This window comes from Canis lupus, chromosome 1 (genome assembly GCF_003254725.2).
Source record: "Canis lupus dingo isolate Sandy chromosome 1, ASM325472v2, whole genome shotgun sequence".
Classification (NCBI taxonomy): domain Eukaryota; kingdom Metazoa; phylum Chordata; class Mammalia; order Carnivora; family Canidae; genus Canis; species Canis lupus.
The window spans coordinates 98,765,425-98,833,686 of NC_064243.1; the positions used below are offsets into that span (position 1 = coordinate 98,765,425).

Consider the following 68,262-nt stretch of genomic DNA (forward strand, 5'->3'; position numbering starts at 1 on the left):
CTGTGGTCCCAAAAAACATCAGGTCCCAGCCCATGACATCCTACTGGAGGGACTCCAGTGAGCAACCCGGGGGAGCAACCACATTCCCTGATCGCGCTGTCCAAGGTCCCTCGCCAACCCATCACCATTACGGGTGTCTCCCCCACTGAAGTTCCCCTGCTCAGCTGGGACCAGGAGGGGGGTGGGCTCTCCAATCCAAACAGGCCTGGGCGGGGTGGGGGGGCGGGGATGGCTGGGCTGGGCACCCGTCCCAGGGAAGGAAGCTGCAGTGGGGGGGCACTCTGCAGTGGGATCAGGCTGTGTGTGTTGGGGGGGGGAATGGCTGGGCCCCGGGAAGGAAGCTGCAAGGGGGGCAGGCTCTCCAGTGGGATCAGGCTCCGGGAGGATGGCTGGGCTGGGCCCCAGTCCCCGGGGAAGGAAGCTGCAGGGGTGAGGGTCCCCGGCGCAGCACAAAGCCTCGGGGGGTTGAGCCTGTATCCTCGGTTCCCCGGGGACGTCCCGGGACACAGCACCGTCCCAGCGGTACGCGCCCCTCTGGGAGCCCTGGGCTGAGGCTGGAGGGGCTGCAGGGGGACCCCGGAGAACCGCCGCCCCCGCCCTCAGGCCGCCGCGCCCGTCCCGGGAGGGCATCCCGGACCCCCGCCCGCCCGCGCTCACCTGTCATGGCGGCGGCACGGCCCGTCCCGCTGTCGCGGTCCGCGGGTCGGGTTGTCAGCCGGCCGGCCGCCCGGCTCCTCTCGGTTCCCCCGCCCCTTCCCGGCAGGCCCCGCCCCCGCCGGCAGGCCCAGTCCCGCGTCGCCGCCGCCGCAGCCCCAACCCGCCCGCACTGAGCCCGCCCTTTCCCGTTACGCTCCGCCCCCAGCGGCGGCGGCGTCAACTCGAGGACCCTAAGCCCCGCCCCCCAGTGGAGCCCCGCCTCCTCCGGCGACAGGTACGCCGCCGTCCGGAGGCCTTGGCCCCGCCCCTCACGGAGCCCCACCCTCGCTAACGTCACAGCTCCGCCCCCGCCCGCTTCGAGGCCTTCCGAAGTCTCGATCCTTGCTCGCCCGGCGTAGGGTACGGAGTACCCCGAAGCCCTTAGCTCCGCCCCTCGCTGAGTCCCGCCCGCCGTTCTTTTCCAAGACCCTAAACCCCGCCCCAACTGTAGCCCCGCCCCTTCCGGCGACGGCGAGGTCGCAGCCACAGCCCTGAGCCCCGCCCCTCATTGGAGTCCGCCCCAACCCCGGCGCACCCTCCGCCTATTGGCCCCGCCCCGCGGTGGCTCCACCCACTCCGCCCTCGCCCCTGCGTCGGCCTCTCGGGAGTAGGCGTTCAGCGCCGGGGGCCCAGTCGGCTGCCCCGCCCCGCCGTGGCTCCGCCCGCTCCGCCCCCACCCAGGCCACGCCCCACGCCGGCCCCGCCCGGGAGTAGGCGTTCAGCGCCGGGGGCACAGTCCGCTGCCGCGCCCCGCCTCGCCTGGCGCCTCGCTGCGCCCCTCGCCCGGAATGAGGAACCTGAGAGAGAGGGACTTACCTCAGGTCACACGGGTCAGGCTGTAGGAGACAGAGAGGAGAAGCCAGACCTAGCTGTGTGGCCTGAGTGGAGCCGGCCTCTCCTGAGCGCCCTGCCGGTAGCGGAGGACGCCAGCCCGGCAGCGACCCCGACGAGGAGCCTTTGCCTTGCCTGAGCCTCAGTTTCCCTCTCTGTGAGCTCGGGCAGCTCTCCCCCGGCTCAGGAAGCCGCAGCCACACAGGTGCGGCTCCCAACTACAAGGTGGAGATGGAGATGGAGTTGGAGAGCCCGCAGCAAGGAGCGAGGGGCCACTCTGGCCACTGCGGACAGGGCTTGGCCTTCCCACGTTTGCGGCCCTAAGGTGCGGCCCCGACCCGGAGTTCACCCCAAGGCCGCACTCCCCCGTGTGTGCGTCAGCTGTCCGGGTAGAGCAGGTCCGGGACTGCCCGGCACTGCTGGGTGCGCGGGGGTCTCCGGGAACAGGTGCACTTGTCTGGAAATCCCAACTCTTGAGGCTGGGCTTGGCGGTCACTGCATGGGAGCTGCCCTCTCCCCAAAAGCGGGGAGTGGATGTGCTCGGCTTCCCTGGGAGACCCAGGCCAAGGGACCGCAGGGGCAGGAGGTCAGGGCGCTGCCTGGGGTTCCTGCTGGCCAGGGCGCCTGCCACCAGCTGCCGCCGGGTGCTCCCTCCACAGGAGCATCCCCATTGCTCCGCGTTCCGCGCACGGTCACCCCCGCCTCTCGGGTGTTTCTCAGTCTAGGAGCGAGGTCAAGCGCTGTGAGGGCGGGGTCTGCATGGGACTGGGGGTTTCCCAAGTGCTCCCCTCCTGCAGCGAGCGCCACCAACATTCCACCTCCACGGCCACTCCCGTGCGTGGTGGGTGGGACACAAGCACAAAGCGTTGGAGTCCCTCACGAGGACAGGCCTCCCAGGGACAGGAGTCTCTCCAAGGGTCCCCACCCAGTGCACACGAACTGCTCCTCTGCGCCCTCCCACTGTGTCCTCTGGGGAGCTGGGGGAACTGTGCGGTGGGGCAGGGGTCTAGTAGCCCGGCCCCCACCCTGGGAGCGGCAGGTGGTCCTCCTCTCCAGCCCTAGAATGGTGTTCTCCCCACCACGGTGGCCCCGCAGGGCAGGGGTCCTGGGATCCCTCACCCCCCTGCTGAGCACTGAGGGTATCACATGGGGAGGGATCGCCCTGTAGGGCTTTGTGGGGACCCCTGAAGTTGCTACCCCTGCCCTGGACCTCCTGACTCACTGGCCCTGACCCTTACACCTCAGACTTCCCGTTCTTTTGAGTTGTCACTATAGCATGATTTATGGGAAAATAAACTATTTTAAAAGGTCATGGAAGCACACCCCAGGTGGTGTCTGCACCTGCACCTGCCCCCCCCCCTCGCCGCCCTGACCCTCCCAGGGTGCCCCTTTCTTATTCAGGCCTCTTCTTGGTCCCTGCCTCAGCCAGGTCCAAAGGTAAGACCCAGGAATGCTGGCAGCTCACCACACAAGGGGCTCATCTCCCTAATAAAGACATCCTGTAGGTCAGAAAGGGGTCAACACCCCTGTATTCAGTGAAGGGGGGGCAGGCTCATGGGCCCTCCATTCTGACCATGATGAGAATCTCATGTTTCATGGATCTGAGATCCTGGTCAAGCCCTGCATGTGCCAGCGGCGGGGAGTGCGCACCACAGGGCACCTCCCAGGCTCTGGGTCCTGCCCCTCAGCACGGCCTGCCATCTCCCCACGAGGACGTTGGCTCCCGAGGACGGGGCCACATCTGCCTTGGTCGCGGTGCAGGCATCCAGCAGGTGCTCCACAAGTGAGCCGAGGAAGGAGGGGCTGCAGGCAGTGGGGCTGTGGGGTGCCACGGGCTGGGGCTGGCCTGTGTGGCCGAGCTGACCGTGCAGAGGGCCAGTGCTGGGTGATGAGGGGCCCGCGTGGGGAGGAGGAGCCAGCATGTCCTCCTCCCACATTCTCACGCTGCCCAGGGCCCACCGTTTGATCCTTTGCTTTTTCATTCCACACATGCTTCCTCGACACCTGTCACGTGCCCAGCTCAGGGTTAATTGTCACAGGGAAAGTAGAGGGGACCCCCATCCCAACAGAGGTTCCCGTGATCCTACCAAGTGACGGGGTGTGGGCGCTGGCGACAGCAAGAGGCTAGAGGCCTGCTGAGGGGCTACCGGCCCCCAAGATGGCCCCACCACCCTCACACCCCTGGTCTCACCCTTTGGCAGTGCCCTCCAATGGCCAATCGGCCTGGCCTGTGCATCTGGTGACCTGGGGCAGAGCAAGCCAGTGCCCTCTGAGGCCAGGTCATCCAGTGCACTGGGGCTCTGCCCTTTCCCTCCCGGGCTGCCTGCTCCGGGGGCACCACGTGCTAGGGTCACTCAGGCCACTCCTGTGACCCCTGGCTGTGGCACCCCCAGCTCTCCTGGGCAATGGCTCTGCCATCCAGGCTGCACCTGCCCCAGTGGGCACCACATCCTCTCCCTCCCTCCTGCTCCCCTGCCCCTGCAGCCCCTCATGGAGCCTGGACTCCTCTCTGTAACCCTAGCTGTTGGGAACCAAGCAGAATGGGGCCACCCTCCATGCCCCTCTCCATCCCGGTCTTCCTGCCCTCACACCAGCAGCCCAGGGTCACATACCTGCCTCCCCTCACGGGTACCCCCAGACCCTGACAGCAGGCTTGCCACCGCCTCATCCTGACAAGGGCTAGGGCATGAAGAGGGCCAGGTGACCCAGGACTTGAGACAGAAGAGCTCAGAGCCTCGGCAGGATGTGCAGAAACCCCATAAGGAGCAGAGCCGCTTCTGACAGCATCCTCATCACCCTGGAGGGGATCAAGGGCACAGGGCAGCCTGTTGGCCCAGCTTGGGCCCCTGCAGCTGAGTCTGCAGCACCATCAGAGGTGTGTATGTGGCCAGGAACCCCCATTGTGTGGACACTGCACTGCTCTGGTTGAGGGCTGGGTAGGACCCTGCCCACCCAATGTCCCCCATGTCCCCCACAGGAGCCTGATGTGGAAACTGCCACGTGTCCAAGCGAGTGCTGCATATACTGTCTGCCCTCAGGACCCCACTCTGAGACCCACCCTATGGAACAGCACCCCAGAACAGGAAGGATGTTGGTACCAAACGTAACAGCTGAAAACCACCCAAGGGTCCCTCAGCAGGTGGCTTCCCACAAGAACCAAGGGACAGACGGCCCCCTCCACATAGCCCACATCAGGATGTATTTGTAAGTGATGGGAAACGACAAACATGGCTTCAGAGGCAGCACGGACTCCTTAGGACCATCTGCGGAACTCCTCATGGCCCTAGCGTGGCTGTAGGAGCTCTAGGTAGGATGCAGGGAAGGTTATAGGACAAACTAGGGACTTTTCCCAATGGCCACACTGGTCCTACCCAAAGTGCAGGAGACTAGAGTTGGATCTTAACTGGCCCAGGACAGACGTAAGCTCCACAGCACTACTGGTGAGGGAGACACAGAGGGCGGGACCAAGGGGTCGCCAGGAGCCCGGCAGAGGCATGGCCAAGCCGTCATGGAGGTCATCTTGGATGGAGCAGACAAGATGCACGCCACAGGTGCACCATCTAGGGCTATGCGTGGTGGGTGTGGACACACTGGGACTGTACGTCCATTACCTCGGGGACAGGGCTGGGGCAAGACATGGAAAGCTGCTCACTACACTGCCAACAAGTTGGGGGCTGCGGGCTGGGGGTCCTGCCCGGTCCTCTGACCCCCAGCGTGGAGTCCAGCTGCCCTCTGCCTCAGGTAGAATGCAGCAGCCACAGCCTGGAATGATGTCCCAGGCCTCCGAAAGGGGAGGCTTGCCCTCAGGACTCTTGTCATGGACTCGGGCCACCAGGGTGCAGGGAGACCCAGGCCACCTGACGTGGCCACTGCCGGCGAGGTCTGTTCCCACAGCTGCAGCGGCCGGATGCCTGAGCCGCTGGCCTCCTCATGGCCCAGCCAGCCACCAGCTGACCCACTGCCCAGTGGAGGTGCCACAAGCCCGGTGCCTGGAGCGGGAACGACAGCAGCTCTTCTGCACCTCGAGTCAACCTGCTCGATGTTTTGTTACAGAGATTGAAAGTTCAGACAGTGAGTCTTACCTTCCCTTTTCCAGGATCAGAACTGTTTATTACACACCCCCGTCCCCTCGTGACTACTTGGCCGAGAGCAGAGGCGGCACCCAGCTGGGTCCCTGTTCACAGGCCAGGCGCCGAGACAAGGTAGCCCACAGAGCTGTGCCAGCACTCCCTGCTCCTGGCGCAAAACACCCCCACTGTCTTCAAAGGAGTCAGGTCTTAGGGCTCACCTGGGGGTACCTCTATGGAAGCTGCCCAGCTGGGCTCCCCTGCACAGGACACCCTGCCGGAGCCCCTAGCTCGGCTCCCTGAGGGCTCCCAAAACCTGGAGGCTGACCAATCTCAAGCTGGACACGCAGGTCGAGGTGGGTGGCTGGGCAGTGGGGTTGGCGGGTCCCCCCGCATGGCAGGCAGGCTCTGGACTCTGCCCCAGTCACCCCGGGACGTAGGCCATGTGCTGTCGGGACGTTCCTGCGGGGGCCCAGGAGGCCGGCGGTGTGCGCCCCAGGTCTGCTGTGTGTACCATCGCCTGGGCCCAGGGGCAGCCGGCAGGACAACCAGAGGTCCAGGGGTCCTTGTCCACGCCATGGGCCGTACCAGCCAGCTCTTGGGTACCCTCACCCAGGTCTCTGCAGGAAGAAGATGGCAAGACTTGGGGGCGGAGCAGGGACCCCATGTAACTGCGGTGCATTCCATGCTGACCTTCAGTGGGCTCAGGGCAGCTCGGACCTGGCACCCCTGCCTGGCCTCCGACCCCTCCCCTGTCCAGGCAGGGGGCCCAAGAAGCAGTGTGGAAGGGGCTCATTCAGGGTGTGCATAAACCCCAGGGGCCAGACTTTCTCATGGCCAGAGGGCCCCAGGCAGAGAAGGGACCAAGGGGTTGCAGGCACATCCAGGGGGACCCTGCTCCTGTCACGCTGTCCTGAGGTCATCTGCATCTTCCGTTCCCTTATGCACTTCACCCTCAACCCACAACACAGGCTCTCCCCCTCTGTGCACCTCAGGTGGCCCCTCCAGAAAGCTCCCCCTAGATCTCTGCTCCCACCCACATCTAATTCTCAGAAGAGCTTTAGGAAATAGTAGGAATTGAGAAGCTATCTGTTAGTTCGGTAAATGAATGAATCAATTACTTAGCGGAGAGAAAAGGCTGCTTAGCAGGCGAGTCTATGGACCTCGGAGCCAGATAGGCTTCACTCAAACCGGCCTCATGCTCAGTAGTTGCGTGTGATGCTGGACATGCCTCTCAAAGGGGGATGAAAAGTGCCCCCACCTCCAGTTAGAACAGTGTCTGGCACAGGGGGCGGGAGCGGGAGCCAGGAAGCACCCGGGAGGCAGAGTCAAGGGCAAGGGCGCACCTCGCCTCCCAGAGACGGGCTGGCTGCTGTGGTGCGGCTGCTGGGTGACTGGGCCCTGCTGAGGAGGGCACGTCCCAGCTAGACACGAGACAGTCTGTCACAGGTCAGTAACGGGGTAGACGCTGCTGGGTGGGGTGACCCCAAACCTCTGCACCTGTCTAGGATCTGCTGTCTGAGGTGGGGCTACATTGGCAAGACCCTGCCCACGGCTGGAGCCGGAGGAAGGTATCTGAGCGGGCCCGTAGGGTCGTGCTCCGTAGGCACGCTGCACCCAGAACTGACCCGTCACTGCCGTGGCTCAGCACACAAACCCACTAAAGCCAGCGATGTGGGCAGCACCGAAGGCGTGGGAGACGCGTGTCCTCAGTGTGCATGGGGGAGGCACCCATGCGTGGGACACTGACACCTGCTGCGTTAGCAAGCAGACAACAACTCACAACCCAAGGTGATTGGGCAGCGGCCGGGGGATGGCCGGACTTGTGCTCCCAGGGACAGAATGGGGAACGAAAACATCCAGACCACTTGGCCCAACGGTCCAGCGCTTGGGGCACACCACCAGGGTGGCGGGAGGCAGGAGGCGGTGGTGGAAAGGGCACAGGGCAGCATCTCTGCCACTGCACCACCACAGATGCTGGTGCCTGTGGGGTCCAGGGAGGGAGATGGGACATGGGTTCCTTTCTGCTGGCCCAGCCTGGGGCACCAGACAGCCACCCCATGTCCACGCGGACGCTACCCCCTGAGCCTCAGGGACAAGAGCAGGATGAGCGGTGATGGTCACACTCACTGATCTGGCCCCGGCCTGACCGAGACCCTGGCTGCTCCAGGGAGGACACAGGGGCGAGCGGCCACCACGTGGCATGGCCATCGGGTTGGGGACAGGTGGAGGGAGGGGGCAGCTGGCCCAATTCTGAGTGCTGCCCTCTCCCCACCTCCTCAAAGGGCAGGGGGCTCCAGGCCATGGCAGGAGGGGCACAGGGTGGCCCAGAGCACCTCGTGGGAGTGGAAGTGGGTGCGGTTCCCACCAGGGAAGGACTGGGGTCGGCAGACAGAGACCGTGAGCCTGGACCCATCACACTGGTCCCTCTGCTTCTGGGTATTCATGACATTTCTCCAAAACAAAGTTTTAGGAAGGAGTTCCGAGTGACGTGCAAACAACACAAACAGAAAAGGAGTAAAATCCGCAGAGCCCACCCTTGCTCCTCATGGGGGGCAGTGACTGACCTGCACGCAGCACAACCTGACATCAGGTTCTGTGACCCACAGGGCATGGCGGGGTGACCCCCAGACCCTGAGGCCTGGGTGGTGGGGCAGCAGAGTGTTCCCTCCCTCACAGGATCCCTTTTTCGTCACCTGACCTGGACCTGCCTCACGGAGACCCTACCCCCACCCCAGTCTGTGACCTACACCCACGTCCCCACAGGCACCTCATGGGGACAGTCTCTGTGGGTCCACAGGCCCAGACCAACAGGCCCTGCTGCCAGATTACAGCACTTGGAGACCCAGCGGCTGCTGCCATTCGTCATCAGGGTCAGAGGGCACATGCTCAAAGCTGGTGACACCAAGCCACGCGCCGCCCGGACCAGACTCCTTGAGTCAGAGGAACATACGAGGACGTCCTTGTAACAGTTTGGGAAGCTTGTGCGTGCGGGAATCATGCGAGGACAGGAGGCAGCGACAGGGAGCGTGCTGTGTCCTGGAGAAGGGAGCTCGCTTCCCCTCGGGTCTGACTTCCCCAGATAAACGCATGCGGTGGCAGTGGCCCGGCGCTCAGCTGCAGGGTCTGGACCCTGGACCCAAGGACCGCCCGCCACCAGCCCAGAGAGTGGGAGTTGAGGCCCAGGTGAGCCTGGGGTGGTGGTGTTCTGACCGATCTGGGCCCCCTGCCCCTGCCCGACACCCCCCATGCCGCGCCCATGCCCACGTGGTAAAACTGTAGTTGTCGTGCGCCTGGCCAGGCCAGCCCCTGGGCTCCCCGCCACTGCCGCTGCCGCCGCCGCTGTTCAGACCCCTGAGGTCGAGGTAGGCAGCGGGCACTGTCTCCAGGTCCCCGGCCCTCAGCTGGAGCCACAGCTGGGTTGCCCTGGGGAGAGACGGGGAAGGACGCTCAGGATGCCAACATGTCTGCGAGGCGGGAAGCTGTAGGATGGGTCGGGTTAGCAGGGCAGCTCGGACACTGTGAATGTTCTGCAGTGAAAACACGCAGGAAAAGCTACGTTTATGGTGAAGACGGTGAAAGCGCAGCACCGCTGGGCAGTCCGGCTCACCCGGCATGGCAGGGCGCAGGCCGAGTCCTGGGCTCCTGAGGGGCCAGGGCAGCCCCCGACCCCATACGCCCGGAGGAGGCCCCAGCTCGGACAGTGGGACCAGCGTACCTGTCAGGCGGTGACTCATTCCTCTTCATGCATCGCAGGAGGCAGCAGGTGAGGAAGGCCATGGACATGAGCAGGATGATGGCGCAGCTGACAATGGAGGCGATCACGGCCACCTTGAAGCCGAAGGTCTCGTAGGGCGGCACGGCTGCAAGGGACACCAGGCCATCTCCTGCGTGGGGTTTGTCTGGGCCCTGGGCGAGCCCGTTCCCTCAGGGAGGGTGGGGAGGGCAACATTCTGTGCTAACTGCTGTGTGGGGGTGCTATCAGGGATCCCTGCCTGTAAGATCAGGGTGCCAGGCAGGGTTCTGGAGGGTATGTAGGAGCTTGCAGCGGCACACTGGGAACGGCTCTAATGGAGAGGGGAGTGCGGTGCTCTGGTCCCCACACTGCAGCCTGGGCTCTGGTGCTGGCACACAGCCCCCGCCAACGCTTCAGGGCCCCGGGCGCTTTCTCAGGTCATTCAACAAGAAAAACACCTGTGTTTGGGGTCAAAGGACCTTTGCCACTTCCTGGGTCCTAAGGGCGTTCTGGGAAGACTAGGCCTAGGTACGCTCGCAACACTGCACACCGTGCCCATGGGGGACACCACTCGCACCCAGCCTGGTCCTGCCTGAACACGGCCACCCAGGCCGGGGGCCTCCCTGGGCTCCCTGCAGCTGCACGTCCATGTTCTGGCCAGAGGAGGGCGTGGACACCTCTGAGGGCTGTCCTTGCCAGGCCTGGCCCAACCAGGTGCCGTCATCCAGGGCCGTGCCCCAGAGCCATCATGGGGGTACCCTACGAGATGCCCTTGCTGAGGGCCATGGGCACGAGAACATGCCATCTCAGTGAACCCCAATATCCTGTCTCCTAGAGCCTGGTCCTAACCGGTACCCTTCTTCTGAGGTTCCCCCGGCCCACGATCACGTTAAAGGCTCTGAGAAGTACCACAGCCTGTCAGCCCAGCATGATCGCGGCTGTGTTGGCTATGGAGCCTCTTCTGGGCACACGTGTCAACACAACACTGACTGCCTGTGGAGGATCTGTACTGCATGTTATCCTCTAATGCCCCATGTGACACACAACTGGAAGCCAGAAAGCCATCTCTTCCCCCCGATGGGGAGCATCCTGGCCCTCAGCAGCCCCAGGTCTAGGATGGGTGGCACATGCTGGGCCCTATCTGGGGCTGCCACGTGCATGCATGAGAGAATGACCAAATGAACAAATGCAGCTGCCTGCTTCGAGGGTGACACAGTGCTAGTCCAGAGGACCCAGGTAACCAAGCTGCAGGTGCTGGGCCTGGGGGGCACATGCACACACGGCAGGAGGCTGTCCAACTGCCAGCACCAGGGTGGGGACCCTGCATGAGGCCCAACGGTCACCACACCCACTGTACCCTCTCCATGGATCAGTCCCCCCCAACCCCACAGGTGCTGAGCCAGGGGTGGTTCGGGGGACCGGACCTCACATTTGCACACGGGGGTCACTGAAGACCACTCGGCGATGCTTCCCTTCCAGGCACAGGTGAGGAGGCCAGACCCGACCATCTGGTGGCCTGAGGGGCAGTGGAACACGATCACAGTCCCCACAGAGGTGCCGTTGCCACGGACGACCTGGAGGGTGCCCCGCGGGGGTGGCTGCATGTGCGTGCATGTTCCTGTGGAAGAAGAGGGCAGAGGTGGCGTGGCATGAGGACCCCACCCCGGAGGCCGGATGGTTGGCAGGGCCCTGCCTAGAATAGGCACCGCTGCCCCAGCAGCCACAGGACTCTGGACAAGTTGCTAGCCCATCAGGCGTGACAGTCATCCAGCCAGGCCCAGGGTGAACATGGAGTGGATGGCCAGTTGAGCCTGGGGGTGAACACAGAGTGGATGCCCCCGTGGGCGTGGGCCCGGGGGTGAACACAGAGGGGATGGTCAGGTAAGCCCGGGGTGAACATGAAGCGGACGGTCCTGTGAGCAAACTCCGCAGTTTCGGAGAACAACAGGAGATTCAGGTGACCCTGAGCAAAATGGGTTTGAACGGCTCAGGTGCGCATACCCTGGACCTTTCACAGGACGACTGCCGGCGTGTTTTCTCTTACTCGCGACGTTCTCAATGACACTTGCTTTCCTCTGGGTCCGCCTGCCCACTGACCGTCCATGTGGTAAAGCCTCAGGGGAGTCTAGGTGACACCTGAATGCCAGCTGCAGAGGTCCACACCCAGTGCCTTTGAGGCTCGAGGGCCCGCTGTACATAACGAGCATCCAAGTATAGCTCCAAAGAAAAAATCGAGGGTAAAAGAAGGGACACGTGAAGCGTGAACTGGAGAACTTCCCTTGTTCTCAGTAACGGAGATGCAATTAGGAAAAGGTGCTTGGAGAACACGGGACGAAGGTTCAGTCCCATCACCTCTCGAGACCCAACACATCATCCTATGGGAAGGAGCCGATGGGGATCCAGCGCTTCGCAGATGAAATGCAACGAGCCGAGAGGCAGGAAAGGACACCTGTCCTGACAGCGTTGGGGGAGCTGGTCCTTAGGCCTCACGCACCAAAAGTAAGAGGAAAGGACCCCGAGTGAAGGTCACGAGGCTGTGAACGCCGCCCGGCAAATCTGCTGGAGGCACGCGTATCCCAACCTCTCCCAGATCACCCGGAAATTTAGGCAAAGGAAATGATTGGGCATCTGAAGTTGGGATTCGTACAGCAGGATGTGCTCCCGAGTGCATGGAAGGGCACAGGCTGGAACTGGCGAGCATGCCCAGCTGTGGAGGTAGGGGCATCAGGCACATCCCGACAACCAAGCTCAGCTGTGCCATCTTGACATGAGGGTGCAAAGAGACAGCCTGAGCAAAGTGGCAATGCATAATGACACGGCTGGCACTCGCATGGAACTTGCTGCGCGCCGGATGCAGAATGCATGTCGTACACGCATTAACCTGCACAGTGCCTGCCTGGGGGCCGCCGTTCTCGCCCCCACAGGTCAGCACCCTGAGGTGCAGGGAGGCCGACCCACATCCCGAAATCATGGAGCAGGGATATGGCCCCAGGCAGGGCGGCCCTGGCCTGCTTCTCAACACATGCGTGTGCACACAGACACACACACGGCCATGTGCCCCCGAGGGCAGCTTCTCTGTTCAGGATAAGGCCCGGGAGCCGCTAGGCATGCGGTTCTGCTGCCCCCATGGCCGACGGGACCCGGCCACGTGCCCCCACGCCCCGCTTGCAGTTCTGGCCTTCCTCGTGGGCGTATGGACATCCATACTAGGCCTCCCTCCGCCACCTGCTCCAGCCCCAAAACTGGAGCTCCCCCAACTTTCTCAACCCACGGCCAATTCACCAGCAAACCCCATGGGCTCTGCTTCTAAAATCTACCCCCAGGCCATATGCACGCACGTGGCACTGGGCTTCCCACATCCGCGCATGGCCAGCCCGGGCTTCCCACATCCCTAGCCTTGCCATGCCCGTGTAGCCGTCAGAGTGAGCTTGTGGAGGGGCCAGGGCCCTGAAGTTGGCCCTGAGGGGCACAGCCAGGCCCGCACCAGGAAGCAGCGGGAGCCGTGGACCTGACACCCACCATGCACAGTGACTGCCTACACCTACCCCATCCCTGGCTCTGCCCCACGAGAGCCCGGATAGGGCCTCACAGGCTGAAATGTGGGGAGAGCGTGAGCCGGGCGCCCTCAGGCTCTGTGCACTTAACTGGGGGCTGACCCTGGGTCACCTCGGGTGATGCTGGGCACCTTCCGGTGCTTTGCTGGGGGACCACCCCCTGAGCAGGTGTCTGCCACTTTCTCACAGGTGGAGACACGAAGGCACAGCAGGGCCAATGCCACACCGCAGGTACCAGTGAGGGTGGACAGTGCTAGGCTTCCCTGTGAGCAGGCATCCATCACCAGTGTCACCACCACCAACAGCACGGCAGCTCCGATAGAAGGTTCTGGTCAAGAAGGACCCTCAGTCCTAGCCTCAGGCCATGCTCACAAGCACCCCAGGGATGGCCCAGAGGAAAGTAAGGTAGTAGACGAGCAGAGGCATCTCCCCTGTAGACGGCACTCACATATTAACAAGATGGTGTCAGAATCACAACAGAAAAGTTACAAGTAAATCAGAAAAAAAAAAAACACAAATATCTCAGAATCCAGGGGCAGGGCAACCAGTTAAGAAAATGAAAAGGTGGGATGCCTGGGTGGCTTAGCGGTTGGGCATCTGTCTTTGGCTCAGGGCGTGATCCCGGGGTTCCAGGATCGAGTCCCACATCGGGCTCCCTGTGAAGAGCCTGCTTCTCCCTCTGCCTGTGTCTCTGCTTCTCTCTCTCTGTCTCCCATGAGTGAATAAATAAAATCTTTATTAAAAAAAAAAAGAAAGAAAGAAAATGAAAAGGTGTTGAAGTCATCAAGGAAGAAGACTTCTCCATCCAATGACCTGAGCTCGGATCTAGAAAATACCCAGGAATTCAGAAAAAACCTGCGGAAACTAATAAGAAGTCCAGCCAGGCCGCCAGAGGCAGGATAGACACACAGAAATCCGTCCTGTTTCAGCAGGGCAGCCGCCAGTACTCCGGAGGCGAAGTGATCACAAACCCCGGCCGGGGGCATCCAGGGGACACTTACAGAGGAGAAATGGAATGAAAGGCCGGGCAAAAGTTAAACCCTGAGAACACTAAGACACTGGCAGCAGAGGTCAAAGTCCTGAATTGAGGCACAGCCGTGGCGCCCCCAGCACCACAGCGCATGTGAAGAAGCCACAGGCCTGGAGCAAAATCCACCAAAGTCCTGGAAGAAAGCAGAGTGGAGGCCTCTTTCACCCTCGGATTAGACAACGGTGTCTCAGATGTGACCCCAGAAGACGCACAAGGAAAGGAAAACATAGGTAAACGGGACTTGGTTAAAACTAAAAACACTTGTGTTTCAAAGGACATGATCAAGAAAGTGAAGAGGCGAGCTACAGGTGTGAGAGAACACCTGCCAGTCACACTGCCGGTCAGGGACTCGGGTTTAAAATGCATGAATTATAGACTGAATTATAGAATTTAAGAATGGGCCAAGGATCCGGAGGGATGTTTCTCTAGAGATAAACCAATGGCTGCCAATAAGCGCATGAAAAGATGCGCAATAAAAAAAAAAAAAAAAAGATGCGCAATATCTGTTGCCTTCAGGAAAACGCTACTCAGATCGTCAGGTTGGTGCAGCTTCCCATCCAGCAGCGCCGGACGTGAGACAGTCAGAAGGTGACAGGTGTCCCGGGCTGGGGTGGGGGTGGGGACCCACAGCCCCATGCTGCCCACGGGAACGCAGCTATGGGACCCGCATCCACAGCCGCGTTATTCACAGCTGCTGAAAAGTAGGAGCCACCATGCTGCCTGCTGATGGAGGGATGGGGACGTGGCCGTGTTCGGAGCCATGCACAGATCTCAGGGGACAGAAGCAGTGGAATGGCCAGCGGTGTGGCTGAGCCTGGTGAGGACCAATGCTCAAGGTCCGGAGCCCATACACAACCTCACGGTGTCTGACTGCATTTGTCTGAAATGCCCAAAGAGGCAAGTCCTCACCCACGGGGGCAAAGGGGCTGCTAAGTGCACGGCTTCTTCTGGGGGTGATGAAAATGTGCGAAGCGGCTGTGGTGGCAGCTGCACGATCCGCATGCGTTAACTGTACTCTTAAAGGCGGTGAATCGTACGGTCTATGAATCACATCTCAATAAAGCTCCTAACACATTTCAGGACAACACTCTGTCAATCAAAGAAATGCAAATTTTAAACATGAGGTGTAGTCTCTGGCTTGTTCCCTTGGTCACGTTAAAAAGACTACCCGCGGCGGGGAGAGGGGGAGGCATGAGGGGAATGGGCGCAGGGTGTTGGCGCGTGCCCCGACCTGGACGCCTCTGCTTGGGCAGCAGGCCTGGCCTTCCCCGTGGACGTGGACACTGACCCCAGGCTCTGGGCGGTAACTAAGCAGGCTCTGCTTCTGCAGGCGCCCAAGGAGTTTAATGTACATGATGGATGGAAGGGTGCCCTGGACAGACCAGAGCTGGGATCAGCGCCCCCACCAGGACCCGTCGGCCCAGACTCGTGCTGTCCTGTCAGCCAGGAGGTAGGCAGGAGACTGGAGCCAGGTAGATGGCCATGGCGGCCACAGGCTGGCCACGCGGCCCTTTCCCAGGGTCACTGGGCAGCCAACACTTCCTGGTCCTGATTTAGAGCTGCTACTTCTGCATTCTGCTGAGGCTAAGCAGCTTCTCTCAGCCCTGCCTGGGACAGGGGGTGGGGAAGGAGAGGGAGGACATGAGGGGAGGGGAGATCGCCCATGGAGAGGCTGAATCCAGGATGAGGTGTGCTCACCACACTCTCCTCAGCCCCACACCAGCCCTGGGCTGGGTCTGCACAAATAGAACCTTCTAGAACCTCCTAGGAGGCTCCAGTGCCCCAGGGATGGAGCAGGTGCTCAGAGGACAGGGAATGGGGCCAAGCTGGGAGGCCAGCGCTCAGTCCCTCTGCTCTGCGGGTTTATCCCAAGGAACTAAAGAGTCAGGGAGCGAGCCCCCTGTAGGCGCCTCGGCTGCATGGAGTGGGGGGTGTACTCTGCCCCCCCCCCCGAGCCCAGCCCAACTCCTGGTGCTCTGCCCACCGGCTCTGCAGCCCCCCCAGCTGGGGGACCATCACCCCATGGCTCTGGGCCTGAGGCCTGCCTGTGGGTGTGGCGGGGGCTGGGTGAGGGTCTACCCCAGATTGTAGCCTCGGGGGAGTTGGGGGGCACACCCCTGCCACGTCAGACAGCACTCCAGCCTGTGCCTTGGGTGGGGAGAGGCCCCGCTGTCAACAGTCACATTCTGTACGGCCACCACTTCTGGTGGCCAGGGCACCCCTCCTGGGTTTCACCACCCTGGGGGGGGAGGGCGTGCTCCTCCCCAAGTGCTCAGAGCCCTACAGTTGTGCAAGTAGGGGGCGGAGACGGGGCTGCGCTGCCCCCAGGCCCTCCTCCACAGTGCATGCACCCCCTTCACAGGACAAGGAAGAGATGTGGAGCTCACCCAGTGGACACATGGGGCGGGGGCTGCAGGGTTCCCAAGAGACTCAGCTGGGGGCAATGCAGCCCTGTAGAGGCACCTGAAGACACAGGCCTGAGGAACAAACCCCTGAAGAGGCTGGGGGCTCAGGCCCCTCCTCCCAGGGCCCATGAACTGACACGGAAGGTCATACTTGCTCTTCGGGGATAGCCCCCCAGGCCCTGCCCACTGGGTCCCCAGACACTGGTACCCCCTTTGCGCAGACTCCACGTCCCCATCTGTGAGGTGTGACTGGCCCCCAGGGTCACAAGAAGGGAGGACCACCCCATGGAGACCTGAGAGCCGTGCTTGCAGCTCAGCAGCAGCCCCTTCTGGCAGCACTTCCCAGCCTCCAGTCCAGGGCCCCCAACCCCTCCACCCGCACCTCCCACTCCGGGGCTGATAGGGTCTCCTGCACCCCTTGCCTGGGCCTGCAGGCCGGCGAACACCTCTCTGGGCTGAGCCCGTTTTCCAGATACATGTCCACCCAAGACCTTTCCACAGGATTTGAGGCACAGCCAGGACCGGGCAGGGAGGCAGTACGGTGCCAAAGGGCTGCTGGGGCAGATTCCTGAGGGGTCACCCCGAGCCCTTCCTCGGGCTGGCCCAACGCACCCCTCAGCCTTGGCTGCATCTTCCTCAGGCCCTTCATGACACCTGTCCTTGTCTCTTTCTTGCCCAAATATACCTTAGAGGAGGAAAAACAACAGGAAAAACGCAGCAAGTGGATTTGACACAAAGACGACACCAACCCCAACCCAACCCTGTGGGCTCCCTGGACGGTGATGGGCAGAGGCACTCTCCAAAGCCCATACCCTGACCCCCCATCCATGCAGGGACCCACCAGGTGCTTGCCCAGCCCAGCCCGCATGGTTCGTGGTGTGAAGATCAGGCCTCACTTGTTAATCTTTTATCTGGAACCTTGGACCACAGGCTGGCCCCTCCCACCCTCCTCCCTGAAGCCCACGCTGACCTCAATCCCTGACCTCAGCCCCAGGACCCAGGTAAATAAGTTATCTTCCCCTTCTGGCAAAGGAATTCGGGAGATGGGGGAGGCAGCCCACCTGAGCCACAGGGGACCCGCTTCTTGCTCAGGGCTTGTTTCCCCTAATGGCAAGGGAAACCAAAGAGAGAATTTAAAAGGGTAACCTGTACATGTGCAGGTGTTCCATGGAGGGTGAGACTCCAAGACCCAGCACGGGGGAGCAGCCACGTGTGGGAGGCCCACAGCCTGGCTGTGTGTCTCTAGGCAAGACACCAGCCCCCTGGCAGTGTCTCCCGTCCCTGTGGAGGGCAGGCCTGGACCTGGGTCACTGGGACGCTGCCCTGGCAGCTGGCAGGTCGGCTCCCCGCCCCCCGCTCCGTGGACCACACGGTGCCATCCAGAGCACAGCCCAGGAGAGCACGCCCCCTCCCAGGGGAGAACACTGAGGCTCTGTCCGCACCTGGCAGTAGGCCCCGCTGGCCTCGGGGGAACACAGCCACGTGGATTCCCACGGCTCGCCTGAGCCTGGTCTCCCTCCACGAAGGGCTGTAGGAGTGATGCCCGGGCCTGCCCTTGCCGGCAGCCCTCCACCCCCTGTGGCAGCCCTCTCCCCAGGCCCCTCCGTCAGGCCATCCAGAACCGCGTGGGGGGGTCACCTCCGGCTGCTGGAACCCTGTGTCCCTCCTGCAGGGCCACGTTCCCACACAATCTGCCCCATCAGGGAGTTGCTGCAGCTGCCCTGGGACGGGGGCCAGAGCCAACGGGGCCCTGTAGGCGGTGGAAGGGGGCCTCCCTGGCTGGCCGGACACCCAGCAGCCACTCAACAAACATTCAAACCCCTGCTCTGAGCCAGCCCCCCGCCCCTGCCCCTCCACCAGCCACACACAGGCAATAAGGGAGCACCGTGGGTCACAGGATGCCGTGTCCTCACAGCTGGACTGTCACACCCACTCTCAGAAGAGCAGAGCAACGTGTCCATTTTACGGCTGCAGGACATTCCCCCTCCTCCCTGCCCCTCCCCCATGTGTGAAGGAGTGCCAGGTGCCTGCACAGGACCCCACACTTCACAGCCCCACAGGGACGAGCAGGCACCCACTTCACGGCTCAAGAGATGGTGCCAGGGGAAGGGTGGAGGCTGGATGACTGTGTGACCCTGGGGCTGAACGCCATGGCAGGGTCACCGCACACGCCCCCCGGGCTCCAGCGCCTGTCCCCAAACCTGGGGGCAGGTATACATAGCCCAGCGCCCAGCATGTGGCGATACTGGGGCCAGAGACAGACACATCCCAGGTCAGGGGGCTTCCAACCCCAAGCGCTGGGGCAGAGCTTGCGGGCTGGGAAAAGGCTGAGCTGTGGCGGATCAGAAGCAGGGGTGTAACCCACGGGACTGGCCTCTGCGGCCCCTCCCCACCCCGAGGTCTCAGCAAAGTCTTGCATACAGGTACTTGAGGGCCTTTCCCCTTCCCATCCCCGGCCCTATGGTGCAAGTCCAGTCGGTCCTCTTGGTCAACACCCAGCTCCCCAGGCAGTGCTGCAACCAAGCCACAGGGTCTTCAAGAACAAAGGCCAAGCACCAAATTCGGGAGGGGTGGGTAAGGGAGGGCTGGGCTGGGGTGGGGTAGGAGGGGGTCAAAGGAAACAAGCCCACCTCACCTGGCCTGCTTCCCGGGGCTGAGTCCTCTGCTGTGCTGACAACTTACTCCTTGCCTCAGTTACTCACGGGAGAAGGAGCTGCCACCAGTAACCCCTGGGGTGGCAGCCTCAGTGAGCCTGAGCCGGGTGTGACCAGGACCAGCTGCTCCTGCAGGCCCAGCCCCCACGGTGCGGGGAGCCAGTCTTGCACCTGTCCTGGGGCACAGGTATGCAGAGACCCTGTGGCTCAGGAGGAGGGGCGGCGCCCCCAAAGGTGAGGCCCTGGAGCACCCGGTTCTACCGCTCCAGGGTTGGACCTCGCCGGCACTCAGGCAGCAAGGCCGGCCTTCAAACCCGGGTGCGGGAGGGGTTTCCTTCACCCTCCCCGCTCCCCCCCCCCCCCCCCCCCGCCCCCAGAACACCACCGCCAGCCCTCAGAACACTCTTGAAATCAATCACCACGTCTGCTAACGCCAGCCCTCCCTCCCTGCGGGGACCTCGGACTTCACCCCGCCCCGCGACCCCGGGACCTGGGCGGTCACTCCGCTACAGGCTCAGTTTCCCCACCTGGGAAGTGGGGGTGGGAGGCCGGCTTCCCGCGGCCGCCGCACCGACCTCCCTGCACCGAGCGGGGCGGCCGGCAGAGCCGGGTGAGGGCGCGCACCTGGGCGGCTGCACGCCGCCGCCTGGTTTCGAGCCGCCTGCAGCCCGGCTTCGGCCTCGCTGGGGCGGTGGAAGGGTCGGGGAGCCTCGTCCTCAGGGGGTGTCGGGCGGTCCCGGACTTGGTCGTGCGCCCCTGCCCCCACGCCGTGCCCTCCCGGGCCACCTCCAGCCGAGCGCCCCCGCTCCCCGCCCGCGCAGGGCCGCCCGCCTCTGAGCCTCCCCGTCCGTGAAATGGGTGCAGAGCCCTGCTGGCGGCCCGCAGCCCCGGCGCTCACCTGTGCGGTTCCCTGGGGCGGGCTCGGCGTCCCCCGAGCGGTCCCCGGGCCTCGCCCTGCGGCGAGGGGTCGCGGCCGCCCCGGGCATCCCGGCGCTGGGCGGCCTCGGCGGGGACTGTGGGGCAGGAGCCCGAGGGGCGGGGCAGGAGCCCGGGGGCGGGGGCGGGGCAGCCCTGGACACGCCCTCCTGCGGCCCCGCCCCGTGGGTCTGGAGGCGGGGCCGGCCCCTCGGGAGCCCCAAGGCCGGGGGCCCAGCTGGCGGCGCGGGAAGTCTCGGTCCAGCGCCCCACACGGGCTGTGCCTCTGGCTCCCGCACCCCGACACCCTGGTTCCCGGGGCAGGTGTCCCCCGTGAGCGGCACAGGGGCGCATCTGTGTCACCTGGGCCCCCCCCAGCTGGGGGCCATGTTGTGCGTCTTCACCGAGGACCCCCGGGAGCTGGGGGCGCACGCAGACCTCTGGGCTCTGGCGGGCCCCCGCCTACGCATCCGGGGGACCTGCCCTCCCCGGCTCGCCCGTGCAGCCCAACTCCCATGGGTCGTGGCACCTGGCTGCGGTGCGCCCCTTCCTCTCGCTCCGACCCCGCTCACCCCGGCGCAGCGCCCTGCCCTGGTAACCGCCCAGGGGCTCTCCTACCATTGACACCAGAGCTGAGCCGGCTCTGGGTGGCTCAGGGCCGCTCCTGAGCAGGGAGAAGCATCCTTAGCAAGAACAGCAGATGCAAAGGTCCTGAGGTTGGACTATTTTTGGAAGGTTGAGGGACTGCCAGAAGTCGGGTGGCTCAGGAAGTCTGGGAAAGGGGCCCAGGTGGACACAACCGGCTCTGCTGCCTGGCAGGGGGCGCAAAGAGGTGAGTGTTCTGGGACCCCCGAGTGCTGTTCCAGCAGAGCAGCCCTCCCCAGTAGAACACGTGGGAGAGAGTTGCTTTCACCCCATGAGCTCTGATCCTCCTCAGCTCCACGGACCACACATGGTGGGTTTCTTGGAGCCACTGGGCCATACAGGTGTCCCCTATCAGCCGCACTGAGAGGGCCGGGTGAACCCACACCCTCCACACCATGCTGGGGGCCTGCGGCCCACTCCCCTGCAGGACTTGCACCCTGAGCTAGGAGGGGAGGGGGACTGAGGCTCAGGCCATGGGGAGCCTGCAGTGCTGGTGGGAGCCTGGCCACCTAGAGGGCCGCTGGAGGCAGGCATGACATCCGAGCATAGGTGTCTGCAGAGCCACCTTCCATTCTGCAGGGAAGGTGCCCGGGCTGTCCAATCGCCCCATTGCAGACTTCTTACCCTGCCTGTTCCCGCACACTGTCTCTGTGCCCACATTTACCCGCTTTACAAGGACACAGGTCTCACTGGGTCAGCATCAGCCTGCTGGACCTCACCATGACTAGGTTACCTCTGAAGGATGCTGTCTCCCAAAATGGTGTGTTCTAGGGGCTCCTGGGGCTCCATCGTGAAGCGTCTGCCTCAGGCTCAGATCATGATCTCAGGGTCCTGGGATCAAGTCCCACATGGAGCTCCCGCTCCTCCCTCTCCCTTTGCTTGTGCTCTCTCTCTCGCTCTCTCTGTCAAATAAATAAATAAAATCTTTACACAACCAACAACCCCCTGTGTGCCGTGAGGTATGGGGTCAGGGTGTCATGGCTTGGATTTGGGGTGGGGGCAGGGTGGGCACGGCCGGCTGGTGATGCCGTGTCAAGGTTGGCAGCATGTGCTCGCGTCTGGCCCGCGAGCTGTGGGTGTTGAGGCGCGGGGCGCTGGCCTGTCGCGACCGGGAGGCAGCAGGGCCGGCCCCAGGTCCCAGCCACATCCCGGGGGAAGCCCTGTCCCTTGTTGTGGCTCCGAAGGCCCACCTGCTGCAAAGCCCAGCCTAGGGCCGCCAGATGGGCTGGGGTCGGTTCTCAGGTGCTTCCACCTCCGCTGGGCTGCCCCGCCTGGAGTCTCTGGGCCAGCCCAGCAGCACTGCCTGGGGCAGGGGCGACACTGAGGCCCCAAGGGGGAGCCACTTGGCCCACCAGAGACCACCAACTGCCTGGACTACCCCTGCCTGACAGCTGGACCCCATCCACGGCAGGAACCATGGCCCTGACAGCCCCTGCCCCCCAGCCCAGGGCCTCAATGTTCTAATCTCTCATAGAGAAGGTTCTGGCAATCCTCCTGACATCACAGAGACTGGGACACCATCAGTGTGGATCTGACCACCGAGGAGGGCCCCACAGTCCCCATAGGCCCCAGCAGCCTGCCCTGGCTCTCCATGTCCTGGCCCAGATTGGAAGTAGTGCCCAGACTATGCCCAGCTGCTGTCTCTCTGCCCTCAGGCCTTAGCCACCTCCTCCAGGAAGCCCTCCTTGTTTACCTGCCCCTACAAAGCTGTGCTCAGCATGTGTGTGTGACCTCACAGCCCATGTGTGTCTGCCACTGAGAGGACTATGCCTCCACTTTGCAAGGGGAAGAGGCCAGGAAGGAGGCCCGGAAGGAAGTCGTGGGAGAGGCAAGGGGAGCCCAGCACGGATGTGTGAGGAACCGACTGAAGCCTTGGCCTCCCTGCATCAGAGGTCTGGCCCCTCACCTGCTCCTCGGCTCAGCCTGAGGCTGGATGCAGGTGGCATGCTGCAACGCCTGGGGGAGGAAGGAACCGGGGAGGGCGGGGGTCCAGGGCCCGAGTCTCAGTGTTCTTCTCTGGAAGATGGGCCAACGTGTCCTGCAGAGATATGGACGGGGGTGAAGGGCCACCTCAGGCGTCCCCTCCTCCCAAAGGGCTGCCCCAGGAAGCCTCCTCAGGCTGGGCAGTGACCAGTGTGTTGTTCTCGGGGGCAGGAGGTCGTGGGGGCTGGAGGGGGCTGTGCCTGGGCTGCAGCAGGAGGGCCTCATGCTGTGTTTCTCTCAGATCCAATAGTAACTGCCCAAGTATAAACTGCTTTTTGTTTTTCTTTAAATATTCCTGACTTTTTTTTTTTTTTTTTTTTTTTGCTTCTACTCAATAGAAACATGAATTTTCATCCTAAAATCCTCTCACAATGAACCAAGCCTGGGAAGTTCCATTGAACATGGTGAGAGTCAGGGAAGCCGTGTGGCCTTATGGGCTTGGCTTCTTCTTCTTTTAATTAAAAGCAATTTTCAGTAAAGTAACCTGAGCTTGTAGCTCCGTGAGCTGAGTGCGTGGGGAGAAAGGAACTGACCCCCCACGATGCTTTCTGCCAGGCCATTCAGTGCCGCCCACGCACTGGCCCCCAGCAACCCCAAGGGACGGTCACACCTGTACCCTTCTGCAGGTGAGCCCGTGCCAGGGCCCAGCTCTGACCCCGTGTTGTCCTCCCGGGCCAGCAGCCTGCACACGCGGGCTTGCCTGGGCTCTCAGGAGGGAGATGGCTGTGTCACCCCAGGTGACATCCGGCTGCCGCCCAAGGTCGCAGAGACAGTGCGAGGACATGGCCCCAGCGTCCCTGTGTCACTGCAGGGCCAGGGCAGGTGGTGGATTCCTGATGGGATCCCGCACAGGAGGGCGGGGGCCTGACCGGCTGCTCCATCCCTGCTTCTGGGTTGCAGGTCCTGGGTTCCTGCCTCCCAACCTCTCTGGGTGCTGTGTGGGGTCACTACGCTAAGCAGGGATCCATTCTCTAATCAGGAAACAGGAAACTAGGACAAGTTTCCAGGGTCGGGCACCTGTAAACCACTACACACGCTCCCAGGCCCGCCGGGATTCCACTGTGAAAAGATGTGTGAAAACCCTGGTTTATAGTGGGGAGACTGAGGCCTGGGAAGGGGCCTGTCCTGGTGCAGGCCACCAACCACATGGGTGCTCCAGGCAGGCACACAGTAACCAGGGCACTGGAGGGTCAAGGGCGATCCCGGGGCTTAGGGCTCCTGAGCCACTTAAGCTTCTTTCAGGCCTGCACCTGCCCGGGGTGTCTGCAGTCATCAGAGAAGTGTGAAAGCCTGTCCCCACCACTCCCCGCCCTGTCACCCAGTGGGTGCCCCCCCAAACCTCACAGCCTGGGGAGGCATTTCTGGGGCCCCTGTAGGGCGGCCCCTCAGGAGGCCTGGGAGCAGGTGGAGGCCATCCCCATGGACACAGCTCCACAGCCCAGGGGCGGGGGCTGACCGGCCTGCTCTCTCTGCCTTCGTTTCCCCACCCATAAGCTGGGTGTCCTTGCTCTCATCCCTCCCTGGCTGGAGGGTAGGCAGGTGCCTAGGGGGTCAGGCCCACAGTCAGGGTGGGACGAGGGGGAGGAGGGGCTCCAGTGGCCTCAGGGAGGCAGGGAAGAGGCTGCTAGAGTGCCTGGGCCGCACACCTGCCTCGTCCCCTCCTGTCCAAGCTGACAGCCGTTTTCCAGGAACCAGCTTGAGCAACGGCACCTCTAGGTTACGGCCGAGAAACTGAGGCTCAGGCCTGGGAGCCGCACAGTTTGCCAAGTGGCTGCCATAGTGGCTACAAGAGGCAGAAACACCACGTCAGCACCCAGGCGACGCTGAGTGCATTCGGGAAGGGCCCAGGGTTCTGGGTCCCAGGACGGGGTCCTGCCATTCCAGCATCGGACGCCACTGCTCACGGACGCTCTGGACCGTGGGCAACCTTGTCCTGGCACCCGAGGTGCTCGGGGGACCTGGGCTCCTGGATCCCGCTGCTCCAACATGGGTGCTGCTCCAGACCACAAAGGCGACAAGGGCCAGGCCTCCCGGGAGCCCTCCTGCCCTGCGCCCCAACCCCTCATCCTGCGCCCCGACCCCTCTCCCCAGTCTGCAGGCTCTCATCCCTCCCAGGTCCGGCAGAGGACAGCCAGCACCCCTGTGAACCTGACCTAAGGGCGTTCAGCCCTTCCTTGTCACCCACGTCCCGCTGCCAGGGCCTCAGTGATCTCTGGATCTGCAGGGTCTGGACGGAAGCTCTCCATGAAACTCCTTTCCTCCCATTCTGCCCAGCGCCGGGGCTCGGCTGGTGCTGCCATGCTCGGCGCGGGGGCTGCCACCTGCAGGCAGGCCTCCCTGCTGACCTGGGTTGGGCTGGGGAGACCAGGAGCTGACCCTGGGGCACACGTCTATCCTGCGCCCTGATCCCTGCACCGGCCGGCATAGGGCGGCCGTCACCCACCCTGTGCAGAGTCCACAGACGGTGGCTGGTCCAGGTCATGTTGGCGACACCTCAGCACCCCCCATTCTGTCCACTCACCCCGGGAGCTCAGGCCTAGGTCATCAGTGACCTTGACCTCAATGCGTGGCACCCCGGGGGTCCTCAGGGGTGTCATCTTCCCCCCATGCCCCCTCAGCCAAGCCCCTCGGCCCAAGACTTCCCCTGAGGCCCCTGAGGTTTGTGCTCCGAGGCAAAATGGTTTCGAGGGGCCACGTGGACCCGGAGGGACCACCCCTCCCCCCCCTCCGCTGCTGGGCGTGCCACTGCCTGAGACGGACACCCCGGGGCTGCCTTCACCTGCAGACCAGCCCATGCCCTCGGGCGCCCAACCTGCCCTAGGCACCCCAGGCCCCAGAACCTAGGGCCTGCTCACTGTGCTCGGCCCCTGCCGGGGGAAGCCACAGGGATGGCTCTCGCAGTCCCTGCTCCCTCTGCCTCCACCAACCCCTCCCACACCCCCAGGGGCCCCTCGGGCTGGATGGCTCCCAGGCAGCGGCCCCTCTGTGGTGGGAGCTGGCCTGCCACAGGGTCGGCCGCATGGTGCAAGCATCATATGGGGTCACCCAAGAAAGGATGGGGGTTCCCCAACCCTGCGTGCGGGGTCCCTGGGCCAGTGGAGAGGATGTTCTCCGTCCTGGGAATGAGTGACCGTGCTTAGTCCCCACCACTGCGCCTTGTCCCCGCCTCGCCGCCCCTGCCCAGAGTCCCCTCCAGCCAGCCCGGCCCCCAGACCCGCAAGCTCCCCCGCCCCCCCGCCCCTGCACATCCCCCGGGACCAGAGGAAGGTCACTCCAGGTGCCTCCAGCCACAAAGTGCGTCAGGTCTCGAGGCCCCGCCGCAAAGAGCCATAGCAGTGAAGAGCCATAGCACAGGGGCCTTGGAGCTGTGGGAGGGTCCTCGTGGCTCCTCCCTGTGAGCCCTGGCGGCAGCTGCCTCTTCTTGCAGGGACACCCGCCTCCCGTTTGGGGACCACCCAGGCGCACTGTGACCTCACCCAAACTAACGACTTTGGCAAAGATCTCGTTTACAAATTATGTCGCATTCTGAGGTTTCAGGTGGACATGGGTTTGGGGGGACACTGTTCGGCCCCACCCCTTCCAACCCACTTGAGTCTCACGTTCAGGGTACGCCCTCCGGTCCCCACAGCTCCCAGAATCCTCACCCAACCCTGAGTGACATGCAGAGAGGACAGAGCGAGGGACTTGCAGGGCCAAAGGTGGCTGCCGCCCACAGGGCCACGGGGACTTGAGGGTGGGTGAGTCACTGTTTGTGGCCGATGCTCTGACCTCCAGGGTTGGCCACCCTGCTCTCGTGGCCCCGGCACCTTGCAGGTTGTCGCCATCAGACCACAGGCCCCACAGCCCTGGCCCAGGACCCATGGGCACCTGGGTGGCTCAGTGTCACCCCGCCCTGGCGCTCTTCCAGCAGGAGCCCTCGTTGTCCCTCGTGCAGCTCTTCCGGGACATGGAGGCCAACTTCCCCTCACGCCCCGAGCTCTCCCAACCTGACTCCACTGCCACCCGCCCAGTGTGGGGTGAACTGCTGTGCAAATTGCCACAACGTCCACAATAGCACACATTACGGTCATTAAACCAGCAGAAACATCTTCTGTCTTGGTTCTGGAGGCTGGGGCCCTGAGGTCCAGTGTGGGGAGGGTGCCTGGCCTCTGCAGACATGGGGACGGTGGTCCCAGGGCCTCCCCGGCACATCCTCTCCTCTCCTGATGGAATGCGTCACTGGAGTTAGGGCCCCTCTGTCCTTGTCTGAACCAGTGACATGTGCAAAGGCCTTGTTGCAAATAATGTCATGTTTTCAGGTTCCAGGTGGACATGAGTTTGAGGGGAAACCATCCAACCCAAGATGTCTGCGTGGGCTTGTTTCCAACTATCTTGTTCTCCACCCACTGTGGCCTCCAAAGGAACTGCTTGCATCCAGCCTACATAACAGGAGCTGCTCCTGAGAGGACCTTACCTGACATGGCCCCCGCCCTGATCCCCGGGGACCCACCCAGCTCCTGGACACCTGCTCTGGGGCCCCTGGGAGACAAGCCCTCCATGCTAGCTGTCGTGTACCCCTCCATGGGTGGGCGAGGATGACAGCCCTTCCCTCCTCGGCTTTGGGAAGACACAGGCTCCAGCTGCCCTGGAGGGGGGCCCTTGGCAAGGACCCCAGTATCCTTCCTGAGGTGGATGGGACACCCAAGTGTTAGTTTCCTGGTGCTCCTTTGAGGACAGATGTAGTGTTTCCAGGTGTAACCTGCTTCTCTGGGTGTGGATAAGGCACAGGGAGGAGAGCCCTCTGCAGGGTGGAGCCACGTGTCATGGCAGTAAAGGGAACCACTTGTTCTTTTTGGGGACACTGCCAGCCGCACCCAGGAGGAAGACAGGGCCAAGGTGGGACCACAGACAGCGGCCATGGGTACAAAGGCAGCGGGGAGAGCAGGAACAGGAGCCCCGCGGCGGGGGGAGGGCTGGTGTGGGGTGCTCCCAGCAGGCCCCCCCAGCAGGCCCTGCACCCACAAGCAGCACCGAGCCCAGGAAGCCCCAGAGCCAGTGGGGTGGAGGCTAGTTTTCCAGGACAGAGTGTGCAGAATGTGGGGAGGGCACCTGGCTCCGCACCCTGGGCCCTCATCTTCCCTCATAAATCGGGAGCAGAGGTGGACCTGAGGCTGTCAGACCAGGGTGGCGGCCCAGGCTCTGATCATGCTGGCTGCTTCGGGGACATGCACAGCCCTGGGGTGACCTGGAGCCCCTGGGACAATCTGGAGCCCTTTGGGGATGCCCTGGAGCCCCTGGGATGACCCACAGCCCCTTGGGGACACCCTGGAGCCCCTTAGGTTCTCTGGGGGACCATGTGGGGTCCCTTGGGATCATGGCTGCATCATCTGGGGAAAGATGGACATGCTGATGGGAGAGGAGGACAGGCCAGGACTGAATGTCCCCCCAGCACCAGGCGCTGCCCACATGCACCTGCACCTGGACACAGACCTTCGCTACACACCCAGTGGGATCCTGGAGGCAAGGCTGGGATCCCATGGGGGGAGGCCTGGGGGTCTGGGTGCAGGTCTGGAAGGCTTCATGGTGCTTTCCTCCATGTCTGATACCTGAGGGGAGCACTGGCTGCCCTGCCCACCAGAAGCCCTGTGAGGGTGGGGGCATCCAGAGGGTTGGGGCTTGGGGGTCCCCAATATGGCCACCCCCAGTTGCCAGCTGGGCCCTGGGATGGATCTGCCATAGGGAGCTCACCTGCAGACACCCGGAGATGCTGTGCAGCTGCAGCTGGAGCTCCCCCAGTCCTGAGCCCTGGGGCCTGACCCTGCCACCCCCGTGTGCCCACTGCCATGTTCTGGGCATGGCAGTCCCTAGGTCTCCGTCCCAGGAGGAACAGGCTCCGTTCCCAAGACCCAGAGACCAGAGGGGCTGGGCCCTAACTGCTAGGCAGCCCCCCATCTCTCTGATCCTCCATTTCCCCTTCTGTAAAACGAAGACTCCCAACCCACAGTGCTCAGGGGTTGCATGCCAACAGCGTCCTCGACGTCGCCAAGGCTGCTGGCAGATACCGAGCTCCTGCTGAGCCAGGTGCTGTGGTGGGTGCTGCGTCCTGCCCTGGGGGAGGCTCAACAATAGAGACCCCCATGCAGGCTGTGGGGGCAAAATGAGGCTGGATGTGTGCAAGGACCAGAGTCCAACCCTTGGCCCCAGCAATCTAAGCGGCGGCACCCCAGAGGCACACCAGCAATGCCCGCTGCACCAATAGGTGAACTGAATGACTGAATGACCCCACTGTGTGACCTGGGGCAAGTGTATGTCCCTCTCTGGACTCATTTCACTACAGCCAGGATGCCTCTGAGCGTCCTCCTTCTCAGCAAGTGGCTGGCTCCTTTCACCTTCCAGTACCCGCTAGGGCCTAGTGAGGACACGTGTTGAGGTGCTGCGGTGTAGCACGGGCCCCAAGCAACATGCAGAACCTCCGTGGAGAGGGCCCTAGGCCGGGGACACCACTCGGTAGACCCCTCGCTCCACACTCGGCCCCTGGGCCTGGCATCAGGCTGGGTAGGTGAGCTCTGTAGACCACCCCCTGCCCCCCATACGGTAAGTTCAGGATGGCAGGGACCTCTTCCTGCTCCCAGGGCAGTAACTACTCATAGGGGGTGTGGGGATGCAGGTGGAGAGGCTGAGAGCCTCCGCCCTCCATGGGTGGGCAGAGGCGTGCCTGCTGGCCCCTAGACATCGCACTCCACGGCAGTGACTTCCCAGGAACACTTGAATTTCCTCTCTTGAACAGCTAGAGGCTGCAGCCCCGAACTGACCATCACGGGGCTCTTCCTGGAGGCCCTCTGGGGCCCCAGGGCCCTATCCCTACATGCACCCACAGACCCCCCTGCAGCCAGCCCACTCCGTGGCCCCCACCTCTTAGACCACTGCCGAGGGAGACCCTGCCCCAGGCCTGGACACTCTTCCTGTGATACCTGCCCTGGGTGTCCTCAGGAAGGCAGTGGCCCTGGGACCCCGTCCAACTGCTTCCCCCTCCCCACAGAAGGGACTTCTTCCCCGCAGCCTCAGGCCAGGTCCACAAGGGCAGGGGGTTGTGCCTCCAGCCCTGCTGCAGCTACACAGCCTGTGGACCCGCGGCTGCCCGACGCTCTCCCAAGGATGGCAGGGGACTCTGCTGGGGGCAGCAGTTCACCATGGAAACCTGTGTGCAGGGACGCCAGGCTGCAGGGCCCAGAGAACTCCTGAGGGCCAGCTGGGAAGATCAAGTGGGCACCTGCTGGAGGGCCTAGTTTCACCCCCTGCTCCACCAGAGCACCACCACACACCAGCCAGTCAGTCCCAGCTGTTCCCTCAGTCTGGAGTTATGGGACCCGAGGGACCTCCTGTGACTCAGTTTCCTTAGCTATCAAGTAGGAACATCCCAGACAGGGTGCCCTGAGAAGAGTCCCCTAGGCCTGCGGAGGCAGTGGGTGCTCAGTGAGCGCAGAAGGAGCAGAGGTCGTCGGAGAAGCAACTGGACCAGGGGGTGGGGGGTCTGGGTGCTTCACAGCCTGCCCACCCTTGGGCAGGGACCTGCTCCCCGCAGGCCTCGCTGTGCCTTCGCCGTCTCCCCCAGACCACCCTAACCCCAACCCCGAGGCTGTGCCCAGCTGCTGGCTGCCAGCATTTATTTCCACAGACAAGCACTGCCTCCCGCCAGCGGGGGGAGACAGACACAGATGTCGGGCCCCACGTGAGGCAGGGGCAGGCCCAAGGGCCTCCCCTGGGCTTCTCAGGTACACCCCACAGGGATGCCCCATGTGACCAATGGCCCCCCCAAATGGGGAGGCGGGTTTCAGGGCCAGGAGTGGGCAGGAGGGAGGTGGAGTCCGGGGTCAGTCAGTCCAGCTCGCACAGTACAGATGGTATGGGGGGGCAGGCATGACCGCAGACCTCTACCTCAAAGGGGGTCCCCAGGCACCCCCAGGATGCTCCTTCTGCCTCTGGAGCTGGGTGCCCCACACCTGACAGGCCATACCCTGGCCAGGCCACACTGCTGGGGCTTGGGGCAGAGCCGGACACATGCTGGGTGGCTGGGCCCATTTCCTCCTCTTCAGAGAGGTCCCTCCAGGGTCAAGTGCCCTGTGGCCTGTCCGCCCCCAGGGGGCCGGGAGCCCCCCACACCTGCACAAAGCCTGTACGTAGTCTTGGACACCACCTCCCAGGTGAGCACAGGCCCTGCTGGGGTGGCTTCAGAATTGGGACACCTGCCGGAGGCTCAGCTCACAGGGCCGCCAGGCCTGGGTCCCCGCGGGCAGCTGCACTCAGGGCCTCCAGCCACCGCTTCTGCAGGTCCACTGACGGGGTGCTCAGGTACAAGGACTGCTGGCCCCGCTGCAGCCGCCACACATGCCTGGAGTCTGGCATCTCCGCGGGGTCCAACACACTCACTGTACAGCCAGAGAGGGGGACGGTGCGTGGTGGCCAGCCATCCTGAAGCAAAGGAGAGCTAGGTGAGCACCCTGGCCTCGGCACTCCTGGCACCACAGAACTCTTCCCCATGGGGGGCAGCAGAGGGGTGACCTTGAGCAACCAGGGAAACTGAGGCCCGACGATCACAGGAGCCTGAGCAGCATTGGTCCCAGGCCCCTCTGGGCACTGTGGACCTGGGGCACTGGGCTACAAGAATCAGGGTGTCCGCCCAGCACCACTGGAGGGCAGGTGGGGGACATACCTGGCTGTCTTCCTGCAGGTGCAGCACCAGCTCCAGGGGGTCTGAGGCTGGGATGGTGGCCCACACCTCGCTCCAGGCTGCACCACTGTCCGACACCTGCAGGTGGCCGCAGAGCAGGCTGGGCTGGGGGTCAACAGCCGCTGGCCCCTGGAGACACAAAGGATGGGGTCATGTACAGCCTCGCAGTAGGTGTCATTCTCATGGGGGCGGAGGCCAGGCCTGGCCTCCTGGGAAACAGGCTGCACCAGGGCCCAGGCCAGCCTGACCCACCCCGGGGTCACCACGAGGCCTCCTGGTACAGTCTGGACCCCAAAGGACTGAGAGCATGGGCAGCACCAAACCAGAAACAGAGATAAAACAGGGCAAGATGGAATCGCAGGAGGCAGGGCATGGCTCACAGGGAAGGGCTGCACACGCGCGCCACACACACACACCATACGCATGTATCACAAACATGTACACCACGTGCACATGAACACATACACTGCACACACGCGCACACGTACACGCACTATCTCTCTTGGCACAGGGGACACCAAAAGCCCTGGGGGCACAGTCCACAGAGGCTGCCAGGGGCAGGGCTCCCATCCAGGACAGTCACAGGACCTGGCCTGCCTACCTCTGTGCTGTGCTTGGGCTCCTCAGGTGCCACCTCGGGGCTGGGGCTCTCAGGTACCGCCCGCTGCGTCAGGAAACACCCTCGGCAGACCCGGCTCTGCCTGCCATTCTCAGCCTTGAACTCAGAGCACTTCCCACAGATGACCTGTAAGGCAGAGGGCACCTGTGACCCCGGCCCCTGGGGACAGGAGGGACAGAGCACGTGCAGGGGAGCCTCATCAGAGGGCAGGGATCCCAATGCTGGCCCTCGCTGGCCATCCGGGACTTGTTTCCTTTCTTGGAGGGTCCCAGCATCTGTGCGCATGGTAGGAGACTGGGAAGGGGCACCAGGTACATGGAAGGATCACTAACCACCAGGGAAACGCAAATCAAAGGGACGAGGAGGAACCAGATATGTCATGCCTGTCAGGATGGCTAGGACCCAAAACAGTGTTGGTGAGGATGCTGGTGAGGGCGTGGAGAAACCTACCCCTTGTGTGTTGTTTGTGGGAATGCAAGATGGCAGAGCTTCTGGGGAAAACAGAGATCCACCTCCAAAAAACTGAACATAGAGTTACCCTATATTAAGCAATTTCCATGAATTCTACTGGATTTGTTTCTATTTCTCTGGATGGTTGGATTAGTGAGTGGATAGACAGATGATGACACATGAATCCATCCATCTTTCCATCTATCCATCCATCCATCCATCCATCCATCCATCCATCCATCCATCCACCTTTCCATCCTTTCACCCATCCACCCATCCATCCATCCATCCCCCCACAACTCACACATCCATCACTCATCTGTCCTTCATGTGAGGATTCATACATTTCTCTCTCCTTTCCCCAGGGTTTCAAGGTTTCACACGAAGGCATGACAATAAATACCATGCCCAGCACAGTCTGCGGGGCCCTGTGGAAAACCAGTTCTAACACAGCTCTGTGCTAAGACCCACTTGCTAACACGTGTGCCATTTTAATAACTTAGCCTGGAAGTACTTGAATCAACAATCCTTTTACCAGGAAAAACCCTCCCTTTCAACACCAAGTTCAGAAGCCCATCCTCAGGAAAAAGGGCTCTGGCCTCTGTGAGGAGAACAGGGGAGATGATCACTGCGGGCGGGGTTGGGGGGGCGGTGCAGTGGGAGGCCACCCAGCTCCAAGCTGTGCTTCCAAATCTGGCACTTTTTCACCCACAAGACTGTCGGTCTGACACCAGAGCTGAACAGGCCGCAGGTGGGGTCTCCCTGTCTGCTGCAGGGTGCTGTCCCTGGTCGTGGCAGAACCGCCGGCCTGGACTCACCACCCCACACAGCTTGCACCGGTGCTTCCTCTTGGTGATGGAGTTGAAGGCCTCGCCGCAGCTCCTGCAGCCCAGCTTCTCTTTGTCGCGCCCGGTCTTAGCAGACCCTCTCCTGGACTCGAGCTACAGGAGGCAAGTGTGCAGGGAAGCCCGGTGAATGTGGGCAGTGCATGTGCGGGGCAAAATGCAGAAGGGAAAGAAGCCAAGGAATCGTGGCCTTAGCCCCTGCCCAGCCCTGCCCCCAGGCTGCCCTGGGGTCACCGTCGCACATCAGGAGGGTCTCAGGGGCCTGGAACTCGGCCTACACAGAGGCCAGTGACAACCTGGTGGGTCTGAAAGGATGGTGCCCAGTATCCACACTGGGGAGGGGGCGCATGTGCCCAGCGTGGCCTGAGGCTCTGGGGATGCACCCCCCCCCCCCCACATCTCCACCAAGCTGTCTGATCCTCCCACCCAGCAGCTGACAGGGGCAACAACAGGAAGTCAGGAAACTCAATGTGGTTTGTGTTCAGAGAGCTTAAAAAAGCCTTAGACAAGTCACGAAAACACCATAACATGCATTTCAACAAGTTGTGCCACGTCTGCAGGGACATCCAACCCCACAGAGGGTGGGGAGGGAAGAGGGGGTCTCACTTCGTTCCACCTCCTCCGTCTCTACAAACAACCCTGTATCTTCTTCATTGTCAAACATGTATTTTTTTAACCCTGTTGTTGTCCAAAAGTAAGGAAGCAGTGCCCTGCCCATGAGGGGGTCCAGGCCACAGAGGGACGCAGATCACAGTTGCCGGCATGGCACGGCTCAGAAGACCACCCCCCCCCCCCACCCAGAGGGGCACACCTAGAGAACCTGGTGCCTACCAGAAGGGGTACTACCGAGTGAGCAAGTGTGGAGGCCTCCGGGGCAGGGGGGCACACCCAGACACTCCCAGGGCCGCATGGGGCCCAGACCTTCCTAGCCTCGTTGACTGTGCCCTCTCAGTTGTTTCCCGGGAACATCCCGTAGAAGAGGAAGAAACACAGTAAACAAGCAGAAAGCAAAGCAGCCCGCATCCAACCAGCCCCTGCCCCCTCGCCGCCCAGGCACGGGGCTCCCCCTGCACTGCGGGCAGCCATGTGGGACGGGACGCAGGGCTCTCACGGCAGCAGGTGCAGCATGAGGCTTTCGTGGGGGCTCTGCGGGGTCGCCTGGCTGAGCCTCAGTTTCTCCATCTGGGTAGGACCTGTACAAGGTGGGGGATGGGCCCCAGTCCCTGCCCTGACCCCCAGTAGCCACAAGACCATGGACAAGTCTCCTCCTCTCTGAGCCTCAGTGTCTCCATCTGTACAGCAGAGTTGGCAACCGATCCTGAAGCCCATCACAGCGCCGGGACCCTGACTGACCACCTGTTTCCCCTCATATTCCCACATCTCCCTACCCCACTTGCAGCTCCTTTCCTGAGACCATCTGGGGACTGCTCAGGGCCAGACACAGGAGGGGTGCTACCTGGGGGCCAGGGCACAGGGCAGGGGAGACAAGGGTCCTCCACCATCCCTCAGGGTGGCTCCAGTGTCCCTGTTTGCCAGGTGAGGACGCCAAGGGCCCGGGAGGCAGGTGTGGTCAGAGGTCAGCTGGACCCAAGGGCATGGCCTTGGGGGCTTCCAGGGCATCCTGAGGGCAAAGGGGCCAGAGGGGAGGGCTAGCCCGAGGGATGGAGGCAGTGAGGGTGCTGGGGCTGGGGGGAGGCCAGAGCCCCGAGGCTGGCGGACAGAAGGCAGTCTGCTGCAAGGCGGCTCTGAGTGTGGGTGGGGGAAGCAACCACAAATGAGGGGCCGTAGCCCAGCCCGCCCACTGTGCCACCTCTGCCACACGGTCTCCCAACACAGGGGACAGGTGCCAACCTGCACGCGGGTCAGGTGCCCACCTGCACAGCCCAGGGCGGGTCTTCCCAGCACCTGGCTGGGTTATTGTTCTCGTGGATGCTGGGGCATTGAAAGGCCTAGGCTGTGTCTTCCATGGGTACAGAACGGCATCTGCTAGTGTCCACCCAAAGCACCCAACATGCCAACATGGGCACAGGAGGTGCCCAGGGCAGAGGGTCTGGTTCACTCGAGCATTTTCGGACCCACAACCCAGAAGTAGGAGGCACACTCAGGTAAGAACTGGGCCCCACAAGAGGCTGGACGATGGGCCTCTGATGCCCTCCTGGTGGTCCCTGGTCTTGCAGGCTGGACACAGGCCCCACCTGGCCCCCTGGCTCCTGGTGAGCAGCTCTGTCCAAAGCTCCGGAGCTGGGCTCGGGGTAGAAGGGCAGCACTAGCTCTGTGAATCCCCAGGTCCCAGCCGGGTGGTGGGGGCGGGGCCTGGCTCTGCCGTGGAGGGGTGCAAACGTCACCCTGGGTCTGAGCCCTGGGGCACTGATCTGTGAAGCACAATGTGACTTCTGCAGGACACAGGGCTGTAGCTACCTTGCGAAACTTCTGGGCTCTGGGCTGAGCTCCTCCTAGGAAGGCGCTTGCCGAACCACGCGTCTGAGGACACCAGCGCTGGGGAATGGGGCCAGCCGCCACGTGGGCTTCACCTTCCTCTCTAAGTGTGTTGGGAAAAGGCCTAAATCTGTGGCAAGGATCACACTTTTGGCGTCAGAATGAAACCTCATTTTTGAGCCCCGTCCATAAACGTACCCTGAACAGGTCCAGGTCAGGCCCTATACGGCCCAACCCTCACCTCCGATGACCTGTCCCACACCCACCAACACCTCTGCTCACAGGACACACCAGTGAGGAAAGCATGGGGACAATTACTCTGTTCATCTGCTGAGGGTCCTGGGCAGGTGCAAAGGCCCTGGGGCAGGGTGGAGTAAGAGCAGGGAGGGCAAGAGGGTGAGGAAGTCCCTCAGGGGGCTCATGGGCTGTGATAAGACCACAATCCCCCACTGCCCATGCCACTTTCATGCTACCTGACTCAGTGATGCTACTTACTTGAGACCTCATTCTGCTCTCCAGCACCCATGGCACCAGGGCCCCACTTGAATAAGGGGCTTCCTCCTGTCATTGGCCCCTACCCCCATATTGTCCCCCAACGCTCCATCCTTCTGTGAGGCCCACACTTCTCAAGGTTCTGGAAGCCCCCAGGAGCCGGAGGGACATGGTGGGGGCCCGAGCTCTGCTCTCATAAGGAATGCGGGCTGCCCCGGGCCCAGCCTCCCAGCATAAGCCAAGATGGGAGACACGTTCTTACCAACATTCAGCTCCTGAGAGGAACCTCACTCCTTGTGGCCACAGAGACCACTGCCGCCCCCAGGATGCTGCGTCCAGCATCCCCTTCCCCTGGCGGGCTCTGTCTACCAGGGCCCCTGCGGTGGGGCTGCCCAGAACAACGCCCACACTGCATAACCAGACTGGACAAGCTCTGGGCCTCCACTGGATTCGGGGGACTCTCCAGCAGCTCTGGGCTGCCCAAGGGGCAGCACCCGTGGAGCCTGGAGGCCTGGAGGGCAGAGCATGGGAGGGGGAGGGAGAGGCTGGCAGGTGGGAGACTAGGGGGCCTCAGACCCAGGGGTCAGGCTGGGGCTTGGGCGGACAGCCTCAGGGTGGGACCCAGCCCTGCTCCGCCTGCCTACCCAGGAGCGCCCTTCAGCAGCCTGCAGGTGCCACACCCCCCTGGTGTCTTGGGGCATGACTGTCACTGGGGTCCATGACCAGTAGGCCAGGGATCAGTAACCATGCTCCCCTGCCCTGGATGCTCACGATGGGCCAGGCACACACCCTCACCCTTCTACCTAATCCCCCAAACCACTGGCAGGGGGTGGTCAGCATGTCCACCAGGGAGGACATGGCACAGGCTGCCCAGCCCCTTCCCCACCTGTGCTGCCCCAGGTGGACAGGTGAGCAGATATGGAGTGGGGTCCTGGGCACCCCTGCCTTCCTGGGCCAGAGGTGCGGGTGGGACATTCCCCCTGAGAAGTCTTCCCTGGGAGTGCCAACCCCTTGCCCAGTGTCCTGCCAAACCCCACAGCCAGGGGCTGACCTTTCCCTGGGGACAGCCAAGCTGCCTAAGGAGGAGGCGCCACTGAGTCACATTTCATCCACATACTTTTCACACATGGTATAGAGCACGGCTGTGTGAGCACCACCCAACTGATGCAACGACGCGTGGGCCCCTCCCTGAGCCTCTCCCAGCAGGGCCAGAGCCTGTCCCAGGGGGACTCAGGACACATGGGGGTGGCTTACCCCTGGACCTCAGTCCGGAGGGCTACCCAACCCTCGTGCCGGAGGGCATCCCTATCCAATTGCACCCCAGAGGGCACCCCGACCCTCACCCCAGAGGGCACCCCCATCCAACAGTGCCCCAGAGGGCACTCCGGCCCAACCTCATCCTCTACCTCCTGCCCCTGCTGAAGCCGGAGTGTCACTCACCCCTGCAACACCCCCTCCACCACTGGCTGCCAGGGCAGGCTCCTCAGGGCTGGCACTCACCACCTGGAAGGAACAGAGACAGCCAGCATGAGCAGGGGTTCCCCAGCCACAGACTGAGACCCAGTGCAGCATGAACCACAGAGAGCACCCCAGCCCTCCCGTTTGACCACAAGGGCCCAGTGTGGGACACTCCCGGAGGCCTGCCCAGACCACCCGGCTATAACACCCCCTCCTCTTCATCCTCAGGCCTGCTAGGCCAGAGGGCAGCTTGGCTCCTCCTGTATCACTTTAACCACAGGGATATTGCTGAATCCACGATGCCTCTATTCAAGGCAGCTGGGGAGGAATGCAAACTTTTCTTCTAAAATATGCCCAGAAAGCAAAAAAAATATAAGAGATTTGACGTGAATATTAAGTGGCCTGACATGCAGCCTGGAAAGGCCGTGGGGAGGGCCAGCTAGGCCTGGTGCTGGGGACTTGGGACAGTTGGGCATCCTTGGTTTCACGACTGCCTCTGGCAGGAGATGGGAGTGAGGGACCTTTCCTCTGAAGGTGGCTGTGCCCTCAGGAGGTGGCTGCGACCCAGAGTGCCCCCAATGAGCAGCTGCAGCTGTCGTCCCCTACCTGGCCCTGGGCGGGTACCCTGCCTCCTGGTCCCCCTTGGCCCCAGGGTGCTCCATATGGGGACAAGCGAGCTGCCCCCACTGATAAGATCACAGCCCCACCTCATGAGGCCTGGCTGCCCCCGTGGGCACTCCGTGAAGGACAGGCGGTGAGCATAGTCAGGGAGAATGCAGGGACCAGCGTCCCTCCGAGATGCCGCCCTTCCACATGGGGCCTCATCCCAACCCTCCCCCAGCCCTGGGGCACTGGTGCTCACAGAGGGATTTGGAGGGAGGGATGGGTCCTCATCCTGGCCGAAGGAGCTACTGAAGGCCTTGAAGGTCTGGCTGTTCTGCTTGTGCCTCTCTATGGTGTCCTCGATGACCTGAGACAGACCCCCAGAGAACAAGGGCCCTCAGTGAGCACATCAAGGAGGGCAAGACCAGCATACCCGTCCCCACAGACAGGTCACCTGTGGCCGACCCAGACCCCACTTCCCATGCACAGGTCCCAGGCCTGCCCTGCATGTGGTCGGGTGCCCTCCCAGCATTCCAGGCTGCTGCGGACACTTCCCGGACATTCTGTGTGGATTTTTGGATATATTTCCATGTCCTATGTCAGTATGTCCCCCTCATTTCTGTTTGAATTTCCTTTTTCTCTTCCCACCTAAATTTCTATGAACTCTGGAAGCCACAAGGCCTTCCCAGTTAGCACTCCACCGGGCTCCCTGCTCAGCCTCTGCTTTGACCTTTGCCTTCAGGGGCTTTGGTCTCTGTCCAGAGTACCCACTGTGGCTGGTCCCAAGGCAAGTGTGCTCTCGCTGCCCCAGGACACTTACCGGTTGCCTCTGGAAGCACAGCGCCCCCCACCCCCCCACCCCGCCCAAGGTCAGCTGCTCGTCCCACTAACCCACTGTTCCTGCAGACTGGCTGTGGGGACCCCTCGGGCCCCCCAGCAGCACAGACTCAGCCCCAGGGTGAGGGCCCCTCCCTGCTTGCCCGCCTCTAGCCCTTCATTTTTGCTTAACTACTGTGGTGCTAAACAAGTGAAAGGGCTGAAAGGCTGGTGGTGTCTGAAGGTACTTAAAGAGAGCACTTTGTCATTTCGAGGAGGATGGACAGGTGGGCAACGTGGGGAGTCAGGGGGCCGCTCCATCACTCGCTCCAACGTGAAATGGCCACACTGCACAAGAATTTGGTCATCTTATTACTTTAAAATTTTAGGAGCTTCACCTGAATCCATTCTTTTTTCTCCTCTTCTGTCCTATAAATACAAACACAGCATCTTATTAACCCTGTCTTAGACGCTGCTAACCCCCATTCCTCTCAGTCTTGTGGCACACCCCCGAGCTGCTCACAGCCTCACAATGCAGCTCAGGGCCTTGGAAGACCGTCCTTGAGTGCCCTGTACACTGTGGGCAAGTGGGGCCAGATGCAACCAGGTAGACAAGGTGTGCCCAGGTGGACTCAGGTGCAATCACGAGACCAGGTGTAATCAAGTGTAGCCAGGTGGGATCAGGTGTAGTCAAGTGTGTCCAGGTGAGGTTAAGTGTGGCCAGGTGGACTCAGGTGCAGTCACACGAGATTTGGTAGGATCAGGTGCAGCCAGGTGGGGCAAGTGGGGTCAGATGCAGAGTCAAGTATGGCCACATATTGTCAGGTATGTTCAGGTATATCCAGGCAGAGTCAGATGCACCTACATAGGGTCAGGTGTGGTCTGCAGACTCCTCTGCACTGGATATATACCAACACATCCCTGGACCAGAACAGGTCATTACAAAGACCTCACATTGCTGGCAGAAACGAGATGGGATCTCCCGCACACGCCCCCAAAGCAGAGCATAAGCCTGCACCAATCCCAGGAGAGTGTGGCAGTAGCCACCACAACTTAAAGCAGATGTGCTACCCTCAGACCAATAGTTCTCCTTCAGGAACCTCTCTGATGGAATGAAGACAAGCATGCACAAATCTAGTGCAAGGATGCTGCTTGCAGCACCTGCCACAGTGAGACCTGGACTGAGCACAGGTGATCATGATGGAAAATTATGCTGCTTCTGGAAACGGGGCTCAGATCTGGGATGGTGCCTGGTAAACTAAATGAACAAAGCAAGAAGCAGAACGGGCCGTATGGTAAACAGCTGTGTGTGATTTGAAAACCTGGGACACCTTCATGCCCAGTTCGGGAAGATCAGCTCAGAGGTGATTAAGAATGTCTGCTGGTGGGGGAAGAGGAAGCCAGGGGCTCAATTCTCATCAACTTCCCTTTAGACCTGTTACATTTTAAGTCACTAGTGAATAAAATGAACGAAAAGAACGGGTTGCAAAGTTATTCCGTTTAGAAAAGGAAGCCGTCTGCTAAAATCTCAGGTCATAGACATTTACAGCAGCAGCTGCTGGGATGGCTACCCGTACCGGGTCTGCAGCTCCAGGGACCGTTTCCTTCCCTTTATGATGAACGTGTGCGCTGCATTTGACTTGACGATATCCTGCACCTGGAGGCACAAGGGTCAAAGGACAAAATAAAACCGCTGATGGCTTAGCAGGCCCCGAGCGACAGCCTCAAGCTGTTCTGCAGGAGGGGCACAGGTGACCTGGCAGATGGGACACCAGGGGAGCTGGTCCATGGAGGAGGCCTAGGGCCTCTCATCCTCTGCACTGACAGCTGTGCCGGCCAAACCCTCCCGCCTGCAGGGCTTCTCAGCAAGTAGGGACCAGCCCCCAGACATGGAAGCTTTCCCACCAACGCACCTGAAGGCACGGCCCCTGAGAGAGGAAGGGAAATCTTCAAAGGGCCAGGAGGCTCTGTCCCCCTGTGCTGGGTCTGTGCTCCACCAGCCCCTGTGATGGGAAGCCACCCCTCATCCCCAATTCCCCACCCCGAAGATACTAGGCTGGATGTAGTCCACTGTCAGCCCAGCTGGGGGGAGATGCGGGCCCACCCAGGAGCTGGGATCGAGTCTCATAGCAGGAATTCCCAGACGCCTCAAAGGTGAGAGTGTCTGCCTTCGCATGTCTAGTTAACCACCCACCACTGATTTCTCACACAGAAACACCTACAAAAATGATTTCTTCTAACGATGAGAAAAAAAATTTTTTCTGTAGCTTTTACTTTTGATGGTGTTTCTTAGACTTGGGTTCAAAGAATTTCAAAGTAAGTATTTTTTCTTGTATCACTAAGGCAAACCTTCATATTTTAAAACGGATTTAGCGCTCAGTATTTTTGGAGAAATTCACAGCCCTCCCAGGTTGGGGAAGGCCCAGCTCCTGTGCCCCCTATGCCAGGAGACATGGAGAGGTGGAGAGGCTCAGGAGACAGGGAAGGCAGACAACATGTTGTCTGGATCCCGGGCCTGCAGAACCTCATGTGGACTCCAAGACAGTGCAGCAGGAGAGAAGCACACACAGGACCAGGGGACCAGGGTTGGGCAGGGAGGGCAGCCCGTCCACATTCACTCAGGCTTTGCCTTTGGGTCTGTAAATGGGGCTCTGAGCACCAAGCCCGCAGGGACAGAGGCTCGCCCAGACTGGTGCTGTCCTTCGTCCTGCAAGCACAGGGCAGCAATCCCTGGAAGGCAGGCCAGTGGAGGGACGGATCCTGCTCACACCACCCACGGTGCCAGGCTGAGTGGGACTCAGAAACACCTAGGCCACATGTGGGCACAGAGCCGAAGCTCGAAAAGTGGGTGGGAGGCCAGGTGCAGCGGTGACCCTCCAGCAGCCGGGGCTCAGTGACCCTCCCTGTCCTGAGCCCTGCCAGGGAAGCAGGGAAGAGGGAAGAGGGAGGGCCTCACCCACCTGGAGGCCCGAAATGTCCATCTTCTCCCGGACACTGAACTTCTGGCCCATGAGACGCAGTTTGGGCACACAGTAAAGGATCATGCTGTTGAACTGCAACAGGGACAGGCACGGGGTGAGAGGTGCCTGCACCTCCACAATGGAAGGGCGACAGAGGAGGGAGGCAGGGCTCTGCAGCTGGGCTGGGCAAGGCGGTGCTCAGGGTGAGGGGGTGTGACAGTCAGGGCAGGGCGGGGCAGGGCCTGACCAGGAAGAGGTGGCGGTCCTGTGCTGAGCCACTCTTGGCCGACAACTTCTGGATGGGGCCCTCCTTGATCAGCTCGTTGGCGGGATTGACGATGTCCTCCTCCCCACCCAGTCGCTCGTACACCTCCAGGAGCTTGTGCATTTTCTCCTGTGAGAGACACAGGGCTCAGGCCCGCTGGGGTGGGGGATGGGCCCAGAGGTGAGAGGAACCCCACCCTGTAAGCCGGGCCAGGAACCAGGTCACCAGGTCAGGGCAGGGAGCCCACACGCAAGGCGCAAGGTGGGTATCAGCTCCTGTAATTCCAGCACTCACCCGGGAGGTATGGGCCATTTTATCCCTAATTTACAGACCAGGAAACTAGGGCATGGACAGATCACATGAGCTGCTGGGGTTGTTCCTGCAAAGAACCGGGTGGGCCCTTCTATGTCAGAGAAGAGATTTAGCCCCCATCACTGCCTGTGACGACCCGGCCTGGTTTCCTGTTCCACACTCAGACCACATGGCCAGGGCCCTCATGACACCAGACCAGTCTGCAGGTCCTTTCCCTCTGGCCTCAAGACTGGCTTGGTGGTCAGTGGCCAACCAGTGTCCCTGGGGTGTGACAGGAAAGGGGCAGCAGCCTGTGACCCCAGCTCTGAGCCCACAGGCTATGGGCCCTCACTTGTCACTGCCAGCACCCAGGGCAGGAGTTGGGACCCAGGAATGAACACAGCTGAAGGCACAGCTGAGCCCACAGTAACATCAGCTCAGTGACACAGAACCTGAGCCTGCCATGTCCCAGAAGCAGGCTGGTTTGGCTAGCCCTTCTGTTTCTGGTCCAGACACAGGCAGTCAATGAGCATGGGGTGGGGGTGGGGGGCAGAAGGGACAGCTGTGGACAGTGAGAATAAGCAGGCAGGGAGACCTCAGGTTGTGTCCATACCCCTCAGAGATGGAAACCCATAGGGGCTCCCTGTGAGCTCACGACCACAGACTCTGAGAAGCACCTCTTCTGCCTCCGTCAGATTTAGTTGTCGGGAGGTAGAAAGGGAAGTTAGAAAGGACCAGAGCAAGATCTAACCTGTTTGGGTTGCAGTGGAACCCCAGGGGGCCTGATCTCAGGCTGGCCTGTCCCAGGGGCTCCAGAACAAACCCACGACAGGCAGTTGCAGAGGACACTGCACCGGACTGCACACAGCAACAGCCATGAGGAAATAAGTGGCTGTCTCTTGTATCTCACATTTGAGAGACGTGGGGTCAAACAAATATTTCGCTTTTCTTCCTCTTAAAAAACAGCAGTGCCCATGTGAAAAGAAACAGGTCTCAAGATTGGGACTGTGGTGACCTGGAGAACTGCCTGTGAGGGCACAGGCTGGGGCGGGGCTTATGGGGCTTCCCAGCAAAGCCAGAAGTTTGGATTCTCCTGTGAACCCCCTCATCTGGAATTCTGGGCAAGGACTTAGAAATTCTGTGCCGGCACTGTGCAGACCAAACAAGGGACAAGGCCACCTGGGTCACAATAGGGTGTGGGCATGGGCTCCAGGAGAGCCTCCGAATCAGACCCCAGGCCTCAGAGGTGTGACATCAACAAGGGGATGCCTTCCCCTCCACCTCTGGACTGTGTCTGGAGGTGGGGCCCTTGGGAGGTGGAAGTATAGGGGAGGTCATAGTCTTGGGGATGGGGGCTCCACGATGGGGTCAAGCCCTGACACGAGACACCAGAGCATGCTCTGCTTTTCCCACACAGACATGGGAGGAGACCACCACCCACCAGCCAGGGACAGGGACAAGGGGGCTGGGACCCAGAGCTTGAGATACTCACTGTGGTGTGAGCCTGTCTGGGATTTTGTCATAGCAGCCGTACTGGCTGAGACTGAGCTATGAGCCAGTAAGGGGCAGGCTTGTCTAGCACAGGAGGCGTGCACGCTGTGGGGCCCTCACGCATCCTCCAGGAGCACCACACTCACCATTTTCCGAATGGCGGCATTGGAGTGGTTGGCAGCGGTAGAGATGAGCTCCAAGGACCCTGTAGCAGGAGGAAGACGCCGAGTCAGGCTGCAGGGTACCCGCGGGCATCACCAGGGGCTGCCCTGCTCCCATCCTTCCCTGTGGGTGTCGGGAGCTGCCCCAAGCCTGGGCCAGGCAGGGGTGGGGCCCTGCAGACATACTGTGTTTGGTGGCGGGGGGGCTCTGCTGGGGCTGGCACCCCACTCCCCAGGAGCTGCCCCCCTGGCCCCACAAGGCTCTTCCTGCGGCCTGAGCTCTGCCAGATGTAGCAGCCCCCTCCCCAGAACCACTGTCTGCCCATCACACAGCAATGGGGGCAGGGCGGTTTTCCTCTGCCCTCAAAGGTTCGCAGTTACTTCCTGAGATGAGCTTGGGGGACACTTGGCCATCTGCCCTGCTCTGTGCTTGTGTCTGTTTCTCTCTCTCTCCTCTGTCTGCGGTTTTCCAGCAGAGCCCCCGGCTCCCACTGCCCAGGAGCCCTGTGGCCTGGCAGCTGGGGGGCTTACTTTCTGCATCCTTCCAGTCAGGGGCGTCTCTCGGGAGCCTCTTCAGATAGTCCTTGAGCAGCAGCTCGTAGCGTGGGACCCTCTGCACGGGCTCCAGCATGTGGTGCTGCAGCGTCAGGTTCCCACACACGTCCTGCTTCTGTGGGGCAGACAGGCAGCACGTGGCACCTGCAGACACCGTGTGGGCCTCCCCTGCCCCTGCCCACTTCTGGCTGCCATTCTGCTGACTGCAGAACACATTTACAGTGAGCTGAACGAGGCTGGGAGAGACTGAACCCAAGGACCCAGACCCCCAGCACTGGTTGTTATGCGCATCCTCGCAGGAGAAAAACAAGTCCTTGCAATGCCACCTTCCCTCAGGGTACCTCCCACCCTATGTTCCCTTGCTTGCTCCCTTGCTCGGGTGCTTGAGGCTGGGCCTCTTCCCTCCCTGGACATGTGTTCTCCCGACAGGGGGACCCGCGGTCCTGCCTAGAGGCTCCAAGAGCTGCTGGGTGCTCTGATATCAATGCAACCCTGAGTGCAGGGGTGGGCGCTCAGGCCTCACATCCTGCCCCATGCTGCTCCCAGCACTGCCACCGTGCCACCTCTGTACTGTCCCACTTGGGCGCCCTGTCCTTGCTGCTGCTCCTCCTGCAGATGCCCTGGCACGTGCTCCTTGGCTGAGAACCTGCCTGCCTCTTCCAGAGTCCCTCTTCCCCCCTGCGCCTGCTCAAGGAGGTGCGCCCTCCTCCTGCTTCTCCTCTGCTTCTTCCCACCTGCCACGGCCCCTCAGTGCCCACAGCAGAGCGGCTTCCAGCTCAAAGGAGCTCCAAGTGCCTTAGACCCTCCAGGGCTAGAGCAGCACAGTCTGCAACTATCACAAAAACAGTCCTTCCTGGGGGAGAACTATCAGGAGTGATGAGGAAGCAGATGGCCACAGAATTTCAAAGTATCTCCCTGCAAGAAACTTCTGCAAGAAACTTCCTGCGACCATGGGGGGAACACATGCTTCCTGGGAGAGGAAACCATGGTGCAACTTGCCCTAGTGGAGTGCACAACCATCACACCTACGCCTGCCTGCACCTCCCGCCTCCCGACGCTCCTGCCAATGGTGCTGGCCCACCACCTGGCCGCAGACCCCGCAGACCGAGCAGTACGAGCTCCCAGTTCCTGTTGGTCACTCAGGGCTGCGGGGATGGCTGCGGGCACAGCCTGGGAGGCTAGAGAGGCCCAGACTAGGGGTGAGGGTGCTCCAGGGAGGAAGGGCTCAGTGTCAGAACTGTCCTCTCTGGGTAGGGATGGGGTGCTGAGGAATGCAGGGGGCATCTAGGACTCTACACTAGGAAGTCACAGTGACCCAATGGCCACAGGATCTGGGGAAAACACAGACAGTCATGGAGGAACATGCGTGAACGTGTGCACAGAGGCACTGTGTGATGTTCACACGCCATGCTCAGGGTAAACAGGATTCCTACCTCATCCCACAACCCACCTGGAGACTGTTCTGGAACACCAATTCTAATCTTTTAACATGAAGCCTTAACATTAAAAAAATGCATTTATAAGCATTATTTTGAAGATTTTTTAAAGCACTATTTTACAAAAAAACTGGCAAATGTTTCTACTTAAAAACCAAAAACTCTGGCCAATATCATAAATAAAATTAAAAAAAATAAAAGACTGATAAGGAAGATAACTCATAAGGTACAGGACAGGTGACAGAAGGCATTCCTAACACACAAGAACCTGGCAAACGGATAAGAAAGAGTGACGCTGAAGGGACGAGAAGGGGCTGTTTGCAGGAAGAGAGAAAGAAGGGGGGTGAGGCCAGCTCGGCCTCCCGGGGTCCCTGGCACTGGAGGGAGGAGAGAGGCAGGGCGTTGGAATCCAGACGCCACCCGACAACAGTGTGGCACAGACCACATACCCTCCTGTGCAACGACCCTGAGGGACTCAGCAGAGCCTCTGGGCACAAGCCACCATGTTGCTAGGACACGACCCAAACGCATCCCGTGCAGCCAGTGGGGCTGCCCTACCTGGATGCTCTGCACAATGTCCTTAAACAGTGGTGAGCGCTGGGTCCAGGTGCTCACCAGCTCCACGGCCCGGTCAAAGTTCTTGACATACTCGCCATACATCTTGAGGAATGGGGCCAGCTTCTGCAGGATGTCCCCGAGCCGGGGGTTTGTGTCCCTTCGGGGGAGGAGAGGACATCAGAGAAATGGCTTGGGCCAGTGGCCTCAAAGTCCGGGCTTTGTGTGGGACAGGGACTTCACCCTGAGTCCGTGGGGCAAGTGCACAAGTCCCAGCGCTGTGTGATGGTGGGCACACTGGTCACCCTCTCTGAGCCTTCCTTTCCTCCCCTCTACTGTGCAGGGTGGGACACTGCATGTGACATGGGGATAAACCAGAAGATCACGTGGCCCTCCAACCACACAGGCATAGGACTGCTGCTCCAGACCAGGGGTGCCAGTGGGGAGGGGATGCTCAAATGACAGGCCACTCATCAGAGAGAGTCCATGAGACCCCATGTGCCCTTAGATGAGCAAATTTCAGGAAGAATGGGACGAGTGGACACTGGCAACGTCATGGGAAAGCAGCTGTGCGGTACCAAAAACAGTGCAGAAAGGAATTTGAAAATAAATGTCAAGAAGCATAAAAATGGTAAACCAATAGTTTCTGACTTTAAGCACAGTTCAAAGGGGAAGTGACCCTAGAGAAATCATCAAAAAGCAAGCAAGTGCACAAAGCTATTGCGCTGGTGGATATCCCTGGAAGATGGGTGGGCATCCCTCCCTGGCTCCTTCCCTGGGGGACGGGAGCAGCCCCACGGGCGTCTGTGCACCAGGAGCCTCTCTTAGGCCTTGAGGACAAAACTCGTTTTCAGCAAGTGTGGACAGTGGTCTGTCTGGCTGTGGCTTTACTCCAACGGCCTTTAGGACACTGGGTAACTGGCTCTGCGGGTGGAGTGTGCTCCTCACTAAGATCCACAACCTGACAGGGATGCCTGTGGAGCCTCGCAAGCCCCTGGCCTCTGTGCTCTACTGGCCTGGCTGCAGCTGGAGACCCCAGTGGGCTGAGTTCCCAATGCTCCCAACACCCCAGCTCAAGCCAGGCTGGAGATGAGAGGTTCCAGCAGAGACCCCGAAGCAAAGCCGCAGCACCAGCAATTACGGGAGAAGTGCATGGGCTGAACAGCAGGGCAAGGGCCATGTCCATGAGGTCTTACTATCCTCAGTCAAGTTGGCCCTCTGCTAAGAATAAATGACCATGGCAGAGGGACAGAAGGACAGCCCCCTGGGGGCAGCCCAAGGAGCCAAGGTGCCCTGAGAAGGGGAGCATCTCATTTTTTAAAGCAAAAGAGGAGAATACACAAGGAGAGAAGAGGAGCCTGCCAGCACAGTTTCCCTGCTGTTTGGAGTTCACAGATCCCATAGAGCCTGAGGGGGTATTGAAGTCACTTTGAAGTGCAGGTGGAAGAAGCGAAGGCACGGGGACGGGAGAAACGGGTCAGGGCTGGCCCAGAACTGCACAGGGAAGGCCGGGGCATGGCGAGACCGGCCTCACACGCCCGCCTGTCTCTCAGGCACACAAAGCCCAGACTTCGAGGCCGCTGGCCCTGAGAATCCCACACGGTTGCTGGGCCAAGGTCACCGGGACCCTCGGCCCGTTCGTTCCTGGGGACCAGGAGCCACACTCACCACTCCTGTGTTATCCGCGTCTGCAGCTCAGGCAGGAGGAAGTGCCCATGGAAGCGATAGATGGAGGAGATGTTGGAGAAGATGCCTGTGGTGACCTCCGATGGAATGCCTGCTTCCACCAGCTGGGCGCAGAAAACCTGGGTATGCAGAGGCCCGCAGAGAGGCGCTAAGACGGGAGCCGCCACAGCTGCCGTCGCTGGGGTGAGGGGCTCGGCAGAGGCTGCTGCGGCCTCCCGTTTTCTTAACGAACCTCTGCTTCATCAAACTGGCTCACAGCTACGGTTTTACAGCGAGCGCACTTATGTCTATACACGCGGTCCTCGCTGACCTGACTGGGACAGCCCAGCTGCCTCCACCCACCGCTCACAGGAACCGGAGGGTCCTGATTTCCTTTCTTCCATTCTGTGAGCTACAGACAGAAGCAACGCCTTGCAGAACTCGGCTCATGAACCCCAGACTGCTAGGGGACAGGGAGACTCTAGCCCAAGACCTTTGCCCCCAGCCCCAGGCTCAGACAGCAAAGGGGGGTGGTTTGGAAGAGACGCATGGCTGCATGACAAGTCATCCATCCTCCAGCTGTAAGGCCCAGGCAGTGCTACACGTGCACAAAGGTGAGAACCCCCATGCGGGCTACCTGGTCCAGCAGGTGCAGCCGCTTCACGTACGTCTCCTCGGTGTGCAGGAGCTCCTGGGCAATGTGGAGCAGCTTCTGGGACTTGGGACACTGCAGAGACAGGAACCACAGGTCCCCGGGGAGGTGGGGTTGGTACCAGGGCGACCAGGGGGCCTGCAGGGCAGAGCAGGCCACACGCCCTGGAGCAGGGACTCAGTTCCCACAGCTCCCACTAATCCCCCCAAAGCCTCTGCATTCCAGAGACAACCCTGCCCTCCTGAGACCTTGACCACAGAGCAGCTGCAGCAGCCACATCAAAAAAAAAAAGTGGTTTGTGGCCTGTCAGCAAGACAGCCACTCAGAAAGCTACAGGCCCTCCTTCCCTAGAGACGTGGCGCTAACAACATATGGACCAGAGCGTCCCAGTGAGAACTCCAGAGACAGCTGAGAAGCCACTGATCCATGTCACTGTAAAATGGGAAAACCAACAGCAACGGGTACGTCTCTGTGTTCCCCCCACCCCGGGCAGCACCGCATGGCACATGCTGAAGTCCTCGCGCGGGAGGTCCCATTCTGGATGGACATGAGGCTGTGAGCCATGCATCCTGCACCCCGGCACATCGAGGGACCGCCCAAGGGGCCATCAGCTTCTATGTGGCCTGTGGCCCAACTGGGAGCACCTGACCTGAGCCCGAGTTTGAAAGCCATGGAAACAGGCCTGCTGCGAGTGAGAGCAGACATTATGCAGGTACAGTTTAGAGTAGGATGCTCCACCTTTAAGGTGTTTTAAGTAATTTCAATGGTAACCATTAGGAAAATATCTATAGGATATACACAACAGGCAACGAGAAGGGAATCAAAATGTAGCTTCACAAAAACAGTGATAACTAAGGGAGACACTAAGAAACAGCCAAAAAAAAAAAAAAACAAACAAACCCACGAGACATGCAGAAAACAATGATCAAAATGGCAATGGTCTCCCCAACAGTCGTTACTTTAAATGTAAATGGATCAAACTCTCTCATCAAGAGGTAAGGACTGGCTGGATGGATTGAAAGAACAGCAGCCAACGGTGTGCTGTCCACAAGACACTCACTTTAGACTTAGGGACACACAGGCTGGAAGTGGGAGGGTGGGAAGACCCACCATGCGAAGGGAGGCCAGGAGAGAGGCACCAGGCAGCACAGACTACCAGAAGCAAGGAGCATCACACAATGATAAAAAGGACCAGCTCTCTGAGAAGGTAGAACAGTTACAAATACAAACACACCAGGGCCGCCTGCTGGCTCTGTCAGAAGAGTGCAGGACTCTTGATCTCAGGGTGGTGAGTTTGAGCCCCATGTTGGGTGTAGAGATGACTTAAATTAATAAAAAGCTTTTTTAAAAGTTTAAACCAATATTCTATGCACCAAAGCTCACAGTTCCTAAATATGTGAAGTGAATTTTGATAGAGTTGAAGGGAGTCCCAGGAGACCTCAGTCCTGTACTTCCAAGCCTGGACAGGTCCTGCAGACAGAATCCTAAGGAAACAGGGTGTAGGTGGCACCATCCACCACACAGACCAACACCCTCTGCCCAACCACAGAATGCACACAGGGGATATTCTCCATGACCCTCTTCATATAAGGCTACAAAACAAACACCAATGAACCTAAGACCGAAATCATATAAAATATCTTTTCCAATCACTGAGAATGGAATTAGAAATTAACAGCCCAAGAAAAAGCAGGAAAGCCACGCAGAGGTAGAAATCAAACAACACGGTCTTAAATAAGTGGCAAAGAAGTCACAAAGGAAAACAGAAAACAGCCTGAAGTGAAAATGAAAACACAAACACCACAACTTGTGGAATACAGCAAAGGCTGGAGGAGGAGGGACATTTGTTTGTTTGTAGCTGTAAATGTGTGTGTGAAAAAGGAAGAGAGATCTCAAACCAACACCCTAATTTTACACATCAAGAGAACACACCAGACCCAAAGCAGGCAGAAGGAAGGAAACAACAGAGATCAGATCACAGATAAATGAAACAGAGAACAGAAAAACAATGGAAAAAATAATCAAAACTAAGGGTCATTTCTCGAAAAGACCAACAAAATTCACAAACCCTTAGCTAAATTAACTAAGAAATAGAAAAGCCTCAAATAAGTAGTGTTAGAAATAAAAAATGAAACATTACAAGCGACACCACAGAAATAAAAAGGGTCATGAGAGACCAACGTGAACAATTACACTCCAACAAATCAGACGGTCCAAACGGATAAATTCCTAGAAAGGCACCAAGATGAAGAAGTGAAGAAACAGGAAATCTGAAGGAGCAAAAATAAGTGGATTGAATAAGCAATAAAAAACTTTCCAACACAGAAAAGCCCAGGACCACGTGGCTTCACGGGAAAATACCAGTCTTTCTCTAATGTTCCAAAGCATCAAGGAGGAGAGACATGTCTGAGCTCGGTGAGGCCAGTGGGCAGATGGCTCACAGGGAAACTGGGGACAGGCGACCCTGACACTCACTGACGTGGATGTCCTGACACGATGGGACCCCACGCCGCAGGGAGGTTTATTCCAGGACTCGACACACAGTAAGAAACCCTCATGACAACCTGAATCTATGCCGAAGCAGCATCTGACAAGACTCAGTGTCCTTCTGCAACAGAAACAGCAGTGGCCGGGACCTCCTCGCATGACGAGGGCTAACTTCCCACAGGAGCACGATCTCACACCACTGGGTGGGGGACGGCAGGCACAGGATCCCCGAGGACGAGGACGGGCCGGCATGTGATGGGGAAGACAGACGAACCCACAAGTGCAGGCATTTCCGTGTCTCAGACGTGGAGACCGGGCCTTCCGCAGAGCCCATGTGGGCAGGATGGGAGGTGGGCCTGGGTGTGCACCGGCCCCCACCACCTGGAGATCAGGGTGGCCCGCGGAGCCCCCAGGGCCACACCTTGAGCGTCACAAGTGGTGTGGCCCATAGAAGCCACATCAACTGGCTTCCGTGTTGCAGGATGTCTGCACATCTTGGGACTTCGCTGACGCTGGAGGGAGGGTGCCCCCAGGGTCGGCTGAGTCCTAGAGATGTAAAGGACCACATACTGTGCCTCTTATGCTACCAGCCCCAAAGAGCATGGCGGGCACCTCCATGGGCTCGCCCAGGTCCCCTGCCTTGGTCACCCAGCCCCAGGCATCACACCTGGGACGGCTCCCTGCAGCTCAAGTCATTCAAGCCGATCCTAAACCTGCTCACCCTGCTTTGCCTGCTCCTTCCCCCAGAAACCATGAGACAGACTCTCGCTAACAATTCCCACCCCCTCTACCCCCTGACCCACTGGTCCTCCCCGTGTGGCCCTGGGTCCAGGCCCACCTCTCTTCCTGCGGGCTGTAAGTCAGAAACTACCCCTTCGCTGGCCTTCATCTCATCTGTTGGTGTTACTGCACCCGGATATAACAAAGCCACGGCTTTAGGACATGGCTCCCACCTGCCCCCCAACGGTGTGTCCTCCAGGCCTGTCTTCTGCCCCGTGCACTTTAGCAAGGACCATCTCATCAGGGCCAGCAGGTCTGGTGTCTCATGTGCCTCTCATGGGAGCTGGTCACTTACCCATGCTCCCTGTGCACAGGGGGTGTCTGGGCCGCAGCCCTCTGCCTCGTTTCCATCCCCACGTGTCCCAGGGCAGAGCCCAGATGCTGCTGGGATGCACACGGGCTCTCCCACAACAGACCTGCCATGCCGTGGATACACCTGCTTCCTGGGCCCTCTGCTCAGGGCTCACCCCTGCCCGGGCTCCCTTCCTGCCCGTCACGCCCCCTAGCGACCCTGTGGATCCGTGTCCCTGACACAGGTGACACTCATGCTGCCTTCCTCACAGGGGCTCTGTGAGGTGGGTGGCCAGCACCGTGGAGCGCGTGGTGGTAGTTCTGTGAGCACTGACCTCTACCCCCACGGCCGCCAGGGCTGGGGCACCGTGGGGACGGTCACCCAGGCTTGGGAGTGAGGTCATTGCCTGAGGGGCCAAGGCCCTGCCCTCTCTGCCACCCAGCTGCCAGGCCTCTCCAGTGTGCTGATGTACACCTGTTACTGAAACCAGGTGCAGCTGATGCAACCACAACATCACAACCCCTGAGAGGAGCCCAGGCCACCCCAGGACAGGAGGGCGGCCTACCTTGACTGGGTCCACAGGGGCCCTCAGGGGGCTGCTCTTGGGGTCGGGCTCCTCACCGTTACCTTCGCCCACATTGCTATCGGCCGCCTCCCGCACGGCCTCGCCTTCTGGGGCTGCCTCCAGGTGGCCCAGGACTGCAGGGCCCCGGCTGGCCTCGCCACCCTCCTCACAGGGGAACTGCTCACTGACCACACTGCACGATGGGCTGTCAATCCCGCTGTCCCGGTTAGGGAGCTTAGCACCACCGTTGGGCCCCCCCGAGGGCCCTAGGTCCAGGGGGCCGTCCCCTGAGGTGGTTGGGGTGCCAGGGCTCCCAAGGTCAGGGTCCTTGCCATGGGCTCTCGGCCCGAGTGGCAGTCCTTGGAGCTTCCCTGGGTCGGCCCTCGGGAGCTCCAGGGATGCACAGCCAGGCCCAGCATCTGGCTCCCCCAGGACAGCACCGGGAGCATGGGTTGTTGAGGACGTCCCTTCTGACTCCATCCTCAGAGCTGAACTCCTAGGGCCCCGTGGGGAGCTGGCAGGGCGGGGGGCAGGCTTCCTGTGGGGAGGAATGAGCAGAGTCAGGGCTGGCCAGGCTGGGACCAGTCCCCCAAAATGTGCCCCCCAGGGAAAGGTGGGAGTGGGAGGGGCTGTGCATGGAGGGAACAGCCCACAGGGCTCCAGGGAGTCCTGCCCAGACAGGCTCTTGGGGAAGGACAATGAAAAGCATCTTATTTGAAAAATAAATTTCTTCCATGTTAAATTAAAAACAAAAAAAAGAAAAAAAGTCAAGAGACAAAAAGAAAGGAACGAGCAAGGGAAGGAATCCCATAATGTGAAGCCACCTGCTGCTCAACACATTTAAACTACATGCACAACAACTGCTGTGAGCACAGTGGGTCAGGTCACTGGGGGCTCCGCACCCCAGGAGGTGGTCCTGAGGGGCCCTCCTCACCATCACTGTGACCTGCCACTGTCCACAGACCTGGACCAGGGAGGCCAGGGCTGTGCCCCAGATTACTACCCCCTCCGAAGAGCCCTGGAGCCCCTCGTTGCTTCCACTGCCCACCCCCTCCCCCGGCCCTGCCCAAGGAGAGGAGAGGGGAGGAGAAGGGAGGGGAGGGGAGAGGAGTCTAGTCAGGAGTCAGGGTGGGGGGAGGGGGCACCCGGCCAGGAGAGATGGACATTCCCTGGAATCTCCCTTTGGCCCCCTCACCTGATGCCCAGATCTCCAGGGAGGGCTCTGCGCCTGGCTCCCCACTGGCTGTGTCCGGGGTGTGGGTTGGCCGCCTCGGGCCGTGAGCGTCAGCCGGGCTGGGAGGTTGGCTGAAAATCTCCTTCCTGCCCAGCAGGTCTGCAACAGGGGTCCTGAAACAACACGGCAGGAGCTCGAAAGCTGCCTCCACCGCAGTGCCAGGCGCCAGGCCAGCTCTCAAGGCGGGGGTGGAAGGCAGCTCCGCGGCCCCGCCCCGCCCGGCCAGCCCCGCGCAGGCCACCGTGAGGGCAGCAGGGCAGCAGGGCAGCGGGGCAGCAGCCATGCCCGAACCTCCGGGCCACCACCGACCGCCCCACCCGAGGCACCCACACTGGGAGGCCAGGTCTCACCAGGGTGCAGAGAGCCAGGGGTCACCACCCAGCCACGCCAAGCACCCACCTGACACCTCCCAACATGGGTGCCCAGGGCTCACATCCACAATCGCCCCGCAGCCAGCAGCCTCGCCACACACACCCCTCCGCCCTCGAGAAACAGGCTAAAGCAGCAGTGATGGGGACACAGCCCCTCACGCCCCCACACAAAACTGTAAAGGTGTCATGGGCAGGACACTCTGGGCCCCTGCTCCGCCCATGACACCTGCCACACCACTCGCATCTCATGTGGCCAAGCTGCTCTGGGCCAACCTGGCAGGGGGATGTTCCCCAGGTGCCACATTTACAAAAGGGACGGGTCCAGGCAGAGCCCAGGTGGCAGGCACACAGCCTGGGGAGGTCTAGCAGCGCGGGTGCCCCCTGGGTATTCCCATCCCGAGCGGGTGCAGCCTGCCCCTGGAGACTGTGCACCATGACCACTGTCCTTCCCAGGACAGCAGAACCTACTCAGCCAGAAGGGAAAGCCCAAGGCCCCACATGAAGACGTCCCCGGGGAGCGGAGTGTGGGGGCAGCAGCAGAGACCACTGCCCTGGCCTGATTCAGGAAGCCACAGGATGCAGCCCGAGGCCTTTTCTCCCCACTGCCCTTCAAAGCCAAGGTCAGCAGCAGGGAAGGCCAGCCCCATTCCTGCTCGCCCTCCACATGGCTCAGAGGAGCAGGGGGCTTCTGGGAGGCAACGCACATATGCACACGCACCCACACATGTGCTTCTATAACACAGGGACGCACGCATGTGCACACATACACCCCACATGCCAGGAGCTGTGCTCAACACACTGTATGCTCGCTTACAGGTACCAAGGTGGGTGATGTGTTTCAGAGAAGTGAGCCAAGGCTGCCCCGAACCGCACGGGCCTGCAGAATGCCAGCACCTGTGAGCCAGATCCGCCAGACACTGCAGGCTCATTCTGACACGTCCAGATCCTGGGGTTGGGAGTGTGTGTGACCATGGAGCCACAGAGCTGCCCTCAGTCACCTCTACTGGCCCTGGCTCCTGCCTTACAAGCGCTGAGTTGCCCCAGATGAGTGAAGCTGGCTCCTGCCACCCCCTGGTGAGTGGCAACCGTGGTACAACCTGGGCCCCTGACACCAAGGCTGCTGCCACCCAGCATCAGCAGCCCCAACACTGAGGCTGGGAGAGTCAAATTCACCCCCGACACAGGGTGCCATGGACCATCTAAGGGGCTCCATGTGCAGCAGCCCCCAGATGGGACAGCAGGAATGCTTGGTCCCCGACCTGGAGCCCAGCCCCGCCTGGTGGCTGCCAAAGACAGAAAGGGATGGTCCTGCAGATGGACCCCGAGGCTGGCCAGCGCCCAACTCCACCTATTGCCAGCTGTGCCCTCCTCAGGAACAACACAGAAACCCCTGCTGGAACCACCACCATCCCCGTCTCTTGCCGCCTGGCGCCCAGCACCCTGTGTGTGGTCCCTGCAGACTGAGGCCACCAGAGGCGTGAGCCTGAGCAAAGACACCTTGGACACCATGACCCTCTGACCGGCAACAGCCCCGGAGAAACCTGCCAGCCCCTGTATTGTGCTAGACGACGACACTCGGCAGGCTTGCTGGTCTGCCCCACTAAGTGCAGTGGCTGATTACGCACAGCCAGCCATCTGAACAAGCCTAAAGACACACAGGGCGACATCAGGGAGCGTCCCAGCTGGGGGCCTAGGCTGCAGCAACCCGGAAGCTGCAGCACTGTGAGAAAGGCCTGCATCCCAGGGCTGCTTGGCCCCAGGGTCAGGCTCCAGAAGCACAGCTCTCACCCTGAGGCCTCAGCCTGGGGTCTCCGTCCTGTCTGCTGAGTTCATGGGAGCACACAGAGATGGCGAGGTGGGGCGCAGGGCTAGCTGAGCACAGGAAAGCTGAGTGTCCGCTTACGGGGACGCCCCATTGGCTCATACCAGCGCCCAAAGTTACGTGCTCTCAAAAGCTGCATGAGTGACATGTCCCTTTCAGAAAGCTTAGAAATTACGGAAAAACAAAAAGGAAAGAAAGCGATCATCACCATGGCATGGGATGCCTATGCGGCAGCAGCCTGCAGGCTGGGTTGCCCCGGGGGCTCCTAGGTGAGCCACAGCTTTCCTTAGAGACGCTGCTTTCATTCCATGACTGAATTCTGACACTTGGTCCTCAAGAACACCTTCTTCCCAGGAGAACTGAAAGCAGAGAGCTGAACAGGTACCTGTGCCCCCGTGGTCCCAGCACCACTATTCACGGCAGCAGGCAGCAGGCAGCAGGCATGGCCCATGGCCATGGCGGGCACATGGACACGGCCCTCAGGAGGATGGACACCCTGACAGCAGCCACAGCATGGTCGGCCTTGAGGACGTGATGCTGCGTGCCTGTTGCAGACACACATGCCACGAGGGGTGCCTGAGTCGTCCAATCACAGAGACAGGAAGTGGATGGGGGGTCGGGGGGTTAGTGCTTCATGAGGATGCAGCCTTAGTTGTGAAGATGGAATATTCTGGACATGGATGGTGAGGATGGCTGCACCATCACGCAAACACACTTCATGCCAACAAACTGGATGCTTCTAAGTGGCTTAGACAACAAATTTTATGTCCTGTGTGTTTTACCACAAAAAAAGCAGCTTAAAAGAATGGGTTTTACAAAATTCTCTTCAGAAGTTGTGTGAATGACACCCAAGACAACAGTGACTCAAAAACGCCCAGAACTCACCTCCTTGGGGACCCTGCCTTTCCCCACACACCCCCAGAAGCGCCTGGGCCCTGCCAGAAACACGCTCTGTGGCTGAGGCTTGGCCCACACCCAGCGCTGCCTGGAAACCTCCAGACCTGCTGCTCTATACATGCCCCCCACCCCGCTGCCTGCCCCTCCAGAAATCTGGCCCTGACACAGACCTGGGGGGTCCTGATGCAGACCTGGAGGAGGGGGGGGTTCTGACACAGACCTGGGGGGTGTAGGGACCTGACACAGACCTGGGGGGGTTCCTGACACAGACCGCAAGAGGACAGATCGCAGCCCACACCCATGTGCCCCGCTTTGTGTCCCCCCCGTGCGCCCTGACACCCCCACCACCTCCAACCCCCAACCCCACCCCACCCCCAGGCAGTGAACGACACCACGGTGGGTCCTCCCGTGCGGATCTGGGGAGGTGGTTGTGCCGCTGGGCTGAGCGGCCAGCACTTACAAGGTGGACCACCACAGGCCAGTTGCACTGGCAGACCCTCAGTTTCCTCCTCTGTAAAATGGACACACCTTCCTGAAGCCCGAGGTGGAGCACAGCCTGCAGACCCGCTGGCCACGTCCTGCGTGTCCCACAGCCCAGCACACAGACACAGCCAGGCTGATGGGCATCGGCCACGGGCGGGCCTCGAGCTCCCAGGCCCCTGTCACCAGCTCCATCGTGAAGGCCTCGGGGAGCCACGCCAGGGCACAGTGGGATGATGTGTGCCCCGAGCTGCCCAGCAGAAACTCCCGGACCACCAGCCCAGAAACGTACCCGCTCCAGCGCGAGGAGTCATGACGGCGGAGCCGGCTCAGGCACACGGGCCGCACGGCGCACAAGTGCACGGCACACAGGGTGCAGTGTATGAAGGCCGCAGAGTACAAAGGCTGCATGGCACCGAGGCCACATGCGCACAGGCCTGGGGGGCCTGCAAAACCGAGCACGTGCACTGCTTCGCCTTTACCGTCTCCCACAGAGGTGTGCTCCCCGCTTCCCCCCCCCAATCTGTTTTATCACCGTAAACTAGCACACTCCTGAGCATCATTGTACCTCACTCTGGGGCAGGAATATACCTACAGGCACCGCAGTCACCAGCACAGTGGCCAACCAAGACAGGGGACCTGATGTCCGGCCCAAGTGCATGGGGGAGGGTTGCTCGGGAGCCAGGGTTCGAGGCTGACCGCTGGCTCCCCAGGGACTCCCCCTGTGCTTACCGTCCACTATAATACCTAGAGAAGCGAGTGGACCAGAGCCCAACAACAGCTCCCAGCGGAGATGCTGCGAGCACAGGTGGCGCTGCCCAGGGTTCTGGGTGTGTAGCCTGGCCCCCACTCCCGGGGTCAGTGCTGCAGCCGTGCAGGGGAGGGGGGTCTGCTCTCACTGCCCCCAGGGGAGGACCCACACACACACGGACCCTGCCCGGGGTCACTCTCACTCTATGCAGCCTCACCTGACTGCACAGTGACCTTCCAGGTTATTGCGGGACAGGAACACCAGGCAGCAGGTTCACCCTCCCAAAGCCACACACTGGCAGGGGGCTAGTGTTCTATGTCCTGGGCAAGCTGGGCTTCATGGAGGCCCATGAGAGCCCCCAGGGACCACCTCTGAGATGACCAATCATTACCACCATACATGGGACCCCAGACAGATGGATGTGTCCCAGTTGGAGGGAACAGTGTCCCAGGAAGAGGGAACAGACAGGGAGCAGGGCCAATGAGAATCAGCCAGGCCATGTGGGAAGCGGCTGTGTGCCCAGGGATGAAGGCGGTAGAACACTGGGGTTGGTGGCAGGGGGTCTCCCAGCCATGGGCAGCTGGGGGACCATGTAGGTGAGTGATGCCTCACTTAGGGCTGGGCTTCACATGTGTCCTAGGGTCTGACCTCCACACTCACCCCCATTTCTCAGGTGCCTAACTCTCCTCATGGGTCACTGGGGGTCATGAGAGCCCACCTAGGACAGGTGTGGAGGATGGGGGGGCACTCCCAGTTGGTGCATTACAGTCACTGTTCTGAGTCCAGGGACATCTCCACCCCTGGGCTCTTGAGGGGCTCAAGGCAGCAAGGGCCCAGGTGTCCTCAAGGCCTCTGTCAGCACCCCCATCTGAGCTGTGGCCACTGAGACCAACTGAGAGTCAGAGCACATGGTCCCATACAGCTTCAGGGGCCCCTGGTCGTTGTGGGGAGACAGACAATAAGCCGGAGGAGCGGAACCAGGGCCTCTGGCCTCCTGCAAACCCCCAGCTGGAAACAAACCACTTCCTCCCTGTGCACCGCCCTGCCCGGCCCCAGTAAGCTGTCAGGCTCTGGAGGTTGGCATTGGGTGCAGTGGGGCAGCTGATAGGTCAAGACCCAGGGCTCCTGGGTCTCGTCTTCTTCAGGCCTGGCCCAGGAGTTGGCCGGGCAACTGCAGGCCCCGAGGGTCCAGGGAACCGGGTGCTCCGGGGCCCAGAACACAGCCCTGCTCTGCACAAGCACAGCGGCATCCGGCTCCCCACACTGCCACCCGTGGCGTCCCCCCATCCCCTGCCCGGAGTCGCGGCACCGGGATCCCACTCCCCAGTAGCACCACCAAATCCCAGCTCTGCCAGTGTCCAAACTGCAGATTTTGGGGGAACCTTCCAGAGCCACATTCTGTGGGAAGGCCTGGCCCCCCAGGAACTGTGCAGACCAGTCACCCTTCCTCCCCAGGACAACACCCAGGGATTCGGTGGCAGGTGCATAGGCTGGGCCTCTCCCAACCTCAATTCACTTTAGCAGGAGTCTCAGGTGCCCTAGACAACACCCAGCGCTGTCCCGGCAGATGGCATGCCTGCCGCTGGATGTGGCCCACCAGGTGCTGGCAGGGGCACCTGAGAGGCAAAGGACAGACCCACTGCCATGCAGCAGCACATGCTTCCCACCATGGAGCAGCCACCCGCAAGCTGCACCTGCTCTGAATGCCCCCCACCCGAGCGGGGACCCTGGCAGGGCCGGCAGAGACCCCGGGGCCAGCTCCACTCACCTGCCCTCTGAGGGCGTGCTTCTGCTCTGTGCGGACTTCAGGCAGCAGCAAAACACAACTTCCTTTTGCTGGTTTTGCAAGACGGGCCACCAAGGACTGTGCCTTCGCATTTCCGCAGCGTCACACGCCCCAGCTCACTGGTTCCCCAAGCTGCCTCCTTTGCGAAAACACAGCCCAGAGCAGCCGGAGAGCCGTCTGGGCCCCGCTGGGCCTCTGCGTCACAGCCTGTGCTGTCGGACCCAGGCAGTGAGCCGTCAGGGGTGTAGGCGATGGAGGCCACGGCCTTCCTGCCTCCCCTTGCCTTGTGGGCTCCTCCACACAGACCTGCAACCCCACGACCCCGGAAACCTCCAGAGGTCCCGCGGGCCTGAGCCCCAGGGGCCACTCACTGCAAGGAGGCCCGTGGGCCATCAGAGGAGCAGGGACAGGGCCAACCCTGGTCACAGGGCAGCTTGTGACCTCCGGAGAAAGTAAGTGCACAGATGAGCAATCTTCCGAGCCCAGGCCCGGTCCCACTGGTGGCTTCTTCCCGCCTTGCATGCTGCTTAGAAACAAAGTGATTTCTCTGAGTCCTAGTGTCCTTGTTGCTGGCAGGGTCACTAGGGAGCCCCCCAAGGCAGCGCCTCATGCACAGGAACTCATGAGTGTGAGGACATCACCCGGGTCCGTGAGCCAAGGCATCCCTGCAGCTCCTGTGGGCCTGCCTTACATGTCTCAAGAGTGCACCTTGGGGGCGCTGGTCCACGCACTTCCACGTGGTGTCCGCACCGTGAACCCACTCCCTGGGGCGGTCAGGCTGCAGGAGGATGCTTGCCCTCCTGGTGGCCCAGGTTTTGAGGGTCTGAGGACCAGCCACAGGACGAGGATGTGATGACCTGGGCGAGCACGCAGGCTGCAGAGGACTCAGAGGTGCCCAGGCTCACGTCCCGGCTTGTGCGCTGAGAGCTCTGAGCCCCAGGCCCCCAGCCGTGGGATGGGGAGGATTCGGAGTGCACAGAGCTTTTAGGAGGACCAGGGTCCCCGGGCGCCTTCCCACAGCACCACCCTTGCCCACTGATGTCCCTGAGGCAGGAGACCCACAGTGAGACCCCCATGGGGCCTGAGGACCCAGGCCCAGAGCCTGCTGCATGCAAATGGCCCAAGGATGTGGGACTGCATGAGGGCAGTTGCCCAGGTGTAACACCCAAGAGGCGATGGACAAAATGCCAAGTGGGGTGTGGCCTGGGAGGTGGCACCGTCTCCTAAGGAACCCCTGCGGCAGCCAGCTCCCTAGATAACCCAGGGCCAGTCACAGCCAGGTGTGTCCTGGGCATGGGGCTGACCCACCAACATGGCCCCTGGGTCACCAGAAACATGGAGGTGACCTCCAAGGTCCCTCCCAGGCCACCTGCTCCGGGGGCGCCATGGAGACCCCCATGTGGGCAGGCATGGACGCCCCCGGCCAACAGCCAGCACCAGTGAGGGAGGGAATCTTCTGGAAGCGGGTGCCCACCCTGCTGAGCCTCCAAGTGAGACCCCGAGCCAGAGCCAAGCTGCACCCAAATTCCTGAACCACCCAAACCAACAGAATCGGTATGTTTATGGTCATTTTAAGCCACCAAGTTTCGGTTATTTGTTAAGCAGTAATAATTGACAAAATGTGCTCATGGGGAACAGGGGCAAGGGGTGACCTGAGATCAGGGGTGCCAGCTATGCTAGAGAGACGTCTGAAGGGAGTTAAGGCACCATTTTCCTCTCTAGTTATTTAATTAATGATCCAACAGACCAAACTGGGTCCTCAGCACCGAAGGGAGAAGTGGGGGAGATCCCATGTGCGCTGCTCAGTCTCGTGACTCTGAGGACTTCCCAGGGCCAAGGCTCCTGGGGGAAGGCCGCAGGCCCCCTCCCATCGTCCCACAGCCGCCCTCCCTGCAGGCTGCCCACGCCTCCCTCGGCAGCTCCCAGGACAGGGCTCTAACTTGCTTTCACACCATCAGCTCAAGTCAAGTGAGGCACATCCTGGACGCCTTAGCCGCATGTCCAGGTTCTGGAAATGTCTGTCGTGTACTCATGACTGGGGCTGTGAGAGGCTCCAACCTCAAACAGTGTCACCATGTCTGGTGTCCTTTTAGCAAATGCTGCTGTGCTTTCTTGAGCCCAGCTCGCCGGGTGCCCACGGACCCCAGGGCCTCAGACAGAGGCAAGAGGTGAAGGCAGGTGTGGACAGGTGCCTTGGAAACACATCAGGACAATGTATGTTATAACCCACAATGATGGTTTGAACACACTCTGCCAAAAACAGGTGTTTGGGGGATGCCTGGGGGGCTCAGCAGTTGAGCGTCTACCTTAGGCTCAGGTCATGGTCCCTGGGTCCTGGGATTGGGCCCCACATTGGGCTCCCTGCATGGAGCCTGCTTCTCCCTCTGCCTGTGTCTCTGCCTCTCTGTGTCTCTCATGAATAAATAAATAAAATCTTTAAAAAAAAAAACGTGTGTTTTTATAGTATAAAATATCAGGCAGCATATCATGGCCTCTTGGGATTTTTGTTTTTGAGATGTTATTTATTTGAGAGACAGAGAAAGAGAGAGCATGAACAGAGGGAGGGGCAGGCTTCCTGCTGAGCAGGGAGCCTGATGGGGCACTGGATCTCAAGACCCTGGGATCATGACCTGAGCCCAAGGCAGAACTCAACCACTGAGCCACCCAGGTGCCCCCCTGGTTGTTTTTCATCTGCATTTCTTTGAATGCAAGAGCGAGAGGCAGTGTTGCTGCTCCCACTTTCTTCTTTCTGGGGAGTGTGGTGACCATGTGGCAGTGGCTGAGGCCACAGGACCCAGCCCAGGACAACGGGAGCCACGTGTCCCCTCCATGCTGAGAATTAAAGTGTTTATTTCTTTATAAAAAAAAAAAGATGGGGCAGCTCCGGTGGCTCAGCGGTTTAGCGCCACCTTCAGCCCCGGGTGTGATCCTGGAGACCCGGGATCGAGTCCCACGTCAGGCTCCCTGCATGGAGCCTGCTTCTCCCTCTGCCTGTGTCTCTGCCTCTCTCTCCTTCTGTATCCTTCACGAAGAAATAAATAAATAAAATTAAAAAAAAATGTATCCAGATAACGAAATTCTCTCTCCTGTCTTTAACAGAATCCTGGGCACAAACGACATTAACATTTGGTGTTTACCGAGCCCCATGGTTTCCGATTGGGCAAGGGGTGCAGTGAGTGGGGGTCTGGCAGGTGTGGGGATGTGGAGGAACCGGCTGTACTGTCTCCACGACGTGTCTGCTTGGCCAGGGTTATCCCAGGGTCAACGGCTTCTCAGTTCCACGTCTCATGCCCCCGAGGCTGGAGCCGTCGTGCAGGGACCACAGGCCCCAGAGCTGCGCACAGAATCTCATTTCTTCTAGCATTCACATCCTCCAAGCTCCCTGGCTCCTTGTCACCCAGTGAGGTGGCACAAGGGCAGAGGACGGCGGTCACCAGACGCAAAACAGTTGGTCTGATGTTTACATGTATGGAGCTGCCTCCACTTAGCCCACAGTTGGTTTTGTTGCAAAACGGCCCAGTTTTGTGTTTTTACGATTCAGACGTTGGCCCCCATCGGGTGAGTCATCTCCATCATTGAGTCTGGGCGAGGGGGCTGTGGAATGATCCGGAAATGGGCCAAGGTCAGGAGCTGGTAGCTCACGCAGATGTGCTGAGGCTGCCACAGCCAACGCCCGGTGGAGCACCCACCGGATCAGGACAGACCCCGCCACAGGATGGGGGATGGAGGGGCCTTTGCCCTTGGAGCCAGCGCCCACCCGCCAAAGCCATGCAAGGCATACCTGCACAGGTGCCCAGGCCAGTCAGTGCAGGGCCGGAAACAACCAAGGCCCTGCTCGAGGGCACCAGCCAGTTGGCTGTTTGGCGGCTGCTCAGAAACACCTGCCTGACAGGAGGAGCGGCAACACCTCTGGGGGCAGACCCCGGCACCAGATATCCTGGTTGGGAGCTCTGCAAACTCTTAAATATGGTTCTGGGGAAACACGCCCACCTCTGCATGTGGGCGACACAAACGATGAAACACTCGTGCTTGATATGTGAATTCCTGCATCTTTTAGGCAAGTTTGAAAAACTTAAAAACTGCTCAAACTGTTTAAAAAGTATCCAATGCCTGTCTTATGAATGGAGCCAGGTGAGAGTGAAAGCTCTCTGGGGTCTTTTTATAATTACATAACCATGTTGTCTATTTCTCAATTTAATAATTTTTATACAAGGATGAGAACAAACACAAATTTTTTAATTCTCCTTCTTCTCGTGCCTCTTCCTCATGGCAGAGCACTGGATGATGCTGCACAAGCACAACACAGGGGTGGCACGCGGGGTTTGGGGCAGTGGGGCACGGGATCCCCCCACAGGGGACCGGGGGGAGGGTGAGGAGAGGACGGAGCAGGAGGGAGCCCAGGAGCCTAAGGTGGAGCACTGCCACTCCAGAGGAGAAGGGAGGCCTGAAAAGGAGCCAACAGTGCTTGAGAAGCATGTTCTCCCGCACCTGACAGGAGGCTGTCTGGAGTCGAGGTAACAGAGAAACCCTCCAGCTCACAGCCCTGCCCCCGCCACAGCCTCTCACACTGCAATCCTTCATCCCACAGATGAGCAAGGACATGCAATACAGCGTATTTGTAATGAGGAGAACTGGAGGTGTGAGTGTCCGACTACGGGGAGCTGCTCCAGTACATTAGCCCGGGACAGGGGCCCAGGGGTTCTGATGGGGAAGTGTCTGCCTTCGGCTCAGGGTGTGATCCTGGGGTCCTGGGATCGAGTCCTGCATCGGGCTCTCTGGAGGGAGCCTGCTTCTCCCTCTGCCTGTTTCTCTGCCTCTCTCTGTGTCTCTCATGAATAAATAAACAAAATCTTAAAAAAACAAATCCATAGAAGCAACAGAGGAAATGCATTCTGTCCTGTCCCGGAGGTGGGAAGTCTGAGGTCCCGGTGTGGGCAGGGCTGGTTCCCCCGAGACCTGTCCTGGACTGGGAGATGGCCACTTCCTCCCCGTGTCCTCACGCGGCCGTGCTTCTGTGTCTGTCTGTGTCCTCACCTCCGCTTCTTACACGGACACCAGTCACACTGGATGAGGGCCACACGTATGACCTCCTTGAGGGCTTGGTCCCTAAATGAGGTTGTGTCCTGAGGCACCTGGGTTTTCAGCATATGAACTCTGGGGACATGGTTGGTCCCATGACATTGGTTAAGGGTGGGGCCACGCAAGGGCATCCCCGTTCTTGCTCAGAGTGGCCAGTGTTCCAGCCACGCAGGGAGGCGAGGCCAAGGATGAAAACACATGCAGAAGAGGCGGAAGGAATAACAGTGTCCCTGTGTGAGAGGACATGAAATCCTGAGAATCCACACACACACTGCTAGAGCGACCAGGTGAGTTTAGAGGGTCACAGATGCAAGATCAATCCACAGATTCACTTGAATGTCTGCGCTGGTGGCGAACAACACACAGACACCAAAACCTGAAAAGTGCGATGCCATTCACACTAAAAGAAGAAAACACCTCAAATGCAAATACCACAAAACATTTACTGAGCCTGCATGCTGAAAACTATAGCATGCTGATGAAAGAAAGGAAAGTCTAGAAAAAAGAGGCATGTTGTGTTCATGGACCGACGACGTGGCATAGAAAGATGTTGTTTCTCCATGGATAGCATGCAAGTTTCATTCAGTTTCTTTAAAGTCCCAGAAAGGTTTTTTGTGGGTCTGAGATAAGCTCATTCTGGAACCTCCATGGATGGGCCTCCTGGCAACCATGACCAGGAGGGACCCTCTCCCGACAGTAAGGTCCCTCTGTCCCCACAGCAAAGGGAATGAGGTGGTGCCAGGGGGACAGACACAGGACACAGGGATCCACAGGACACACAGGGTGACCCCACAGGAGCCCCACAAGGGTGCGGGTCACTGCCCAAGGCACAAAGCGAGGACAGACAGCCTTCCCACGAGCACCACTGCAGGAACGGGAGGTCTTCAGCAAACCAGGAGCCTTGACCCAAACTGCATGCCCACTAAGATCTCCAGCTCAAGATGGATCGTAGATCCAAACATAAAATGGAAACTACGAAACTTCAAGAAAAAAAAATATAGGAAACAACTTTTGGGACATGGGGCCAGGTGGAGTTTCTAGAATGGACACGAAGAGCATGAGCCCCTGGTGGTGGGGACGTAGCCCTCACACCTTCCCTCTTGGCCCAGGAAAGGCAGGACTGCGCCACCGGTGCAGTCAGGGCCGGGCCAGTCGTCCACGCCCGCAGACGGTAGGGCCACCTGGGAACAGCTGGGCAGGATCGCAGGAGGACCTGCCGGGACACCCCGGACACTGCTAGGGCCCCGGCGTCCCATAGAAGTGCCCCCTGTGCTCCCAAGGGATCTCACCCGTGGGCCCCACGCCACCCAACATGGCCACACCCGGCGTGGAGCAGCCACAGCTCCCGACAATCCGGGTGAGCCTCCGACATGAGCACCACCTGAAAAGTCCCAGATTCCACTTCAGAGCCTTTCCCAAACGCCAGCCATGTGCTGCTGGCACAGGTGAGCAGGATGGGGCAGGGGATCGTGGGGATGTGCGGGGTGTCACCGCAGGGAGGGGCAGGGCTCCTCGGCCTCCATACAGCTGCATGCAACCCCCAGCACTCACAGCAACAGTAAAAGCTCAATGTTTAACAAAGGGCCGATGGGGTCCCTAGACTCTGAAGAGCAATGAGTCATCCAGGGAAACGCAGCAGTTCCAGGGACCCTCGGCATAACCAGGAGGGCAGGTGGGGGCCCCAGGCCTTGAGGCTCCTGCCCAAGGCCTGGCACAGGTCGCTGGAGGCAGCAGAGGCTGAAGGAGCCCTGTCCCAACGCCACCCCAGGGTTCAACCGACTCAGTTGATCGAGGCCTTGCTGGGGGCAGCTCCCAGGAGGGGAGACCCTGGGCTGCCCGTCCTCCTCCCTGCCCGGGGCTCCTTCCCCTCACGGGTCTCCCAGGGCTCCCGTGCACAGGGGTGGTGGGGTGGGGGGCAGGACCCCACGGGCTTCAGATGGGGCCCCCGACACCCTGCCACAGACCAGACCCCAGACTCAGGAAAGGGGTGCCCCCCAACACCCACCCCCAGGCTGCTGACCTTCCAGCTCTGGGCACGGAACCTCTGGGGCCTTGCAGTTTTCTCTCCACGCTTCTCAGTAATACATTTTTGCAAAGAACATTGATTACATTTGCAACTGGGAGAAAATGTAAGACGGTCACATCTCCTCTGCTGCTCATTTGAGACTCCAAACCTCCAGCATCTGCCCTCAGAGCCAGCTGTCTCCGTGTCTGTTTATATGTGGAAAACTTAATTTCTACTTAGCTGTCCTAAATTTCTCTGAGGAAAAATGTGGTTAAGAAACCCAAAAGGAAGGGAGGCAGAGTCTAATCTTGCTTTCTGAAAACACTTTTTTTGCAAAAAGTTCTCTGGTTCCTTTAAACCAACACTGCATTTTGTTCAAAGACAGAAAATGCTCTGTCAGTTGGGTCAGGCAGCTCCAAGGACAGCCAGGTGGGCCGGGTGACCCAGGGGACGGCCCGCGGACAGCCATCCATGCCACACCTGGCTCGGGGAGCCTCGGAGGCCAGCATGAGAGCAGTGAGGGTCTGACTGGGGAGCGCTCACTTTACCTCCTTATTTAAACAAAAGAGAAGGAGAATTGCTCTAAAAATACCTGACGGGGGCAGCCCCGGTGGCGCAGCAGTTTGGCGCCGCCTGTGGCCCAGGGCGCGATCCTGGACCCTGGATGAGTCCCATGTCAGGCTCTCTGCATGGAGCCTGCTTCTCCCTCTGCCTGTGTCTCTGCCTCTCATTCTCTCTCT

At 60.6% G+C, this 68,262-nt stretch overlaps 3 protein-coding genes and 2 long non-coding RNA genes across 6 annotated transcripts in view; 1 reads left to right on the forward strand and 4 right to left on the reverse strand.

The window, feature by feature from the left end:
* The window catches only part of CARD19 (caspase recruitment domain family member 19), a 12,767-nt gene extending 11,939 nt beyond the window's left edge, over window positions 1–828 (reverse strand). The window contains exon 1 of the mRNA XM_025423659.3: window positions 658–828. Within this exon, the coding sequence (XP_025279444.1) occupies window positions 658–664 (7 nt within the window). The 5' untranslated portion in view covers window positions 665–828. The remainder of the gene's footprint in view (window positions 1–657) is intronic.
* Window positions 829–5,605: 4,777 nt separating this feature from the next.
* On the reverse strand, window positions 5,606–19,986 carry SUSD3 (sushi domain containing 3). 2 transcript variants are annotated; one of them, XM_025423660.3, is made up of 5 exons: window positions 19,872–19,986; window positions 10,760–10,948; window positions 9,313–9,457; window positions 8,862–9,020; window positions 5,606–6,214 (listed from the first exon to the last, which is right to left on the reverse strand). In XM_025423660.3, the coding sequence occupies exons 1-5, from the start codon at window positions 19,957–19,959 to the stop codon at window positions 6,019–6,021; spliced, it is 777 nt and encodes a 258-aa protein (XP_025279445.1). In that variant the 5' UTR covers window positions 19,960–19,986; the 3' UTR covers window positions 5,606–6,018. The 2 variants fall into 2 exon arrangements, with proteins under 2 accessions (XP_025279445.1, XP_025279446.1); XM_025423661.3 differs by lacking the exon at window positions 19,872–19,986 and adding an exon at window positions 18,955–19,271.
* Window positions 19,987–20,431: 445 nt separating this feature from the next.
* Window positions 20,432–21,970, reverse strand: LOC112643868 (uncharacterized). The gene is made up of 3 exons (XR_003125948.3): window positions 21,724–21,970; window positions 21,267–21,435; window positions 20,432–20,700 (listed from the first exon to the last, which is right to left on the reverse strand). It is a non-coding gene; the product is annotated as an uncharacterized LOC112643868 (long non-coding RNA).
* Window positions 21,971–22,038: 68 nt separating this feature from the next.
* LOC112644905 (uncharacterized) lies at window positions 22,039–22,999 on the forward strand. Its single transcript, XR_003126881.2, has 2 exons — window positions 22,039–22,425; window positions 22,855–22,999. It is a non-coding gene; the product is annotated as an uncharacterized LOC112644905 (long non-coding RNA).
* A 7,146-nt stretch (window positions 23,000–30,145) lies between these two features.
* Window positions 30,146–60,579, reverse strand: FGD3 (FYVE, RhoGEF and PH domain containing 3). Its single transcript, XM_025423664.3, has 18 exons — window positions 60,421–60,579; window positions 54,293–54,444; window positions 53,098–53,635; window positions 48,959–49,048; window positions 48,325–48,461; window positions 46,660–46,816; window positions 44,642–44,780; window positions 44,096–44,154; window positions 42,150–42,296; window positions 41,903–41,995; window positions 40,520–40,599; window positions 39,341–39,371; window positions 38,386–38,493; window positions 37,506–37,568; window positions 33,111–33,233; window positions 31,825–31,968; window positions 31,206–31,352; window positions 30,146–30,964 (listed from the first exon to the last, which is right to left on the reverse strand). Exons 3-18 carry the CDS (start codon window positions 53,575–53,577, stop codon window positions 30,755–30,757), a joined length of 2,208 nt encoding a protein of 735 aa, XP_025279449.1. The 5' UTR covers window positions 53,578–53,635; window positions 54,293–54,444; window positions 60,421–60,579; the 3' UTR covers window positions 30,146–30,754.
* Between the last annotated feature and the right edge of the window lie 7,683 nt (window positions 60,580–68,262).

Coding starts and splice junctions, on each gene's coding strand:
- SUSD3 (XM_025423660.3), bottom strand. CDS start 19,959: ATGCCCGGGGCGGCCGCGACCCCTCGCCGCAGGGCGAGGCCCGGGGAC. Junction 10,949..19,871: donor CGCCCCAGGGAACCGCACAG/GTGAGCGCCGGG, acceptor CTTCTTCCACAG/GAACATGCACGCACATGCAG. Junction 9,021..9,312: donor AATGAGTCACCGCCTGACAG/GTACGCTGGTCC, acceptor GTCTCTCCCCAG/GGCAACCCAGCTGTGGCTCC.
- FGD3 (XM_025423664.3), bottom strand. CDS start 53,577: ATGGAGTCAGAAGGGACGTCCTCAACAACCCATGCTCCCGGTGCTGTC. Junction 38,494..39,340: donor AGAAAAAAGAATGGATTCAG/GTGAAGCTCCTA, acceptor GGTCTGTCTCAG/GTCATCGAGGACACCATAGA. Junction 33,234..37,505: donor GTGGAGGGGGTGTTGCAGGG/GTGAGTGACACT, acceptor TGCCTCCTGTAG/CTCGAGTCCAGGAGAGGGTC.